We start from the raw sequence: 72,089 nt of genomic DNA on the forward strand, positions 1-72,089 counted from the left end.
TTAATTTATAATAATATTAAAGAAAAAACCAATCGGATCTGGCTGACTGATTACAGTCATTTTGAGGCTGATTTTTAATTCTGATTCAAAGTAAAAATAAACTTAACTAAACTCAAATTAATACTTCATATACTCAGAGGACATAGTTCACTGTTCGGATCGTCTCAGACTTTGTGATTCCACAGGTTTAATATTTGTGAGGTGAATAATAATCTAGGGTGCTCTTCGGGAAGTATAAGTTCGGATTTTGAGGTTAGCTAGACTTCGTCTATTGCTACCGATTTCCAGTCTCACCTTGATCCATTGATCAAAAAGGAAATAACCATATAGGCTTATTTGTGGGAGGAAGATTGTTTTAAAGTCTTCAATTGAGTTGAAGCAACTCTTAGGATTTAAAGGACGTCAGCTAAGGGAATCAATTGCGCGAAATCCTGCTGGGATTCAAGAGGTGAAAGGAACGCGATTGTAACTGAATTGTTGTGAGGATTTAATTCGGTCTCAATTACATTCCAGTCTGAAGTTAATTGGTAGTAGGATAGTGTCTGTAGCAGTTTAATACAGTTTGGTGTTCAAATTTGGACTAGGTCCCGAGGTTTTTCTGTATTTGCGGTTTCCTCATTAACAAAATTTCTGATGTATGTGTTATTTCTTTTCCGCGTTATATTGTTCATCTTTATAATTTAAATATCACATGTTGTACGTAAATCAATCAAAGTAGATACACCCATCTTTGTTTGTTGGATACAACTTGATTGATTCTTGGATATTAATTTTTGAAATCGTCCAAGAAATTGCACACATAATTAGGTTCACGGACTTGGTTCTGTAAACTTTAAAATTGTGAGAAAAAAGATATATAACTCTAAATATTATTCCTTGATTGAGATTCATTATGTTGAACTCTCGGAATTGTATTTAAGTTTGTCCATACAGGTTTCCTAAGAAAAAGTTGGTGGTGTATTTTGGTACCCCAACGTTTTCAGTTACAATGTTGCTCTCTTTTGGTTTATCTATATTAAAACTATAACCAAGTAAAATAGCCAACCATAGTACTGGGCCTAATAAAAAAATGATCTCCGTTAAATTTTATTTATTTTGGTAACATCTCGGACCATTATTATGTTTACACTCGTCGTAATTAAACGTATATAATATATTTTTCACACAAAATAATCGACTAATCAAGCAATTATCTATTCTGAAAATAAATTATATGTTTTTCAGATTTTACGGAATCTTTCCATCTTTTCACACTAAATTATATCATTTTTAAATTTAATGTTTTCTCTGTAGCCAAGGCATAGCCAAAAATACTAATTATATTCAAGCCTTGATTATCCATATGGATTGTTAAAATAGGGGAAGGAAAACCATGTTTTTAAGGCAGAGTTAGAGTTTTGCGGGATCATGGGTGATTAATCTACGATGGGTTTGAAATATACAACTAGTGGTGGACCTGTCATCCTTGGAATAAAGATTAACTTGCATGTGTTAGTAGTTATGTCTTCATAAGTTACCCAAAGAAAAACAATGGTTTCGTTGTTCGATAGTTTTATCAAGAAAAACAATTAGCACTCAAATAACTCAAATCTCAAAAAAGTTATCATAAACGATCTGAACTTCTGAACATAAAATACGATCTTTCAAAGATCAAGTATTACACTTCGTTTCATAAGATCAAGTTTCTCATAAATATTCATATCTATGAAAACTATAAAACTATCTCATGAAAATAATGCAATATAAACGATATAATTAACCATGGAACTAAAGGTATTACATTCGCCTACCAATGAACACCAAAGATTTAAGAATTGAATTTCACATATTGATAATAAAGGTAAAGATATGGGTAGCTAATATAAAAGTCGAAAAAAATTAATTTAGTACAAACTAACTCCTAATATTGTTCTTCTCCTTAAGATAAGGATTTCTTTTTCTTGTGATCGGATTATGCAACAAAACAATACATCAACAAAATTCTTCAATTGTTGTTGACGGATTCATCGTCAGTTTCAATCTTAGTTTCAAACACTTTTAAAGGGTTTTCTTCATCAGCGTAATTTTCAATTAAATCCTTCAACATATGGTACAAGTTTTCGAAATAATTGATAATATCCTTCAGTTTAGCTTCATAGTGATTTTTGGTTTTCATGGTAGCGTTAATTTGTTCTCTATAAAATTCTTTTGATTAGAAAACTTAACCATAGCTTCAACTGAGTTGATGGAATCTTGGTTTGAGTCATATGCATTGTCATCTATAGAGTTTCGTTTATTATCTAACCTATTATCAAGTGCACACTTTGTTGTCGTATCATCTCGATCTTGTATCCATAGTCAATCACACAAGTGACCTTATTGTAGTATTGTCTCGATCTCGTACATAGACGATCACACGAAGTGTGAACCGAATTTGTTGTATCGTCTCGATTCTGTTTATAGACGGTCACATTCGGTAGAGGACTTATAGGTGGATAAATTAAAAGATTGTGGTGTATTTGGGTACCCTCGTCTTTTTAACTTTGGTTATTTTGCTGACTTTGTTGGTTTTGGGCTTTATGAGCATTTTATATTTATAATGAGTGTTTGGTCACTTCACTTCTTCTGCTGACATTGTCAGTCTGTGTTTTATTAGCGTTCTTATGATTGTAGTGAGTGTTTGATCACTTCACCAGATTTATCAATCGTACTAGATCGAGCTGTGAATCAAGCTTTCAAAAGTAACACTTTCATTTCATGTAACTGGAAATAGTTATTACAATCAAGAAGTCTTGGGATTTTTTATATCCCTACTCTCTGGCAGTCCATATACAGTTTTACTGATAATAATTTCTGAGGTGAGATAAATTGTATAAGTGTCCCAATTATTCCCCCCAACAAGTTTTTCAACTGTATGATCCTCGACCTATCTTGTAAGATATGACATATGGTATTTTCCAAGTTGCTGCCAGCTTTCCGAGTTTGTACTCTAAGATGCTAGGTAGTACTTCTCTGAGTACAAGGTCACCATGCTGAAACTCTCTTGGTTTTACAATCCGCTAGTTTTTTCTCATATGCCTTTGATGCTTTTCAAGCTGAATCAAGACTCTTTCCCTTTTAAGGTCCATTTCATCTAAGCTTTTGAAGATTAGCTTGTCATTTAGATTCCAATCCACTACTAGAGTTCATGCAATTACAAACTTCAATTTTGTGCGGAGTACTGCGTCCATACCAAAGGCTAGGGAGAAGGGCGACTCAAGTGTAGTTATGTTTTTCGTCGACCTGTGAACCCATAGTACCTCATGTAGGATGTTAGCTCATAATCCTTTAGCTGCGTCTAGCTTCCTTTTTATACTCGATAGAAAAATCTTATTGGATATTTCTGCTTGACCACTACCCTGTGAGGAATATGGCGTGCTGAAATGTCTATTTCAAACAGTCAATTGTCTTTATCAGGTGATTTCCACTCTTTTAGGATAAAAGATGAGCTTCCCGAACTCTGAAGCTTTGTTAAGATCATTTAGCTACGATTTTTCAAGCTAGCATCTTAGAGACAAAAGATATCATTTATGATAAATTTTTCAGGTGAGTTTAGAGATATACTTTTGTTGTATATTCATTTTCCTATAGAATTTCTCCAATTCAATAGATTTTACATGAGGTCCATTGTATGCTACTTGTGTCATTGGCATACCGAATCTGCAGATGATGTGGTACCAAATGAAAATTCTGATATCTTTCTCTATGATTGTTACTACGTCCTTGGCCTCAACCCATTTTGAGAAGTAATCAGTAGCCACCACTAGGAATCTTCTTCCACCTGAGCATGTTTTATACATATAAATTAGTATCCAGGCTTTTTATGCTTTTCCTAGCAGTAACGTATAGTCATCGAGCTCAAATTTAAAGTAGATTTGTTTTACCATTGTAAACGATCCCATCTTATCCAGCGCCCATTGGACGAACGTCCATGAAGCTAGCACATCATGTTGAATTTCGGTTGGTGCAAGGATCTTCCTGTCATATCTGCATAAATCATTGATTTTTCACATATGATGAGTTTTTTGACTTCTCTGAGTCTTTTCAGATAATAGCTTATGAACACTTTAAGAGTGTAAGTTGAGGTTGAGGTTACCTCTGACGCTTATCGTATTTTTGCTTTATCAGCTTTGTTGTGTCATCCATCCTTGTCCAGAAGTAGCCTTGTGACCTTGTTTTGTCAGTTAGAGATCTTTTTCCAGTATGATTGTCGTAATCTCCTGAATGCATTTCGTTTGTTATCAGCTTCCTTGTGTTTCTATCACACATCTCAGCAGAGGACCCAGGTAGGTTTTCATGTACAAGTAGGGTTGTCAATGGGATGTTGAAATCCGATTTTCGTTTCTGAATATCCGGAATTCTATAGAAAATTTTCCTCTGTAACGGGTATCGTAGTTTGGAAACGAAAACTTTAACGGAACTTATAGGCTTATATTAATGGAACCGGTTGAGCCAGTTTTCATTATGATAAGTTTCACTACCGATAAGCATATCATCCTTTTACGTTCCAAGTATACCCCTCTGTGATTTTTAGTTTTAGCTTGGTTGCTAGCGGGATTTTGGTAGATTTGGTAAACAAGAGGGGCAATGACATAATCATTGTTTTATTTTAGAAACTCATTGTATCTTCCTTTCCTCTCTAGTTTCCTCTTCCTTGTATACCTGAGACCTCCTTCGGTTTCATATATAAATTCATACCACAAATTCAACACTATCGATATTCCATACCGCCACCCTCTTCTCCACCACTGTTATCAATTCCTTTAATAGTCATTGCTACGAAAATGTTTACCAAGAAGTTAACCAAACCCTAAATTCGAAATTGGGTGAATTGATCGAATTAGTTTAGATTGGTTCATTGATTGACTAAGTTCTGATCGAATGTTGAAGATTATTGATGATTATAGAGGGTGTAAGGGAAATCAAGGAGATGTGACTATTGCAGCAACTCTTTCGTTAGGTTCCATTGACATCCCTATGTATAGGTCGTCCCTCACGAGCTGATATCTTGCGGTATGAGTTGTAGTCCTTCGTGATTCCAGCGGATCAGGTGGAAGTACTTTGAATTTCATATATTTAAAGATGTTTTCCATCCAGGAATCCTCGATTTCTGACGGTGTCAGGTTCGAGCTCTGGATTTGGTTTTCTTAAATCGCCATCTCACATATTGCCAGTTCATCGAGAACTCCAACATTAACTGTTTTTATTTCTTTTTTTTTCTTTTTTTTGTTGCAAGCTCCTAGTATTACTGATCCTAGTAAAGCTAGGGCATCCACATGCCTTACTTTGTTCCTGGCCACATGTTTGTTGCCGACCTTACCAAAATTTTGGAGTAGCTTGTTTACGAGGTCTCTATATTGCATCATGGTGGTGTCTCTTATTTCAAACTGTCCTCCCACTTGCTTTGAAGTTAGATGAGAGTCAGTATAAAGAATAAACTCTTTGAGATCTAGTCTTTTAGTAGCTAGGAGACCTTGGAGCAATGCTTCGTACTCAGCTTGATTATTCGTTGGGTTGAAGGCTAGGATGTATGAGTTTTAGATAAAGATATTTTTCTGATGTGATTATCACAATTCCAGCTCCTCCTCCTTGTTCATTCGGAGCTCCATCCACATTTCTATACCTATGGTATATTCAAAGATGAATCATCACAACTAGGTGGAACCTCATGCTAGGGAAGTATTTTCATTTGTTCCTCATAGAATTTTAGATGAAAATCTGGATCTTCAACTACGAAATCAACTAAGAAGATTGCCACTGCTTGGCCTTTTACTGCCTTTTCTGATTAATATCCTATTATAATTCAAACAATCACAATATTCATTTACAGGTTCAAAAATGGAAGCCCCCTGATGCTGGATTTTAAAAAATCAATTTAGATGCTTCATTTAAGAAAATCAATTCTCAAGGTGGCACTGGTCTAATTGTTAGGGATTTTGCAGGTATCTGCATTGGAGTGCAAGGGGAATACTTTGATGGAGGAATGAAGAAAGGAATAGAAGTGGAGGAGTTAGAGTGTAGAGATATGATGGCACCTATTACTTTTGCAGGCATTGAGAACTACAATAAAGTTGTGTTTGAGAATGATAGTGATGTAGTCGTTAAATCAATCAATGAGCAAACTTCATGTGTTCATTGGATGAATCGGCATTTTATCTTAGATATTAAGTTTTTGTTAGGCAGATTAGAGGGAAAAAAAAACAAACTTTCGTCAAGTAATAGGTAAAAGCAGAAGTCTACACCAGCAGCCTAAATTCAGAATTAGCAGTTTTTAAGTTTTAACCCCATGACCATTGTACACAAACGAGAAAGTGCTCCAACAAAAACACCTGGATCTTTTTCTGGAGGAAACCATACGACTAGATCCAGAATATACAGCGTACAGGGTGGTGAGCCTTTGCCCGTCTTTGAACGTTTACATTGGTGCGAAATCAGCGACTTCGCTATTTTGCATTGACTAATAAGGTCATTCGTCAACTGAAAATCTAAGCACCTTTTTATCTAGATTCCACTTTGTGTTAACTAGGTTCATTTCCCATGATCTCCACGATTAAATATTCAACTAATAGTACCAGACATTTCAAAATTCGTCCCACCACCATACATGGAGTACGTGAATTGAGGCCGACCAGCAATTTGGTGCACGTCTAACTCTTTCCCAAGCAAAACTTGAAAGCAAAAGAAAGACATGGGAACGTATAGAAAATTGATGAGGCAGGGTTGAGATCAGCACTCCCATTGGACGTGCCCAAGGAGTTAGGGTCCAGGACTTGAGGAGTTGGAGCGATTCCAGGTTTTGACCACTTCTTTCCTTCCTATTTTCAAATGTTCAAATCTTCCCTTAAATCCTCCCGATCTCTCCGCCATTTCTGTCTCTCTCCCCATCCTTCCCTGTCCATTGCTTTCTTCGCTTGTCGTTTTCATTTCCGAGCCTCTTTTTTCCTCTGCTTTTAATTCTTCCAAAGCCTGTTTTTTTGATACTCAAAGAAACAAAGAAAATGAAATCTTCATCAACAGAAATCAAACGTAAGTCAGACATATATGTTTCTCCATAAAAGACATGAAACCCTAAATCTTTAACTAACGAATTATTTCCCGATTTTGTTGCAGAAAATAGCAGAAACCAGAATGGAATGTCTTCGGATACCGGAACTACAGGCGATGACGAAGTTAAATTAGAAGAACTAGGACGAGATTCAAATTTTTCTGATATTGAAATTGAAAAAAGAGAAATTGTTGTCGACGACGAAGAAGAAAAAGATCAGGAAATGAAAAATGAAATTGATTCCGCTTCAAATTCTTCTTCTGTGATTAATGGTAAAACACAAGTGATTACTGGGCCATTATCACAATTTCCAAAACCAGAAGCTCCGCCAGGATCTCACAAATCTCCACCAAATCCAGAAGAAGAAAATGGAGGTCGACTGGAAAGATCACAATCGTTATCGAACAACTTCTCGATGCCGACAATCGGGAAATTCTTTCGGGAACGAAGTAATAGTTTCTCAACTGCTATTTACAAAGGAATTTCAAGTTTGAAAGACAACAACAACAATGGTAATAATGACGGCGAGAATCCTTTATCTTCGGATGTTACTGAAATTCATCTATCAGGAATCGAAGTAATTGTTCAGAAAAACAATAACACAACTTTGAACAGAGAAATCGAATTCAAAGGAAGAATAAGTTTCTTTTCGAGATCAAACTGTAGAGATTGTGCTGCTATTAGATCATTTTTCAGAGAAAAAGGATTGAGATTTGTGGAGACCAATATTGATGTTTATCCACTAAGAGAAAAAGAATTGATCGAAAGAACCGGAAAATCTTCAGTTCCTCAGGTATTTTTTAATGAAAAACTAATCGGTGGATTAGTTTCGATTAATTCATTAAGAAATGAGACTGAATTAGAGAAGAAAGTGAAAGAACTATTAGATAAAAGATGTCCTGATAATGGTCCTTCAATTCCTGTCTATGGATTTGATGATGATCTTGGTGAAGAAAAAATGGATCAAATGATTGATATAATCAGGGTTTTGAGACAGAGATTGCCGATTCATGATCGATTAATGAGATTGAAAATCGTCAAGAATTGTTTCGCTGGTTCTGAAATGGTTGAAGCTCTGATTCAACAGCTTGATTGTGGACGAAAAAAGGTACGATTTTACTTTTTATTTACTGTTTGATTAAATATCTTGGCTTCAGAGTATCTTTGGCTTACATTTAAGTTTAAAATGACCGTTGATTTTTTGTTAAGAAGATTTGTTTTTAGCTAGGTAATTAGTCTAATTCTGATTACTCAATTATTTGTCGCATAAAGACATAGTCAGGATTCAGTATCCTCTTTCACATAAAGCGGACCACGTGGATATGGATTTAGGATTGAAATTAAGTTCGAATTTTAATTTTTGATCAAGTCAAGAGATTGCCACATCTATTTTAATTTTTGAAATTTAAACCATTAAAATCAAAAAAGATATCTAAACTAAGATAAGTTTAATGTTGGGTATTCTTCCTTTGGAAGAATGAGTGCGACACCAAACCGCTAGTAGTTTCTCAGTTACAGTAAACCATGAGTAACAAGAATTATATTTTCATTGTTCGTACTTTGGAGTTATTTATGACCTGCAAATCTTCCGGCCAATGTTTTCTTGATCCCGGTAAATCTTGTGAAAATTATCTTTTATGCAATGAATTTCAGTTTATAAAACTTGCTCGACAACTCTCGGTCTCGGCCTTGGTAATAGAAAAAACATTAATGTTTGCTTTCCAAAAAAAAATTAATAAATTAGAAGACAATTGTACTTGATTAAAATGTGTGGTGTGATGTTATCGGATTTGGGAATGTGGTGTATTCCTTTAAGCCTTTGACTATATCATCTTGAAGTCCCTATTGATGTGATATATCCCCTTGAGAGTTGAGACTTTTGTGAATGGGTGTGGATCAAATGAGCCCTAGTCTTAGTGAGTTAAAACTTTTGTTAATAGGATGGTTTCTTTTGATTCCAACTTGTTGAAGTAAACAAAAAAAAATTCTTAAACTTGCTTTTCAACGACTGTTTCCATTCATTTTAGGGAAATCATTTGTTATACATATTTAGATTGATATTTAAAGCCTAAAAATAAGAATTGGATTTTTAACTACATTTTTGAGATCTTAATGAACAATGCATAGAACAAAACAATGGCAATGAAGTTTTAGAATAACAATAAAGAACCTACAAGTGACTAATGAAGTAATTGACATGTGGGTTGAGACAAATTTGTAGTCAATTCTTGAGCTCAAGAACACGCAAAGATTACAAAGCTCAAGTCAAACATAGGCCCAAAGTGTAAAATTCGCACAAATCGGCTATATCATGTCCAAAATTAGCATAAACATACATTATGGTTCCATGTACTGCATGATAGTTAAGAAACTTTACTTCATTTGTTGTATTTGACACACTTTATCCAAACAGTGATATCTCCTTGAATACTAAACTAGATTATATATTATGACATAAGTTATAGACAATTCTCTAAAACTTTATGATTTAACATAAAACTACTTAACTGACCAAAAAAGAGATTAAAGTTTCGTATTGAAAAACAAACATATGTCTTAAATTTCTACGACCAAAACATGAATATCTTTAAAATGTTTAATAACTGGTTTGAAGTTTGGACAAAAAACTTGGCCTCAACATAAGGGTGTACAAAACTTCAAAAAAGTAGGGTCCGCCTCCATACTTTTCTTGAACGTTCGCCATCTTTTCATTCATCTTTCTTGATCTGAAGAACATTTTGAATAATTGTTCAGCGTATTGTTCAACAAATTCATGAAAATCTTAGAAACAAGCTGGAAGACCAAAAAACAAAAAAAGTGAATGAAAGGTGACGATTTAGAAGGAGCTGTTACATCCATTAACAATAGTCTCAAGAGGATACATCACATTCAAATCCAATAACAATCACAATTTAGGCATTAAGTACACCCTTTGTCAAACTCAACTAGCTAAGACTTCTTTTGTTTTCAAGTGATAAATAACTAATAAACAGATGTTTACGTAACGGCATGTACTTGGCAGGATTCATTTTCTAGACTCCGGTTAAAGTATCAGAGGCCGTGCTAGAATTTTCATCTCTCAGGTGGGGGAAAAGTAAGAATAATGCATGAAGTGTACTTAGAAAAACCGAAATAACTCTTAGGAATGTTAAAACCGCAAAACTTTCTGAAGTCAAAAAAATATTCTTGTTTAATTTATATGACATAATGCAAACTCATTCTACATCTTGTTAATCACCAAAATGAAGCCGTAAGATATAATAGCTCATTGCAGATATTGATACACTAAAGTAGGCACAAACAGGCTGATGAAAAAGTGATAACTTTCCTGTGAATGTAGGCTGTTGAAATTGGGAAGGAGCTGGCCAGGAAGCACTTCATTCATCATGTATTTGGGTAAGAACTCAAACTTAACTTAAGAAAAACTTCGTTCTGACCGTAAAGCTATGTTTTATCTTGCTCATATGGAATTTTTAAATGCCTGTCATCTAAAATTCACAACAGATCCTCAACACAACCTGTGAACCTGATGCTATGCTTTAATTTGGTTGTTTTCTTAACTAATGCCAGGCAGAATGATTTTGAAGATGGAAATCATTTTTATCGGTTTCTTGAGCATGAGGAGTTCATCCCCAAATCCTTTAATTTTAGAGGATCTACAAACGATTGTGAGCCAAAGACTGCCATTGAAGTGGGTGATAAGCTCACTAAGTTAATGTTTGCCATTCTTGAATCATATGCATCTGAAGACAGGCGTCACTTGGATTATACAGGCATCAGGAACAGTGAGGAATTCCGAAGGTATGCCTTAAAACTTAAAAAGAAAACATCAAGAGATTAATTAGATACCATGAATCCTCGATGCAAATAGAGCAAGCTATAGAGATAGCAATCCTTCGCACATAATTGCAAATAGCATGTTATGGCACATAATATGTTGAACCATTTTGTTGTGCAACTTTTCAGCTGCCATATCTTTCAATATGAAACTATGGTACTAAAAAATGCACCAATTTTGGATAGTCCAGGGGATCTCTGCATCATTAAATTGTTCATCATTTTGCTTTTTTTGTTGGAATTTACTCAATAAATGATATATGATTTTGCATGACCGCAGATACGTAAATTTGACAAAAGATCTGCAGCGTGTCGACATCTTAAAGCTCACTAACGATGAGAAATTGACACTTTTCATGAACCTATACAACAGCATGGTAATTCATGCAGTAGCAAGAGTTGGTTGTCCAGAAGGAGTTATTGACAGAAAAGCCTTTTATGGTGATTTTCAGTACATAATTGGAGGCTATCCCTATTCTCTTAATATCATCAAGAATGGAATCCTCCGATCTAATAGAAGACAACCTCTCTCTTGGACCAAACCCTTTGGTGCTGGAGATAAGCGTTTAGAGGTAGAACAAATCTCATTTCTCCATACTAGGTTGATTCAATATTTCTTAAGCACATCTAAACAAGACATATGAGTCAAAATTAATCTCAACTGAAATGCATCTGAAACAGAAAACTTATTTATAATTACAACTTGTTGGAAATTTTTAGGTGGCTCTTCCATCAGTCAACCCTTTAATTCATTTTGGGTTATGCAATGGAACACGGTCGAGTCCTAAGGTAAGATTTTTCTCCGGTCAAATAATTGAAGCAGAGTTAAGATCAGCAGCTAGGGAGTTCTTTCTAGGGGATGCATTAGTGGTTGATGTCGAGAAAAGGACCGTATATCTCTCGGGAATCATCAAGTGGTAGGTAATCAGCCCTGTTTTCCACTTTCTATGTTTCAAAGCTAACTTTTCATTGGTTTCTGATTCTATCCTAAGCAGTCTCAAGATTTAACTTCTGTTATCTTGTTCATTTGCAGGTTCCTTGTGGATTTTGGGCAGGAGAGAGACTTGCTAAAATGGGTGATTGAGTATTTGGATCCAACTAAAGCCGGACCTTTGGCACATCTCTTAAACGATGAAGGTCCGATTAGTATTGTTTACCTCAGATACGACTGGTCACTCAATACTTAAAACTTATGATACAATATCATCATTAGGCACCAAGCCTTATGTTATACACATTCATACAGGAAAAAGAAAGTTTTGTAAAAGGATATACATCAACAATTTTGAACAAGTGTAAATATACAGACAGTTTGTGAATCTGTGATATTGTTTGGTATGTTGACATTCATATCGCATCACACCCGCACGCATAAAGGTGCTTTTTTAGCTCAAGTAGGAGAAGATATCAAGAGATGTTGTTATAATATGTATACTTGTTTCACCATATTTAAAGCTGAGGGATATTTTGAGACGAAGGACATCTCTTACTGAGACGCACAAGTTAGTGGCTGAATTCAAATTCGACGTATGTACTAAGAAATGAGAGGGGAATAATTCTTTACTCAAACTATGTATGCTAAGATGATATTGGTTGATTATTGCAGTATTGTGGTAATCACTAATCATTGAAGTTACCAATAGATAATTTTCTTTGTTTTCATGTTTGTGATGACACTTCTTAATTTCCTAATTCACATAGATTCTCAGTAATACAAAAGAAAAGCAATTTTGGTGATTTAATCTTCCCGCTTTAAATATTCCAGCACCTCCTGCAATCCTTCTTGAAGCAGTACCTTTCTTGCCAGGACAGTATATGTCAAGTGGTAGCCTCTTTGGTTGGATAACATATGAAGTTCAAAAGTTGGCCACGGGATGCAGTAAAGTTAGTTAGATTTTTTTCTTTTTTCTTTTAATCGGTAAAGAATTTGGTGCTGGCGAGTTTCGAACTCAGATTACTGGTATCATCACCCAGTGACTTTACCACTGTACTACAGTGGCCCCGGCAAAGTCAGATGAGGATACTGCTGACTCTGACAGCAGTAGGTATCCAAGGTTACTGTCACAAACTCACAATTTTAGCGATACTGCTGACAAGAGAAGATATACAAGGTCTCCCCAAAAATAATTTAACTACTCGTATTTGTTTTACCCCCAAGTTCACTGCCAGAAATGGTGAGTGAACAAAAGAGTACAAAAAATCCTCCTGCCTCGCCTAAGGTGAAGCAAGCTGTAAATCAAATGACTGATCATACATACCAGGTGCTTATCCTCAAAGCCTCAATTTCAACTACACCAAGTGACTAAAGGCCAATCAGCTTGTGTAATGTATCATCTCGACGCTCTTAGCCAAGATACTATATGGGCGTACTGAAGATTAATATATCTTTTGTTTTTAAACTGTGGGAGTAAATATTTCCGATATCATGATCTTCTTCAAGCTCCCTCTATGACACAAGGTTCATGGATATGCCAAAGCAACACAAGTGGTACAGAGATGGTAGGGGATACCAAATCAGCACTGTTCTATTTCCACATCGGAGAAAAATCAACAGAAGTGTCAACTTGTTTCTCAACTTATCCATCCAATTGCCAATACCAATACATGGAATGTCTCTCTTCTACGACAGTTTTTCAACTTTCAGCAATTAGAAGCAATTCTATTGTTTCCTCTCACTGCGACTCAACAAGATCCTGTGGTTTGCTCCCTCACTGCTGAGGTACTGGTTCAAGTTGCCATTTAGACTCCAAATATTTCTATCTACGGAAAGATGCCATTTAGACTCCAAATATTTCTATCTACGGAAAATCATGCACTAAGCTGTTTAAGTGAAAACAAGAATTCAACACCAACTCTTTTAACATATGTCAACTGCAATATGCAACGGTTGTCATCCAGAGGATCCTACTCGGTGTTTCATTGAAACTTTGCTAGAACAATGCACCACTCTACCATACCACAGAGGATTATTTCACGGCATAATGGCAGCACTAGGTTCTGTATAACCAACCATTCTCTTATTTTTTTATAGGCTATTTGGAAAACAAGATTTCAAACTGTTAGTTTGATCATATACATGTCAATATTCTTAACATTGTTCATTACGGCAAATAGGGCACACAACTGCGTCTGCAGTTGTAAGGAGACTCTCTCCCAATGTAATGTGGCATACTGTGCTTTAACTTACCTACCTACTTTCATGCTTAAATCAATACATTCAGAAGCTGCACAAATTGCTGGGTATTAAAACAGCCGGTCACTGGAAATTTTAGATTACAAATCAAAACAGTACTGGTTCTGTGACACCAATAAAAAGATGACAAAATTGATTCCACCACAACTTTGCATGTGGTAGAAAAGAAATCTGTAAACGACCTTAGTTCAGAAATGAATACATCAAGCAATTTTAATCTGTCCTTTTTTCTTCTTTGAACCATCTTGACTTTTCTTTGAACCTTTGTTTTTCTTCTTCTGCCTCTTGTATTCTACACGCACTCGTAGTGAGGAATTCGTGCGATTTACATCTTTCCTCAGTTTCTCATTTTCTGTGATGTCTTGGAGCACATTAAAATACTGGGATAGTTTACTGTTCGTATCTTCTTCGTCTATGAGATTTTCTACATGTTGAATTGGCTGAAGGCTGGTACTTCCTGATATAGAAGATTCACTTAGCTTCCTCCTTTTACGACTAGCTGTCCCGAGAGTACCCTTAGGGTTGAAAGATTCATGCTCGATCGACAAGTCTTTAAAAGCTTGTTGAGGGGTGGTGGTGTAGAGATAAACTTGATTTGGATCAGCAGACAAGCTTGAAATGCTGGATCCCGCTGTTGATATTTTAGGATGGTAATGATTGCTTAATAGACTTAGATCCCAGAGAACAGAAGCGAGCGCACCACTTTGGTTCGGGTCCGATGCATATGGCTGAAATTTCTGCAGACAAAAAAAATAACAGAAACAGCTTTATATCCTATAGTTCGAGTTCTATATAATATAAGATGATCAATACATTATATGAAATTTTAACTTGTATATACATATAGGATATTCCCCCACAGCTCCTTGTGTACATGGTGAAAGATCAAATGGTTTTTTTTCCTTCCAATTTTGATTAAATTGATCTACTTACTAGCATAAAGTTGCTTGAAATTACCGCAAAAATTGAGAATGATTAAACAATTCTCTTTAGACCATAAAATAATAATATGGGTTGTTGGTCAGTAAATATATTAGAAAAAGAAAAAGTAATACCTGGTCAGTAAAATCTAAGAACGATTTCAGTGGTCCATAAAATAACGTGCCTGACTTAGTTTAATCAAAAGTAAATTGTCCATAAAATAAGTCCCTGACTTTGCTAAATCAAATCTTTAAGTTGTAAAAGTAGAATGTTTGAAGAGAAGACTGAAAGTAAAAAGCTTACCGCAACTGAACCTGAAAGGGAACCACCACCAGCGTCATTCTCTAACAGATTCCGACATTTGATATTCTTTAGAAGTAGATCCCTCAGTGTGACTAAAGCTATAAACAGTTATGAGAAGTTAAATGATAATTAATCGTATAAGAGATTAGAAAAAGAAACACCCAACATATGCATGTTGTGTTCAATTGACAGGCAAAATATACCTGCCATGGCCTGTGCAGATCCACAGCCTAAAGAGAATGACGCGAGCCGTTTTATGAATGCAGCTGCCCTTTGCATATCGTGTTGTCGTCCTTCACATAACATCGTCTTCATAGCCTCGGCCAGCACTTCTCCCTGATCTCTGCTTAAACAGTATATATGCATTGGTTATTTTGATGGTATGATATGGGCATTCCGGACCACCAGTCTTTAAAATAATAGATTTCACAATGCCAGCCATTGGGACTCATTGATTAAGTATATACTAGAGATAAAGAAGAATAGGAATCAGAGCTCAGAACCTTTCGGTAGAAAATTAAGGTATCTGGTACGAAAGATTTATTCACCACAATAATGGAGTAAAGAAGATGCTGAAAAACTTTTAAAAGGTTCAACAGGGTGACCTAGGCCCATATCAAATTGTTAAAAAAAAAAAACTGATAGAGCCCTTAATGGTTATTTCGTGACAAGGCGGAGTTCGGAATACCAACCTGTCTGATCTGTACTCAAGCATCAGGTTGTAAAGCTGAATAAAGAACTCATGCAGATCGACGTTTAAAGCATCTAAATTGCTTCTCATCACTTTAAAGGCCACAATGCAACATCGGAGACGTTCAGAAACAGTTAAACCATTTTCGTAAGTGGAGTCTAGGTCGGTACCACCACTGGCAAGTTTTTTGAGGGAATTCATAAGATCACCCATATAATCTAAGTCGATAAGATGAGAGAACTTCCCCAACCCATTCAAGCACGGAGCAAGTAACGGGTATTCCCCAAATCCACCAAATGAAGAACGTGTACTCGTAGCAGTCCTGAAAGAAACAGAGCAAATTAAGAGACCACACTAAGAGACAAGAAAAAAGAAAGAATGAGGATGACTCCACTGCATGCTGACATTATATAGACATGTTCTGCTATACGGGTCTATACAATGAGAAGAGTCTGGAGCTCTCACAGTTCAGCGCAGGACCCCATCAACATTCCTCTCCTACAACAATGTTGCAATCTAGACTTCTAATAAAATCAGAGAAAAGCATAAAGCGAGAACATTTCAGCAAAACACGTGTTTGTGGGATTGTGGGAGGCAGAAATCTGAAAAATGGCAAGCATATACCTGGTTGAACTTGTCTCTGTGGTATGCTTCAAGATGCGAAAGTATGTTTGAAATACGGCAGTAAGAGTATCTGATTGCATTCTTCTTCGCTCCATCACATCTGGAGCAAAGGTCACAGCTTTCAAATCGGCATCAACCTGGGAGAAACAACCAAAACCTTGTTATTGAATAAGATGGATGGATTTCGACATAAGTAAAAGGATGGTTGTCGTAGATGAAAGAACCTCATCTCTAGTCTTTGTCTTCAAATCTTGCCTGCTTCTCTTTTTGTTGTTCTCTTTTTGTGGTTTGTTCGACTCTTCAGCTTTTTTCATTCTCCTTTTTTCTTTTTTACCAATCTTTTTCTCTCCCTTTGACATATCAGCCTTCCCAATATCCTCAGAAAAAGCTAATGAAAGAAAAATCTGAACAAATGTGCAGAGGTAACAAATATATATTAGTTTAAGAGTAAGTCAAATGGCCAAAAAGAGAGACTAGTTTAAGCATAAGTCAAATGGCCAAAAACAGGAGATTTGAAGTGCCAAGGAAATTGATTTTTCTTCTTTTCAGTCTATGTTACTTAAAAAACTTATCATTATTTTCCAACTTCGTTTAGCCCCAGAGCCCCGCAAATAGTCAGATGATCTGAATGTCTTGCAGCATTTCTTAGTAGTGTGCCTTTCAATTTATTCATTATTTACCTCAAGTTAATAAATTGCTTTGTCATTGCACTGTTTTTCAGATTCCATGAAGTAACATAACTTGGTTGCCGTCCAAAACAGTGTGGTCACAATCGGAAATAGCTCAAATGCAGGCTTAATCATTTGAAAAATTAGGCTGGGAAGGAGCAAGAACAATTCAACATCTAGAAGAGTGACAGACAAACCAAATAACAAGAACACATCGAAAGTAACTGAAACTTGACAAAATCAAAGAAAAGAATAGTGCAGTTAATAATCGTTGCCATTCGCCTCAGGTTAATTAGGCTAATAACAGACCAGTCAATATCATGTTATGCAATAGATATTTAATCAACTAGGGCGAGTTGAGCAGAAAATCCATGTATCGTTATCCACAACTACATGTGTTTTTTTATGAGTAACCCAAATTGTTATTGCAGCTGCATTTTGGATAAAACACCAATTCGCTTAAAAGGCCGAGCAAAAAGATATGTTTGAAGGAAGCACATCTATAGGAAGAAGATAATATTATACCTCAATGGTATCAGGATGCAGCCGACACTCGTGCAATTTTACAAGATTTGCAACCAAATGAACAGCCTCAACAGTTGCTTCACCACCATGTTTCCCCTCGTTAAGAAATAGTGATTTTATAGCTGTACAGCAAAGTTTCCTGTGACCAATTGAAGCATCTTCATAAAAATAAACCCTACTCAGGACGATTACCTCCTAAACTGTACATGACAACTGAGCAACGACAATTGGAAAGAGAGACATAAATCTCAAGTGAAGCCTAAATGTAACCTTATGACATCGTCTGGGGAGCTCATGTTATTGACGACAGCAGTTAGCAAATTCTCGCGGAAATTGAAATGAGGAACTGCGTCCAGCAAAGAACACATGCAACGTACAGCAACATGTTTGAAGGATGATTGCTTCTGTAAGACTATTAGTCTCTGAAGGTACACCTACCGAATATAAGTAAGAAAAATTAGTTATAAGACCTAGCTTATTAAAATATAATACATCATAAAAATCCAGCAGGAAAAAACCTGAACATGTTGAGCAGTACATATAGAATAGCAGATCACATAGAACATATGATTGGAAGTAACTATAAATGACTATCCGTTAAGAAATTCATTGCCGTTTGAAAGTATGGTCAAGGTTAAAATCCATAAAACAAGATCGCAGAGGCCTGTAGGTGTTAAACTTTGCTGTTTCTCCACAGACTCAGCAGAGGAGCAAACGTCTCAGCCAACCTGCCTCACACCAAAACTGAAATGGCAGGACCCTAAACTCCCTTCTAGTGAATGTAGTCGAGATTTAAACAGCTACTAATATGATTTTAAAATTCCTTCCATAATTATTAGACCTTTATAATACTAATCGTGCATGTTGACATGGGCAATCATAAAAAGTGTATCACCAGGTTTTGGACCTCACTTGAAATCAATGAATAAGTGAAAAGAATAACTTACTACGTAACCAAACTAGATTTTTGGGAATGAATGAGATTGAGAATCTTTCACTCACTAATGTAACCAAACTGGTTGATGTCATGACATATTTCTTACTGGGAAAAAGTCATGCCATAATAAAACTCAAACCTTATAAGAGGTCAACAGTGTGGACTCATAGAATCGCATTTTCTTTATTTCCTTCGAAACATTCATCTCCAGCTCCTTTTCGGTGGGAAGTCTGATCCGATAACTGTTGCATGCGGTGAAAGAAGAGTCAAATTAAAAATACCATAAGTTACCCCACATCAAGAGTACTGAACTGATATAATGTGGTCAAGCATGAAAAATACCCAGGAATGATATCTTTGAAAACAGCCAGTAAGGAGAGGAGCCCAAGCTTAACGATATCTTGATTTTCATCCTTGGAAAGCTGCACCATCTCTTTTAAGGATCTAATATTTGACTCTGGATCAGTAAACAGTGCCGTTCCCAATTCTGCTAGTTTAATCTTCTTATTTGTATAAACTTCTTTAGCTGAAAGTTCTTCTTTCACCTCAGCCTAAAGACAGAAAAATATCATTAAGAGATGAAAGAGCTGCTAAAGCTGTAGTCAAATTATAGTAACTAAAAAATAATTGTACATCAAATTAGGATAATTATAATGTACAGAAAAAGAGGAGAACACTGTATTCGTACCTAATAACTTAATCTACAGTAAAAAGAGGAAGAAAATGTAAAACAGTTCGAGACCTTGAGGAATCAGTAATCAGGGGAAGTATAGGCCTAACTGATAAATCAATGTTCATTTATGTCCAACTGACAAGCGATTTAGGAAAGAACAAACATAAGGCCTGAGAAATACGATTCAGTTCCTACAAATATGATTTCTTTGTCATTAGCCAGGGACTTCACATCAAGCATGAGCATTCAGTAATGAAAAAATCTTCAACAGATCTAAAGAGGACTTCAGAAAAAAATCTGTAACAAAAAGAAAATACCAGTGCTTGAGCTTTAGGGTCAACTTCCACTTCCACCTCATCTGCATTAACTATCTCCTTTCCTTGCTGCTTCTTTGCCTCTTTTCTAGTCTTCTTCATCTTTGCTCTCCTTTCTGGCTTTGTAAGCTTTACGACACTTATATTCGCTCCATCTTCATTATCATCCGCTGAACCTTCTTCATCTTCCTTTGTTGCATTTGCAGGTCTCTTAGCTTCCTTGGAAGCTGCATTATTACCTATATATCAGTAAACACATCCCAGAGAGCGAGACAGATAACAAAATAACAATACTCACCTGTCCTGTACACTAATTTTCCATCCAGGGTTTTAGTAGGAAGGGCATCTTCACGATCTACTTCAAGCTTATTTTCTTCCGTCTGTTTTACCAACATTCTTCGTTTATGATCCCTCTCGAACCGATCCTCGACATCATCCTCTTTCTTTTTATCCTCTTTCTTTTCAGCCACTTTGTTTTTATAGTTTGCCCCAACAACGCTAGCAAAACAAATAAAAATCTGGAATCAGATAAATTCTCAACAGAAGTAAACCTAGAAACTAATATTGAACTAAAGTTTAAACTTAATCATATAAGCTGCTATCTAAAACCTAAACTCTATGAAATTATTCAAAATCAATGTAAACAGTAAACGAAACAAAGGAGGTTCAGAAAATGTACTCGTCCAGATCTTTCTTATTTATGGATTTAATAAACTTAGCACCCCATGGATTTTCTTGGAAATATGATACATCCTCGTCTGTGACATGGACCTCGTCGTCTGGTATTTCCACCACCTGAGGAGGAGGGATAAAACCTTGTTTTTTCCCAATCTTTTTCCCCATTGAAACACGCTTAATTGAGAATTCAAAACTACAAACAAACACAAAGAATCAAAATGCAAAGTTAGTAGAAGATAAAACTATTGCCGAGAGAAGACGAGGAAGAAAGAGACGTACCTGTTAGACGTTCGATGGAGGAGGAATAGGGAGACAGTTGATGAAGGTAACGAAACCTCTCTTCAATTCTGGATTATTAGGTTTAGCCGTTTAGGGTTTAAGTGTCTGCAAGTACTCGGCGATTTTTCTTTCGGCTTAAATGTCTAAAACCCTTTTCAAGTTTGACTCTTGAATCTTCTTGACTATCTAATGCTGTGCGAGGCGCCAGCATTTGCTAAAGAGTGGTGCACTGGTGCTAGACAAACACACACCAAGAACGCTACAAACCTTGTTTGGACAATGGATAATCCTTTTGGGCCAAATAATAGATCCCACATAGAAATGTCTAAAACCCTTTTCAAGTTTGACTCTTGAATCTTCTTGACTATCTAATGATGTGCGAGGCGCCAGCATTTGCTAAGAGCAAGTCTTATGGTGGAAGAATTCCATCTTCCATGCCACCTTAACATTTGGAATTGTTCATGGAAGCTCAAGGCTTACGATGGAATCACAAAAATGCCGAAAAGAATAGCGTTTGATGCGACCCACCGACCATTAAAATAACAGTAGAGTGTTTCAAGGTAACAAAGATAAAAAAAAAAGAGTAAACGCCCTTGAGATAAATATTATTTTATTTTTTTAAAACTTCAATGGACCCATTGACTATTGACGTGGTCAAACACGTATATAAACTTTGTTTTATGTAAACTACTTTAGCCAATAAGAATTGGACATGTATGTAGCCATAAAACTACGGAAGTTGTTTTGGTTTTTCATCTGCGCTATTCGTTTTAGCGTTTTTAAGCGCTATCTAGATTCGAGCTGAGCGCTATTTTGATTAGCGCTACACTTGGATTCCATGTTTTGTTCCACAAAATCATGGAAGGTGGCTTGGAAAAAGTGTGGAACACCCCTATTTGGAAGCTGAAAAGGTGAGGGTTCCGAAATATACTTCGGGCTAAAAATTTTCCTACCTATAAGTCCTTTCTCCGAAAGTGATTGTCTATGGACTGAGTCGAGACAATACAACTAATCGGTTCACACTTCATGTGATCGTATATGGATACGAGATCGAGACAATACAACAACGAAGTATGTTTACTTGATATAAAGGTTCGGACTTAACCAAACACAATAGGATTACTTATCAAGTAAATAGGAATTAACGTTTGTGTAATTTACTTTAATTATAATAAAACAATTATAATGCGGAAAATAAAAGTAAATGACACAGCAAGATTTTGTAAACGAGGAAACTGCAAATGCAGAAAAACCCCGGGACCTAGTCCAGAATTGAATACTCTCAGGATTAAGCCGCTACACAGAATTACACCTAGCTTCGTATAGTTGAGACCAAGTACCTAACTCTATAGTATACCTAGTTCTGTCTGTATTTCCACGCCTCCGACTTGTGAATAAGTCATGTACTTGGAAAAATCCCTTTGGTGCGTATTCCAAACAGTAAAGGAACAAGAAATTTGTTTGGTATCAACTCTATAACAAGTGATATGAGTCAGACAAAGGCTCTTCCGTTTATCTCAACATAAACTCCTTCGTCGGGTCTAGATCTATCTTATGTTCAATCACCCAAAGGTAATCGGTTAAGATTAAACCAACAACACCTTTAATCCGAAGAATCGTGTTGATGCCGATCTACTCAATTAATCAATCCAATCTACCACAAGGATAAACCGGTTAATAATTGGATCCTCTTTTCCCAAACAAGTATTGTGCACACCAAAGATTATAAAACCCAAGTCAGATCTTCAATATCTTCTTTGTCTTCAAATCTTCTTAAATCTTCAATAAACACCTGCACACAATCACTTGAATCTCTTGTGATCAATCACGCACAGAACGAAGTCTGTTAACAATGGATTATCACAAGATCATCTTTAGAACTAACAACAGTCTAAAGATCCATGTCGAAACTTTGAACTAGTTTGAGTGAATCTTATATCATAAGAGAAGATTCTTAAGAATAAACAAACTAGGTGCAATCAGATTTCAACCACCGTGTTTGAGGGTGAAAACGATTTATGCTGATTTTGGTAATTTCGGGTGTGTGGGTAAGAAACGAGTTTAAACCCTAAACAATGCACTGCAAGGGAGTACTTTAGATTCGAGAGATCATTCTGTACAAATCCGGCCTAAACCAAGAAATGGTCGTTTCATATTTGCTTCGGTCACAAAGTGAAGGAGAATGGTTGGTTTTGGGGAAGGAAGCGAAGAGAGTGTTGAGACCAGAATAACTGATTCTGGAAGAGTAGTTGTTTCACGACTTGTATCAGAAAGTCGGAAGCTAACAAATGGAAAGCTAGCAAATATTTTCTGAGTGTTGTATCCTCCTGACCTGAACTTGTTGTTCGGTGGAAATAGGTAAGACCTATATATACAATTCGAAGTGAAACGTACTCTGGTCTCGTAAGAAATGGAAAACAAATGAGTAAATGGGAGGAGGTGATAACCGGTGACGCCTGGAATTGATGTTCCATAAAAGAAAGTGTTTCACCATTACTCCCTGTATTTACTAACCGCCTCATCCTTATGACACTGTCTTATAACGGGCGCAGTGTATGCCGCACGCTGTAAACCGCCAAACCAATACCCAATGAGCATCCCCCAGTTTGTGACATGTGTTGATGTCTCGAGTGTTTTCGTGGAAAACGTATAGCATGTTGTTGTTCGGAAAGTTGAGCTTGGGAGACTTGTCGGCTCGGTGGTGACCTTCGACGGTCGAGATTTTGCATCTTGAGAGGAAGGGTAGCCGTTGATTATTGCAACCCTTCGTTTGGAATCCAATGGTATGAAAGCATGGTCGGTACGTCTTTAATATGGCCTAGTTTAGGAGTGGCCAAAAGTAAGGGTTTTGGCTTTGTTTGGGCACGACCAAACTAGGGCTTAGCGTCGGGCCAAAGGTTTCCATGCGTTAGCTGGTAACCTTGGACGGCTAAGATCTGCATCTTAGATGGAAAAGTGGTTGTTGATCTTCGCAAGCCTTTGTTTTGGTAGCCGCATAGGGAAGGCCGGCATGGTATGGCGCGGCAAGGTGGTAGGCATGCCATTGGCACATGTGGCATGGCTGGCATGCCTTGGCGCGGTTTGGGCGTGGCAAAAAAAAAGGTTTTGGCGTTGGGCCAAAGGTTACCATGCGTTGGTTGGCGACCTTGGACGGCTAAGATTTGCATCTTAGATGGAAGGATGGTCGTTGATCGTCGCCAGCCTTTGTTTTGGTAACCGCATAGGGAAGGCCGACATGGTATGGCGCGACAAGGTGGCTGGAATGCCATTGGCACATGTGTCATGGCCGGCATGCCTTGGCGCGGTTTGGGCGTGACCAAAACTAGGGTTTTGGGCCAAAGGTTACCATGCGTTGGTTGGCGACCTTGGACGACTAAGATTCGCATCTTAGATGGAAGGATGGTCGTTGATCGTCGCAAGCCTTGTTTTGGTAACCGCATAGGGAAGGCCGGCATGGTATGGCGCGACAAGGTGGATGGCATGCCATTGGCACATGTGGCATGGCCGACATGCCTTGACGCGGTTTGGGCGTGACCAAAACTAGGGTTTTGGTGTTGGGCCAAAGGTTACCATGTGTTGGTTGGTGACCTTGGACGACTGATATTTGCATCTAAGATGGAAGGGTGGCCGTTGATTGTCGCACGCCTTCGTTTTGGAAACCGTGAAGGGAAGGCCGACATGGCATGGCTTAGGCGCGGCAAGGTGGATGGCGCAGCATTCCATTGGCACATGTGGCATGGTCGGCATGCCTTGGCGTGGTTTAGGCGCGGCCAAACTAGGGTTTTGGCATTGGGCCAAAGGTTACCATGCGTTGGTTGGTGACCTTGGACGAATGAGATTTTCATCTAAGATGGAAGGTTGGTCGTTGATTGTCGCACGCCTTCGTTTTGGCAGCCATGAAGGGAAGGCCGGCATGACATGGATTAGGCGCGGCAAGGTGGATGGCGCGGCATGTCATTGGCACATGTGGCATGGTCGGCATGCCTTGGAGGGGTTTTGGCGTTGGGCCAAAGGTTACCATGCGTTGTTTGGCGACCTTGGACGGCTAAGATTTTCATCTAAGATGGAAGGGTGGTCGTTGATCATCGCACGCCTTCGTTTTGGTAGCCGCGAAGAGAAGGCCAGCATGGCATGGCTTAGGCGCGGCCAAACTAGGGTTTTGGCGTTGGCCAAAGGTTACCATGCGTTAGTTGGTGACCTTGGACGGCTGAGATTTGCATATAAGATGGAAGGGTGGTCGTTGATTGTCGCACGCCTTCGTTTTGGCATCCGTGAAGGGAAGGCCGGCATGACATGGCTTAGGCGCGACAAGGTGGATGGCGCGGCATGCCATTGGCACATGTGGCCTGGTTGGCATGCCTTGGCATGGTTTAGGCGCGGACAAACTAGGGTTTTGGCGTTGGGCCAAAGGTTACCATGCATTGTTTGGCGACCTTGGACGACTAAGATTTGCATCTAAGATAGAAGGGTGGTCGTTGATCATCGCACGCATTCGTTTTGGTAGCCGCATAGGGAAGGTCGGCATGGTATGACGCGGCAAGGTGATTGGCATGTCATTGGCACATGTGGCATGGCATGCCTTGGCGCGGTTTGGCGTGGCCAAAACTGGGGTTTGGGCCAAAGATTACCATGCGTTGTTTGGCGACCTTGGACGGCTAAGATTTGCATCTAAGATGGAAGGGTGGTCGTTGATCATCGCACGCCTTCGTTTTGGTAGCCGTATAGGGAAGGCCGACATGGTATGGCGCAGCAAGGTGGTTGGCATGCCATTGGCTCATTTGGTGTGACTGGCATGGTTGGCATGCCTTGGCGCGGAGGTGTGGCTGGCATGGCATGCCATTGACGCAGTGGTGTGACTGGCATGGTTGGCATGCCTTGGAGCGGAGGTGCGTCTGGCATGGTTGGCATGCCTTGGCGCGGAGGTGCGGCTGGCATGGTTGGCATGCCTTGGCGCGGAGGTGCGGCTGGCATGGCATGCCATTGGCGCATTGGTGCGGCTGGCATGGTTGGCATGCCTTGGCACGGAGATGTGGCTGGCATGGTCTTCCATTGGCACAGTGGTGCGGCTGGCATGGTTGGCATGCCTTGGCGCGGTAGCATGAGAATTAGGGTTTGACATAGATGATGTCAGTCAGTGTTAAGGGTTCTGCCGTGGAACATGACCCATGTAAAAAAAAGGGTACCTCGGTAATTCTTACGTAGGCATGCTGATTGATTCAATAAATGTGATAATGGTCATAGTGATGTCATGTCAGATGTACAGTTTTACGATTTTGAACCTAAGCTAAAAACCACCATCAACATTAAGTTCCCTTCTTAGCTCGGAACATGAGCATTGTTGCGAGGTAATCATAAGATGGTGACAGGCGAGGACAAAAATCGAAATGACAGGTCGTGAAAAGATGGTCAGGAAAGTCCGACTAACCTTTTTCGAGAGGTAAGGAGAGTTCATGATCCTCATGTTTGGCGGCCTTGCGTAGATTATATTTGTGGTGTAGACCGTGAAGTGGTGAGATGAAGATCGTCGGCTTAGTCTGGCCATGTATCACCTTGGCTGGGTTAGGGAACATCTTGACGCTGGCTTGGCGAGTTGTTGGTGTTGGCGCGACAAGTCATGGCGCGGACGGCTTGGCATGGTGGGGCCAAGGCAATGGCGCGGACGGCTTGGCATGGTGGGGCCAAGGAAAGGCATGGCTTGGTGAGCCAAAGCATGTGGACGGCTTGGTGTGGTGGTGCCAAGGCATGGTGCGGACGGCTTTTCATGGTGGGGCCAAGGCAATGGCGCGGTTTGGTGAGGCAAAGCATGCGCGGACAGCTTGGCATGGTGATTTGTCTTCGCGGGCCCGATTGCCTCTTTTCCTTACTTGACTCAAATAGGAAGTCATTTCCTTATTCAAACTCCCAAGTACCACGCCTATAGAAGGGGGACGGCCTCTCCTTTTATTTCACACCTTTATTATTATTTTTCTAGTCGTGTGGTAACAGTAAAGCGGACGAGCGAATCCCAGGTATGTCTTCCAGCACTTCCTATTTAACTTGTGTTTTCTTGTTTTCTTGTGTTAGTGCAAACCCTAGCTATAGGCGTACCTTTTCATGAACTTGTAAAAATATTGTTCTTTTCTGTTGGTATGAATCCTAGCCGTAAATATGCTTTGCGTGAACTTGTAGTAACATTTAGGCGTGAATACCGTAGTAATGTTGGTCGCCTCAATTACTGTGCAAAGTAGGCATGCATGAGCTAGTAACTGTCATTCCCTTCCCGTGAAAACCTAGCTCCTAGGGTTTCCTCCCTTTTCCCGGTGTGGCCGTGTGTATTGTTCTCATGGTGGGGCGCTCCTCCTCGTCCGGGTGCAAATTTCCTGCTGCAGGGTACGACCTTGGCATGAGGTGGTGATGCAGGGTCTGTCAGTCCCCATTTCTTTGCTCATGCGCATTATGACTTTGCAACAATCTGGTTTGCGTCCAGGATGGATCTCATGTGTCTGATATATCTCATTGTAGTTATTTCTCTTCGTATGGATTTCTTTCCATGCACTTTCCATAATAATTTCTCTTCGTATTGTTCCATTGTAGTTATTTCGAAGGTGAAAGTTGCGTGAGAGAATTTCGTTAGGATGTCATTTGAGAAAAGTTCTGTCGTACCGAAAGATGTTGCCAATTCCAAGCCAAACATAAACGATGAGTTATTTACAACATCCGCCACAATTAGGAAAAATCATCCCAAGTATGTGTTGATTCTTATGACTGGTCCGGAAAGTGAAGGAGAGGCCCAGTCAGTTCGGCCTGGAGGTGTAATAAGGTTTTGTCTTTAGAGGAAAGAGTATTATGATTCTCCCATTGACTTTAAAATCTGTGTGAGTCCGTTGCGTCCCTTTGAGAAATGGATGCGATTCATGATGAGCTAGGAATGTGTAAAATCCAGTTTGACCAAGGCGTAGATTATTGATGATGTCGCGGCTTCTGCAGTGCTTCAAATTAGGACAGATATTCCATGCTTGGTTGCTTTTATTTCCAGATGGTGTCCGGACACTCACACGGCCATATGCAGGTGGGGTGAAATGACTATCTCTTTAGAGAGCGTGGCCGTCTTGCTGAACCTTCCCGTAATAGGAAACCTCGATGTCAAGTTGTTTGCAGATGAAGAAGAAATGTGCGCCGCTCTGGTTGCGAAATCAAAAGGATTCGCTAGAAAAGAAATAGAGACGAGGTGCTTCTATGGCTGGTGGGTGTCTCAATTATTTCCTGATGAGTTGGAGCCAAATCAGAAAAATAGTACACTTCATGTCGCAGCGTTCTTGGCTCTTTGGTTATCCAGAGATATTTTCGATGACGGCTCTGGTAAGAAGGAGATAAGACAGGAACTTATCAAGTTTGCCATAAAATTGGCAAAAGGTGTCGTTATCCCTATTGGCGGCTTGTTTCTTGGTTCTCTGTACACAAACTTGGATTATCTGGTCGCGGACATGTGTGCTTCAAATGGCTACATGAAAGTGGATTTGTATGTTCATGCCTCCTTTCTCCAAGCGTGGCTGTGGGAGCACTTCGAAAGGTATGCTCCAAAACCGCTGGTCGTACTTCCCGAGTCTTGGGGTGGTTCTAGGATACTATGTTGGTAGAATAGGCTGATAGACGCATTTATGTGTCTAATATATCTCATTTGTATATACTGTTAGTGCCCATTTTTATACTTATTATGGTGTTTTATTTATTTATAGGTGTTTTTGGAAAAATAATCTTTTGAGGCGAAATTGGTTTAAAATGCGGCGTTTGGAGCTCCGTTGATAGCGCACCGGAAGTACCCCAGAAGTGCACCGGAAACATCCCAGAAATGTCCTGGAAGAACCCAGAAAAATTACTATTTCCACCCAAAATTAATATTTCAGCCCAAATTGCTAAAGGGACACCCAAACTAGATTAGGGGGACACCATCTTCAACATTTCAAATATTTGAATTTTGGAGGGAAAATGGGTGAATAGTGCTGTCAAATTAGGGTTAGGATTTTGGAGGTCTTATAGTGAGACTAAACAGCTAAAAATCATTGGGTATCTTCCATTGAGCTAAACAGAGATAGGGGTATGATCGAATTCAGTTAGAATTGGCTGGATAATCACCAATTGATCAAAACATCAAGAACAATTTTGGCGGGAATCAAAAAATTCAAATAATGGTTTTGGCGGGAAAATATATTCTCTTCCTGGCAGATTTTCGAATTGATTTTCGATGGATTTGTGGAGAAACTAAATGTCTGGAATTAATTGGGTCATATCTATTGAGTATAACAAGATTATTCTGAGCGTTGGAATGAGTTAAATTTGGCTAGAATCCGCTAACTTTCAATCGAGAGTTAAACAAGGGAGATACGCTCGAGTTCTCTGTGAGAGGAATTTTTGGGAAGTTTTGTGGACTAAATGGGGAAGATATCTGATCTTCTTAAGTGTTTATGCAACTATGGAAGTATTACAGCTCATATGCGCAGGCAGAGGGGATGGAGAAGATCATATCTCGGCTGACAGTGAAGAAAATGGAAAAAAATATTTTCCGAATAATGGAGGATTATGTGGAGTTATTGCGAGTGATTCGTTGCGCCTGTTGGGTATAAAAGGGACCCTTGGGAGATGATAGAGGGTTATCAAGAGTTTGGGGTCGATCCAGAGCTAGGAGGAGCGAGAAAATGGAACCAGCAGCAATGTTCACCTGCTGCTGTTGCTGCCATTAAAAAGCTTCAAGAACACGAAGAACAGACACTTAAAGACAGTCGCTCTTCAACAGTTCCAGCAGCGGAAAGGAAGTGTAGTTGTTTACAGCGCTCAGGTTCTATCGTTATTTTACAGCAGTTTAGTTCTATCGTTTCTTTCTGGACGCCTTCTGTGAGTCTTAGAATCATTGTTTTATAACTTTTGACTCTTTTAATCATATTTTGAGCATCAAATATATATTTTTAGAACATGATTATTATGAATAGCTAAACCCCATTACTGGGATGATGGAGGAAACCATTCTTTATGCATGAGTAATTTTATTTAATTCTTTTATGACTATTTGCACTATTATGAGTTGATTTATGATTTTTCTTGATTATTTGTGATTTTATCTGATGATGTATGCTTAGTCTAGGAACTCTTGATGCATCATGCTTATGATTTACATCTAATACTTTACAAAATCTATTTTTCGCAAAGAAAAGAGTCGATATTTGTTATCATTATAAGTTATAATTGTCTAGAATTAATAGTTGATTCGCATGAGTATAAGAATTGGTGGAATCCTGAGTCCTAGTATCTCTTGATCCTGTGACAAATTTTATATATATTTTTGTTTTAAAAATCTTTTCAAGTCCGAGCAACGAATTCTTATTTACCGCAAAATTAATACTACATAAAATGGCGCCGCCGTCGCGGACTTGTATATAGATTTATTTTTATTTATTTTTATTTTTGTTCTTCTTTACGTTTTTGGGTTTTTGTCTTTTTCTTTCAAATTTTGGAATTTGGAGCGAAAGAAAATTTTGCAAAAGTTTTTGGTGAATACTTAAAGACTGGAGTAAAAGACAAAGCGAAAGGGGCGAAAGAAGAAGATTTTTTATTTTTTTTATTTTGATAAAAAAAAAGAGAGAGAGAAAAAAGAGAGATATTTGTATTTTATTTTTTTTATTTTTATTTTTTTTATTTTTATTTTTTTAGACTTTATTTTTTCTTTTGAACTTTTTTTTTATGGACTTTGGAATTTAAATTTTGGGACATTATTTTTCAAACCCTACGGAAGGGTTATATAAAAAAAAAAATTAAATACAAACTGTTTGCAGGGAAGGACGACGATTACTATATCGTCTCGGCCCCTCGGGTTCGTACATGACATAGGAGTCGTGGCCCGAGTCGACTTCAACGGTTCATCCCCCGTCTGGTACGGGAGGTAAGTCCATCGAAACACTTGCGAATCTCCTGTAAGCGAGTTACTGTATTCCTTAAGGTGATTCATTGATTGAGGACGAATTTGGACTGTTTTTAAATTCCTAGTAAAGGGCAAGGCCTGACCAATACAAGATAAGGCTTCGGATTTCATCACCGCTCCCTTCTTGCCCGCCTTAGGTAAACGAAACCTAACGCGAACCCAAGCTTAAAATTTTGACTAGAACGAGACCTATAGGGGGTAGAGTAGGAAAGTCGTTCCAAAAATATTGGTTACTCTTTTAGCATACTTCGAAGTTCATGATGGTTTCTGTGAGTTGAATGCGTGATTGCGCCGCCTTGTGATAGCGGTGAGGTCTTGGGTATCAAAGCTCCACTGAGCTTCCCTCGCCTCAATTCAACTTACTTTGACTCGGATTGATTCCAGAGGGGTTTAAGCAAATTGTAACGAATTCCCTTTCGAAGGATTAGAAGCTGGTTTAGAAACAATCTAAGTGGAGCCTTCATGCTTGTTGTTTGCTAGATTTATAGGTTTGATTTGGTCGAGTCAGCCTTGTTTGTGATTGTGTAGAATTCCCTTGAAATTAAGAATGTCGAACTGGTATGATAGAAGCCAATACAATGATTATCGACCTGAATTTGAATATGGACATCATCTTTTTATGACCATGTTGGGAATAGTGGTTGGGAACGCCATCCTTTGGAAGGATATGGTTCATACCCTGGTGAGCCCAATTACTATCCACACATGCATCAGTCTTACGAGCAAGAAGATTATAGTACTAGTTCTTCGTCTCTAGAGGATACAATCAAACTATTGAAAAGTAGTCCTTTTTATGATCCCTCTATTCTTATTCCTCCTTTAGAAGAGTCCCTCAGGAAGTTAGCTGAGTCGACGCGTAAGTTAGCTGAGATGAATAGTATAATTATAGACGAAAGAACTACAATAATGAGTGAACCTTCTTTAGAAGACCACCTCAAGCGGGTAGCTGAAAACAAACGAAAGAATTGCTCGAAATTACTTGAATTGCCAATATAGTGTATCCAATAATACCCTTGAGAATGAATATAGTTATTTGCATAATCAAGATAACAAGGTTAGAATTGGTAGCACTACTTGTTTTGATGAGGTTCAATCATGTTCGTACTATTATGATGAGGATAGTAGTAATGAAGAATCTGAAATGTGTAGGCATAGTGATCAGGAATCTATTAATCCAATTGAGCTTTATAATGATTCTAGTTCAAATCCAAATAATTTTTATGATTATTCACCTATTCAAAAGGACGAGGATTTGATTAGGGATACCACCATTTTAGACGATGTAGTTTTTCATTTTGATTGCGAAGCCGATAATGCTTTAGAGGAACGGGTTTATTCCGAAAATGTTGTTTTAGAGTCTAGCGACTTAGAAACAATAGTCTTAGACGAAGAAAATGAACTGTAGAGCTTTTAAATATGAGTGAGGATGCGTCACTTTAGTATAACCTCGAAGAAGCAATTGACTATTTTCAGGATTCCAATGATCTAGAAATTAAGGAAATTGTAGCTAGTATATCTAGAGATACCCAAAAATCTAAGTTTGGGGGTGATTATCATTCTCCTTGTGCCATACCTTTAGCTCTTACAGAGATCCCTCATTTTGGACTTGATATCTCTGCCTCGACCATTTTACAAGATTACCTTCATACTCGTTTTCCCGAACCTAATGATGTCCAGGAAAAGTTCAGTCGTTTTGAAACCCATCCTCTGGTTGATGTGGTTTGCCCAGGCTATGATACCCAGATTGACTTTGTTTTCCCACCAAATAGTTTTCTTCCAAATGTGGGAACGTTTATATTTCAAATGTGTCGAATATTAAGTTGTGAGAGTAAACCTAAATGCTTTAGGAAATTAGAATCGACACATTTGCTTAAGAGTGACCACTATCTCATTATGGTCAATTTTGTAAGTCAAATCTTATTGACTTAGAGGATCCTCAGTTATTTAGGTTATTATTGTGCGCTTCTAAGATCATATTTGAGTTTTTCCAGACTCTAGGACCTAATGATTCGGATCCCACCTATGAAGAAACGCAACCAATGAAAATATTTTATTTAGACCCTTTCTTAGAACCTGAACCACAATTAGATAAATATCTTAATCAGGAAACTAGATAAGGGCATGCTATCCTTGTTCACTTTCTTGGGTTATTGTAGTTTCCTTTGGTCGGCTCTTTTTGGTTTTGAAGACCCACAGTTATTTCGGCTGTTACTTTTGATTCTATGAGGTGACTAATTCCTTCCGATGTCTGGCTGAAGACTTTAAACTTAGCACTTCTTGGGAGGTAACCCAATCTCATGCAACATGGTAATATCTTTCCTTAACTTTTTGCTTCAAATGGTAACAGTTTCTCCTTGTTCATATGCTTTTAATTTTATCTTTAGAACATTGAGGACAATGTTAGATTTAAGTTTGGGGGTATGGGAGAAACTTTTTAGTTGCATTTTTGAAACTTCTAGCGTCACATGGTATCCGGTTAGCTAAGTTTACATACTGTTTCTCACCGAAAAGATAGAAATTGGAATGCTAGGATAACAACTTATTGAGACATTAGAGAAAAAGACATTGAGATCCTTGAAATTCAGGAGAGAACTTGTTCCTTTTAGAGGGTAACCGTGATGGACCTAACCATACTGATGGAAAGGCAAGTAGGTCAGGGAAATGCCAGAAAGACAAAGCAACCTCACAATGTAGTCTTAGTTAATGGATTGCGACTCTCTCTCAGTAGAAACTTATCATCATCAACAAGCGGAGCGACATCAAAATCTATGAAGAAAGTGAAGACGTTTTAGGTTTAGAAGCAACAATAGAAGAGAATAATTCAAAAATCAAAGTTGAAGTTATAAGAGCAAATGATATAAGTTGTTAGAATCCATGATACCAAGACATCACAAGTTGCGAAGATCCAAGTTTTGAAAGTTCTTCTCTCATGGCCATGTAAATTTTTGTCTTGTAATTTTTTGTTTTTGAAAAAAAAAAAAAAAAAAACACATCATTACGTTCTTTTTATTCAGTAAGGCCATAGGGAAGAAGAAATTTATAAGTCAAGCAAGAAATCGAAGAGAAGAGTTAATTGTCAAGGTTCTATGAGGTTCGAGAGTTTATCATCAACAGTTGAAGACCGAAGAAGGCGTTGTTTCTACTAAGCACTGTGAGAAAGTCGAAGAAAGATGCATTTTGGTTGCTTTGTTAGTCTGTTTTCAATCTGGCACAAGATCTTTCTAGCACTGGTTTAACTCATCACACGTAATTAGTCCAGCTGTGTAGCAGATGTCTCTCTAATTTTTATCTCTCTCCTAATCTTATCCAGCTGTAAAGTAGCGGACGCATCTTACAATGTTTATCTAGCTGTGTAGCGGATATCTCTTTATCTAGCAGTGGTGCGGATGTGTCTCCCCTTTTCTTCAGTCAGCTTTAGAGCCGACACCTTTAATTTCTCTGGCATTCTACTTACTTGGAGATAGGTTGAGAATATGTATGTCCTCATAGCTATTTGGATACTTGTGACCAATTAGGAGTAAAGGTTTTGTGGGTAAACCTCTGGTAAACCCTCCGGAGACAACACTCCGCCGCTAGGGCCACCTAGCGGTTTAACGGCCTGCTGCACGTGCTAAGTGTAGTCTTTTTATCTTTTCAAAAATAAATTTTGCTCGAGGACTAGCAAATAATAAGTTTGGGGGTATTTGATAGACGCATTTATATGTCTAATATATCTCATTTGTATATACTATTAGTGCCCATTTTTATACTTATTATGGTGTTTTATTTATTTATAGGTGTTTTTGGAAAAATAATCTTTTGAGGCGAAATTGGTTTAAAATGCGGCGTTTTGGAGCTCCATTGATAGCGTACCGGAAGTACCCCAGAAGTGCATCGGAAACATCCCAGAAATGTCCTAGAAGAACCCAGAAAAATTACTATTTCCACCCAAAATTACTATTTCAGCCCAAATTGCTAAAGGGACACCCAAACTGGATTAGGGGGACACCATCTTCAACATTTCAAATATTTGAATTTTGGAGGGAAAATGGGTGAATAGTGTTGTCAAATTAGGGTTAGGATTTTGGAGGTCTTATAGTGAGACTAAACAGCTAAAAATCATTGGGTATCTTCCATTGAGCTAAACAGAGATAGGGGTATGATCGAATTCAGTTAGAATTGGCTGGATAATCACCAATTGATCAAAACATCAAGAACAATTTTGGCGGGAATCAAAAAATTCAAATAATGGTTTTGGCGGGAAAATATATTCTCTTCCTGGCAGATTTTCGAATTGATTTTCGATGGATTTGTGGAGAAACTAAATGTCTGGAATTAATTGGGTCATATCTATTGAGTATAACAAGATTATTCTGAGCGTTGGAATGAGTTAAATTTGGCTAGAATCCGCTAACTTTCAATCGAGAGTTAAACAGGGAAGATACGCTCGAGTTCTCTGTGAGAGGAATTTTTGGGAAGTTTTGTGGACTAAATGGGGAAGATATATGATCTTCTTAAGTGTTTATGCAACTATGGAAGTATTACAGCTCATATGCGCAGGCAGAGGGGATGGAGAAGATCATATCTCGGCTGACAGTGAAGAAAATGGAAAAAAATATTTTCCGAGTAATGGAGGATTATGTGGAGTTATTGCGAGTGATTCGTTGCGCCTGTTGGGTATAAAAGGGACCCTTGGGAGCTGATAGAGGGTTATCAAGAGTTTGGGGTCGATCCAGAGCTAGGAGGAGCGAGAAAATGGAACCAGCAGCAATGTTCACCTGCTGCTGCTGCCGCCATTAAAAAGCTTCAAGAACACGAAGAACAAACACTTAAAGACAGTCGTTCTTCAACAGTTCCAACAGCGGAAAGGAAGTGTCGTTGTTTACAGCGCTCAGGTTCTATCGTTCGTTTACAACAGTTTAGTTCTATCGTTTCTTTCTGGACGCCTTCTGTGAGTCTTAGAATCATTGTTTTATAAGTTTTGACTCTTTTAATCATATTTTGAGCATCAAATATATATTTTTAGAACATGATTATTATGAATAGCTAAACCCCATTACTGGGATGATGGAGGAAACCATTCTTTATGCATGAGTAATTTTATTTAATTCTTTTATGACTATTTGCACTATTATGAGTTGATTTATGATTTTTCTTGATTATTTGTGATTTTATCTGATGATGTATGCTTAGTCTAGGAACTCTTGATGCATCATGCTTATGATTTACATCTAATACTTTACAAAATCTATTTTTCGCAAAGAAAAGAGTCGATATTTGTTATCATTATAAGTTATAATTGTCTAGAATTAATAGTTGATTCGCATGAGTATAAGAATTGGTGGAATCCTGAGTCCTAGTATCTCTTGATCCTGTGACAAATTTTGTATATACTTTTGTTTTAAAAATCTTTTCAAATCCGAGCAACGAATTCTTATTTACCGCAAAATTAATACTACATAAAATGGCGCCGCCGACGCGGACTTGTATATAGATTTATTTTTATTTATTTATTTTTTGGTTTATTTTTATTTTTGTTCTTCTTTACGTTTTTGGGTTTTTGTCTTTTTCTTTCAAATTTTGGAATTTGGAGCGAAAGAAAATTTTGCCAAAGTTTTTGGTGAATACTTAAAGACTGGAGTAAAAGACAAAGCGAAAGGGGCGAAAGAAGAAGATTTTTTATTTTTTTTATTTTGATAAAAAAAAAGAGAGAAAAAAAAAGAGAGATATTTGTATTTTATTTTTTTAGACTTTTTATTTTTCTTAGACTTTATTTTTTCTTTTGCACTTTTTTTTATGGACCTTGGAATTTAAATTTTGGGACATTATTTTTCAAACCCTACGGAAGGGTTATATAAAAAAAAAAATTAAATACAAACTATTTGCAGGGAAGGACGACGATTACTATATCGTCTCGGCCTCTCGGGTTCGTACATGACATAGGAGTCGTGGCCCGAGTTGACTTCAACGGTTCATCCCCCGTCTGGTACGGGAGGTAAGTCCATCGAAACACTCGCGAATCTCCTGTAAGCGAGTTACTGTATTCCTTAAGGTGATTCATTGATTGAGGACGAATTTGGACTGTTTTTAAATTCCTAGTAAAGGGCAAGGCCTGGCCAATACAAGATAAGGCTTCGGATGTCATCACCGCTCCCTTCTTGCCCGCCTTAGGTAAACGAAACCTAACGCGAACCCAAGCTTAAAATTTTGACTAGAACGAGACCTATAGGGTAACGAGCTTAGTAGGAAAGTCGTTCCAAAAATATTGGTTACTCTTTTAGCATACTTCGAAGTTCATGATGGTTTCTGTGAGTTGAATGCGTGATTGCGCCGCCTTGTGATAGCGGTGAGGTCTTGGGTATCAAAGCTCCACTGAGCTTCCCTCGCCTCAATTCAACTTACTTTGACTCGGATTGATTCCAGAGGGGTTTAAGCAAATTGTAACGAATTCCCTTTCGAAGGATTAGAAGCTGGTTTAGAAACAATCTAAGTGGAGCCTTCATGCTTGTTGTTTGCTAGATTTATAGGTTTGATTTGGTCGAGTCAGCCTTGTTTGTGATTGTGTAGAATTCCCTTGAAATTAAGAATGTCGAACTGGTATGATAGAAGCCAATACAATGATTATCGACCTGAATTTGAATATGGACATCATCTTTTTTATGACCATGTTGGGAATAGTGGTTGGGAACGCCATCCTTTGGAAGGATATGGTTCATACCCTGGTGAGCCCAATTACTATCCACACATGCATCAGTCTTACGAGCAAGAAGATTATAGTACTAGTTCTTCGTCTCTAGAGGATACAATCAAACTATTGAAAAGTAGTCCTTTTTATGATCCCTCTATTCTTATTCCTCCTTTAGAAGAGTCCCTCAGGAAGTTAGATGAGTCGACGCGTAAGTTAGCTGAGATGAATAGTATAAATATAGACGAAAGAACTACAATAATGAGTGAACCTTCTTTAGAAGACCACCTCAAGCGGGTAGCTGAAAACAAACGAAAGAATTGCTCGAAATTACTTGAATTGCCAATATAGTGTATCCAATAATACCCTTGAGAATGAATATAGTTATTTGCATAATCAAGATAACAAGGTTAGAATTGGTAGCACTACTTGTTTTGATGAGGTTCAATCATGTTCGTACTATTATGATGAGGATAGTAGTAATGAAGAATCTGAAATGTGTAGGCATAGTGATCAGGAATCTATTAATCCAATTGAGCTTTATAATGATTCTAGTTCAAATCCAAATAATTTTTATGATTATTCACCTATTCAAAAGGACGAGGATTTGATTAGGGATACCACCATTTTAGACGATGTAGTTTTTCATTTTGATTGCGAAGCCGATAATGCTTTAGAGGAACGGGTTTATTCCGAAAATGTTGTTTTAGAGTCTAGCGACTTAGAAACAATAGTCTTAGACGAAGAAAATGAACTTGTAGAGCTTTTAAATATGAGTGAGGATGCGTCACTTTAGTATAACCTCGAAGAAGCAATTGACTATTTTCAGGATTCCAATGATCTAGAAATTAAGGAAATTGTAGCTAGTATATCTAGAGATACCCAAAAATCTAAGTTTGGGGGTGATTATCATTCTCCTTGTGCCATACCTTTAGCTCTTACAGAGATCCCTCATTTTGGACTTGATATCTCTGCCTCGACCATTTTACAAGATTACCTTCATACTCGTTTTCCCGAACCTAATGACGTCCAGGAAAAAGTTCAGTCGTTTGAAACCCATCCTCTGGTTGATGTGGTTTGCCCAGGCTATGATACCCAGATTGACTTTGTTTTCCCACCAAATAGTTTTCTTCCAAATGTGGGAACGTTTATATTTCAAATGTGTCGAATATTAAGTTGTGAGAGTAAACCTAAATGCTTTAGGAAATTAGAATCGACACATTTGCTTAAGAGTGACCACTAATCTCATTATGGTCAATTTTGTAAGTCAAATCTTATTGACTTAGAGGATCCTCAGTTATTTAGGTTATTATTGTGCGCTTCTAAGATCATATTTGAGTTTTTCCAGACTCTAGGACCTAATGATTCGGATCCCACCTATGAAGAAACGCAACCAATGAAAATATTTTATTTAGACCCTTTCTTAGAACCTGAACCACAATTAGATATAAATATCTTAATCAGGAAACTAGATAAGGGCATGCTATCCTTGTTCACTTTCTTGGGTTATTGTAGTTTCCTTTGGTCGGCTCTTTTTGGTTTTGAAGACCCACAGTTATTTCGGCTGTTACTTTATGATTCTATGAGGTGACTAATTCCTTCCGATGTCTGGCTGAAGACTTTAAACTTAGCACTTCTTGGGAGGTAACCCAATCTCATGCAACATGGTAATATCTTTCCTTAACCCTTTTTGCTTCAAATGGTAACAGTTTCTCCTTGTTCATATGCTTTTAATTTTATCTTTAGAACATTGAGGACAATGTTAGATTTAAGTTTGGGGGTATGGGAGAAACTTTTTAGTTGCATTTTTGAAACTTCTAGCGTCACATGGTATCCGGTTAGCTAAGTTTACATACTGTTTCTCACCGAAAAGATAGAAATTGGAATGCTAGGGATAACAACTTATTGAGACATTAGAGAAAAAGACATTGAGATCCTTGAAATTCAGGAGAGAACTTGTTCCTTTTAGAGGGTAACCGTGATGGACCTAACCATACTGATGGAAAGGCAAGTAGGTCAGGGAAATGCCAGAAAGACAAAGCAACCTCACAATGTAGTCTTAGTTAATGGATTGCGACTCTCTCTCAGTAGAAACTTATCATCATCAACAAGCGGAGCGACATCAAAATCTATGAAGAAAGTGAAGACGTTTTAGGTTTAGAAGCAACAATAGAAGAGAATAATTCAAAAATCAAAGTTGAAGTTATAAGAGCAAATGATATAAGTTGTTAGAATCCATGATACCAAGACATCACAAGTTGCGAAGATCCAAGTTTTGAAAGTTCTTCTCTCATGGCCATGTAAATTTTTGTCTTGTAATTTTTTGTTTTTGAAAAAAAAAAAAAAAAAAAACATCATTACGTTCTTTTTGTTCAATAAGTCCATAGGGAAGAAGAAATTTATAAGTCAAGCAAGAAATCAAAGAGAAGAGTTAATTGTCAAGGTTCTATGAGGTTCGAGAGTTTATCATCAAAGTGAAGGAGCGAAGGTCTAAAGGCCGTGCAGACCCAGTCAGATTCGAAATCCCTACCGACTTTCAGTTCGTCTAATATGCGGGTACGTATGCTTTTCCTCTTGATTTTAGTTGGATCGCGTATATCGTTGTTTCTTTTCTGAGTATCCGTCTTTGTATCTTGCCCAGGGTCTCAGCAGCGTGAACACCTTTACCAAACTTGCAAGTAGTCAGAAAACATCGTTTCTCGAGACGGAGGGTGGCGGTGCTGAATCTTCCTCTAGTCGGTCTGAAAGCGAATCAGTAAGTCTCCCGCATGTTTTTTCTTCTTTCCTCTCTTCCTTTCTCTTTGGAAAATATCTAATCTGTGATATCATAGGGGGAAGTCGTTTCTGAAGATGGCTCTGAGACGGAGACTGGCGGAGATACAACTTTGTCTCCAACTGTGACAGCCGCACCGGGCGACCTTGAAATGGATGTTGATCGAGATGAAAACGTCGTTGTGACTCAGACAATGGAGAGTACTCCAGTGGCCGCAGGTGCAATTGTCATTAGGAATCCCTTACCGGTTGCTGATGCAGTCGCGGGCGCCACTTTCAACCCTTCATATCTGGTTCCTCATCCGGATCATGTATTAATCGGGGGATTTAGCGTGCCATCCAAACACGCGGCGCTATACACCAGGATATGGGAAAGCTACGGACATATCGCCATGACCAAGTAAATTACTAGTCGATTTGCGTTGGTTAAGCGTCTAGAGGAAGCTTTGTCTTCGATTAACGACATGTGCAATGTGACTGGTAATACTGTTTTTGAGGATATAATCTCGAGGTAGAGGTTCCATCGTGACACGTGTGTGAACTTCGAGTTCAATGTTCCTTGGTTCGTTGAAGGTTTCTCTGAGGTTGAAAAGTTGTTGGTCGAAACAATCGAAGGTTCTTCTGCGGATATGGTGAAGAAACAGGAAGCGGAAGTCGAAAAGTTGTCCAGGAAGCTGAAGTTGAAGAGGGCGGTTCTCCAAAGCACGAAAAAGGATTTTGCCAAGAAGATCAAGCCATTGTTGAAAAACTTTCCTTGAACGCATTTCTGTCTTCTGAACTTCTTATTTTAGGGTTTTTTTTTATTGAAAGGCAAATGAAACGCCTAGTTTACGGTTTTGATTTCCTGGATTTTTGGTTTGACAGACAAATGTTACCTTGAGGGTTTTGGATTATTATTTGGAACGAACTGTTTTTAGAATAACGATGCTTTTTGGTTACGATTGCGAATGGTGCAAACATCCCAGGAAAGCCACTGAATCGTGATCATTGCTTGTCGACAGAGAGCATGAGATGAAACATAATATGGCTATTGGTTTCATCATTCCCGTGAAAACCTGAAGTAGTAAACCACGTATATTTTTTAGGCAAGACTTACTCGGTTTTTGGATCTTCTGGTGTAAAAGGAATCTCCTGGATGTAAGACCGAGTTTTGTAGGAAACGTCGCAGTGACTGTGGAAAGTCCCTAATCATTCCTTGTCGTGTTACCGATCCCTGGGCGGATCGTTTGCTTCTAACCCCTCGGAAGTCCCCAGTCGTCCCTTGCCGTGTCACGACTGGTAATCGAGCCGCCTAGTAGCTGAGTCGTCGATTCCTGAACGGATCGTTTGATTTTACTGTCCTGACATCTGGGTCGAGGTATGAGATCGAGGATTGAAAATTGACATCGTGACCGAATGATAAACCTCCCACTGTGGTCGCTAATTGTTTGAGGGTGAAAATAATTTCTGTTGATTTTGGCAATTTCGGGTGTGTGGGTGAGAAATGAGTTTAAACCCTAAACAATGTACTGCAAGGGAGTACTTTAGATTCGAGAGATCAATCTGTACAAATCCGGCCTAAACCAAGAAATGGCCGTTCCAGACTTGCTTCGGTCACAAAGTGAAGGACAAGGGTTGGTTTTGGGGAGGGAAGCGAATAGAGTGTTGAGACCAAAATAGTTGATTCTGGAAGAGTAGTTGTTTCACGACTTGTATCAGAAAGTGGGAAGCTAACAGATGGAAAGCTAGCAAATATTTTCTAAGTGTTGTATCCTCCTGACCTGAACTTGTTGTTCAGTAGAAATAGGTAAGACCTATTTATACAAGTCGAAGTGAAACGTACTTTGGTCTCGTAAGAAATGGAAAACGGATGAGTAAATGGGAGGAGGTGGTAACTGGTAAAGCCTGGAATTGATGTTCTATAAAAGAAAGCGTTTCACCATTACTCCCTGTATTTACTAACCGCCTCATCTTATGAAATTGTCTTATGACGGGCGTAGTGTACGCCACACGCTGTAAACCGCCAAACCAATACCCAATGAGCATCCCCCATTTTGTGACATGTGTTGATGTCTCGAGTGTTTTCGTAAAAAACATGTAGAATGTTGTTGTTCGGCAAGTTGAGCTTGGGAGACTTTCCGGCTCGGTGGTGACCTTCGATGGTCGAGATTTTGCATCTTGAGAGGAAGGGTAGCCGTTGATTATTGCAACCCTTCGTTTGGTAGCCAGTGGCATGAAAGCATGGCCGGTATGGCTTTAATATGGCCTACTTTAGGCGCGGCCAAAAGTTAGGTTTTCGGCTTTGTTTGGGCACGACCAAACTAGGTCATGGCGTCGGGCCAAAGGTTGCCATGCGTTAGCAGGTAACCTTGGACGGCTAAGATCTGCATCTTAGATGAAAAAGTGGTTGTTGATCTTCGCAAGCCTTTTTTTTGGTAGCCGCATAGGGAAGGTCGGCATGGTATGGCTCCGCAAGGTGGTTGGCATGCCATTGGCATATGTGGCATGGTTGGCATGCCTTGGCGCGGTTTGGGCATGGCCAAAACAAAGGTTTTGGCGTTTGGCCAAAGGTTACCATGCGTTGGTTAGCGACCTTGGACAGCTAAGATTTGCATCTTAGATGGAAGCATGGTCGTTGATCATCGCCAGCCTTTGTTTTTTTAACCGCATAGGGAAGGCCGGCATGGTATGGCGCGGTAAGGTGGCCGACATGCTATTGGCACATGTGGCATTGCCGGCATGCATTGTCGCGGTTTGGTGTGACCAAAACTATGGTTTTGGGCCAAAGGTTACCATGTGTCGGTTGGCGACCTTAGACGGCTAAGTTTTGCATCTTAGATGGAAGGATGGCCGTTGATCGTCCCAAGCCTTTGTTTTGGTAACCGCATAGGGAAGACCGGCATGGTATGGCGCGGCAAGGTGGCTGGCATGCCATTGGCACATGTGGCATGGCTGGCATGCCTTGGCGCGGTTTGGGCGTGACCAAAACTAGGGTTTTGGCGTTGGGACAAAGGTTATCATGTGTTGGTTGGTGACCTTGGATGGATGATATTTGCATCTAAGATGGAAGGGTGGTCGTTGATTGTCGCACGCCTTCGTTTTGGCAGCCGTGAGGGGAAGGCCTTCATGGCATTCTTAGGCACGACAAGGTGGATGGCGCGGCATGCCATTGGCACATGTGGCATGGTCGGCATGCATTAGCGTGGTTTAGGCGCGTCCAAACTAGGGTTTTGGAGTTGGGCCAAAGTTTATCATGCGTTGGTTGGTGACCTTGGACGGCTGAGATTTGCATCTAAGATGGAAGGTGGCCATTGATTGTCGCACGCCTTCGTTTTGGCAGCCGTGAAGGGAAGGCCGGAATGGCATGGCTTAGGCGCGGCAAGGTGGATGGCGCGGCATGCCATTGGCACATGTGGCATGGTCGGCATGCCTTGGCGTGGTTTAGGCGCGGCCAAACTAGGGTTTTGGCGTTGGCCCAAAGGTTACCATGCGTTGTTTGGCGGCCTTGGACGGCTAAGATTTGCATCTAAGATGGAAGGGTGACCGTTGATCATCACACGCCTTCGTTTTGGTAGCCGCTTAGGGAAGGCCGACATGGCATGGGCGCGGCATGCCATTGGCACATGTGGCATGGTCGAAATTCCTTGGCGTGGTTTAGTCGCGGCCAAACTAGGGTTTTGGCGTTGGGCCAAAGGTTACCATGCGTTGGTTGGTGATCTTGGACGGCTGAGATTTGCATCTAAGATGGAAGGGTTGTCGTTGATTGTCGCACGCCTTCGTTTTTGCAGCCGTGAAGGGAAGGCCGGCATGGCATGGCTTAGGCGCGGCAAGGTGGATGGCGCGGCATGCCATTGGCACCTGTGGCATGGTCGGCATGCCTTGGCGTGGTTTAGGCGCGACCAAACTAGGGTTTTGGTGTTGGGCCATATGTTACCATGCATTGTTTGGCGACCTTGGACGGCTAAGATTTGCATCTAAGATGGATGGGTGGTCGTTGATCATCGCACGCCTTCGTTTTGGTAGCCGCATACGGAAGGACGGCATGGTATGGTGCGGAAAGGTGGTTGGCATGTCATTGGCATATGTGGCATGGCATGCCTTGGCGCGGTTTGGCGTGGCCAAAACTAGGGTTTGGGCCAAAGGTTACCATGTGTTGTTTGGCGACCTTGGAAGGCTAAGATTTGCATCTAAGATGGAAGGGTGGTCGTTGATCATCGCACGTCTTCGTTTTGGTAGCCGCATAGGGAAGGTCGGCATGGTATGGCACAACAAGGTGGTTGGCATGCCATTGGCACATGTGGTGCGGCTGGCACGGTTGGCATGCCTTGGCGCGTAGGTGCGGCTGGCATGGTTGGCATGCCTTGGCGCGGAGGTACGGCTGGCATGGCATGGCATTGGCGCAGTGGTGCGGCTGGCATGGTTGGCATGCCTTGGCGCGGAGATGTGGCTGGAATGGTCTTCCATTGGCACAGTGGTGCGGCTGGCATGGTTGGCATGCCTTGGCGCGGTAGCATGAGAATTAGGGTTTGGCATAGATGATGTCAGTCAGTGTTAAGGGTTCTGCCGTGGAACATGACCCATGTAAAAAAAGGGTACCCTGGTAATTCTTACGTAGGCATGCTGATTGATTCAATAAATGTGTTAATGGTCATAGTGACGTCATGTCAGATGTACAATTTTACGATTTTGACCTTAAGCTAAAAACCACCATCAACACACCGTTAGTCAATCAAATCAATCCAAAACAAAGATAAACCGCAATTATCTAGTTTCCCACCAACGGGTCGTGCTAGAGTTTCTCAATCCCAAAGAAGACTTTAAAACGAGCGGCTGTAAGAGCTCCTCTCCGGTAGGCGGATACACCAGTAACAAAGACAAAAGAGGAAGTATGTTGTTACGAAGGATTAGTTAGACAAGGAAGTTTGGACACCAAGGAATTTCAAAAACCGAAAATATTCTCAAGATATTCATAAATGCACAGATTAGGTTTTCATAATTCCTGGAAATGCTTTGTCCAAAAATACAATCGAAATCTCTCGGAAAATCTAATTAGTAAATGCATATTACTAATTCCATAATTTCCCTACAAAGTTAAATTAATAACCTTAATTAAAATATTCTTAACTTACTTATGTTTCGATCCTGGGATTCTCTTCCCTTGGCCTTTAAGGAATATCTTTGAACAATTATAGAAATAAACATTCACAACGCGTGTTCAAAGTTTGTCGACATCTTTACTTTGTAAGTTCTCTTTCACACTTACAACCTTGAAACCTATTTGCCACACTTCCAAACAAGTTTAGAATTGGTTCATCTGACTTTCAAGAACTATGTGATTGATCAAACCAACATTCAATCACAATCATAGGTTTACGGTTCTACCAAAACAAGTTTCGGTTCTACCTCCATGTGAGTACTACGCATAGTCACACTAGATTCCCAAATATTCGGTTGACTAGGTACTAGGATCGGTTCCCCACATATATATATGGTAATAAACTCATATATGTTGCACATGTCCATAGAATCGGTTCCCCTTTCTGCTAAAAACCTTGTTGCACCCCATACAAGGATCGGTTCCCTATTGCACTGCACCCCTTAGGTTCGGTTCCCTTTGCCTCACTAGGATCGGTTCCCTACCCCCAACAAGGATCGGTTCCATTTCCCCAACAAGGATCGTTTCCCTTTCACCAAGGCACATACAATCTGATCATACCAGGTGATTACTTAAGATTGGTTTTACTAATAAAAGTTATACCAATACAAAAGTCAGGACTTTGTGAATAGTTCTACCAAGAACACAACAAGTTTTGAGCGGTTATACTCTATCACACATATTGGTTGTTCATAAGATATGCAATGAATAATAAAACCAATAACTCCAGGCAATTTCCTTTTCGGTCCACAAACAAGTTTATGAACTTACTTCCTTAGAACACATGTAAATATTGTTCCCTAGGATGAAATCCTCACCTTATACCCATACATAATCACAATAGCATTCAAATGATTATGGCGATGTCTTATCTACAAAGTTTAATGGTTAAGCAATAAACCTCGTATAGTATTCCTTAATATTATGTCTATCTAGAGTTCAAACGTGTTTCGCAGTTATGTTTTCAATATGCACGACTTGAAAGATACGTTAGGGAATGAAACAGTTCAAGTCAAATATCACTAACCTCAAGTGGAAGGATGATTATTGTCGTTGTAGCTCCTTGCTTCTTCACATCTTCAAGACTTCGCAATACTTGTAATGTCTCGTATCCTAATACTTTCAAGCTAACCTATACGATGTTTAACTCTAGTACATAATCAAGCGACTATTAACATGAGTTTTGATTCACTAAAATATGACAACCAAACTTGACATACCAACGCTTGGTGGGTCCAAAGCCATTATACTTGACATTCCATACTTTTTCCAAGATTGGAATAGCTTGAATTCCACTATAAGACTTGCTCTAAAGAGTGGTGCACTAGTGCTGGACAAACATACGCCAAGAACGCTACCAACCCTGTTTGGACAATGGATAATCCTTTTGGGCCAAATAATATATCCCACATAAAATTTAGGGGCTTAGAAAAATATAATAAAATATTACAGTCAGTTTTGGGAGAATTTATTTGACGTGTTCATCATTTTATTTTATTCAATTTAATCAAACTGAATAGTAATTACATCATACAAGGTTATCCTCAATATCAAAGTACAAGAAAATCAGAACCCAAATATAAATGACACAACAATTGCAAGTACATTATGAAGAGAAAGATCCATAAACCGCAAGGATATCCAGTTTATATATATATATAGTATTGATGAATGATGGTGTGAACCGGAATCAACTCCGGTCATTTAAAATGATTATCTTCTTCAATAAAAGGTGTTGCAAATAAATGGAGTAGGTTGACCAAAATCATATAGATCCAAACGAATCCGGAATTAAACGAGGATATATAGCTCAGAAACCTTTCGAGGGACGCATTCGAGACTTACTTATTCACAGTGTCCTGCCCATATATCTCTGAATTCTCTGTGCTGTGGTAAGGGAGAAGAGGGGTCCTTGTGGGGGGGGGGGGGGGGGGGGGGGGGGGGGGGGGAGGGAGGTACCACGACGAAACAATGGAATTAAAGGTCGCTTTACGTTATGATTTCTTACCTGGCGTAAGTTACTCCCCTAACCTAGAAAATACCACTTGTTCCAATGGGGAAAAGTGTCGTTTATTTGGTACTTTCCAAGGGGCGAAGAGACTCATATGTACTACATGTGAAGGGATGGTCTTGCAAAGAACATGCAATGAGGAAAGAGAAATACCACCAATGCAAGTAGATCATTCTTGCACGAACGTTTGCATTGAAAGTCTTAGGTCACTAGTTCATTGGTTGATGGATCGCAATCTAGATATCACAAAGATAGAGATCAAGGAAATATTCTCTTATGCGGTCGTGAAAGGTGACCAAATCAGTTTACCTTCTAAGAAGCTGGAGATTTAGGTCTATGATTTTTACAAAAAAGCTGACTTGACATTCTCTTCTTCTTGTATTCCCAAAAACTTTTGGTGTCGTCTAGTTTCTATTAGTCAAAGAAAGAAGACCCATCTTGCGTATAAGTACCAATTTCTAGAGAAAAATCGATCAGTACGGGGGGGAAAAGGCAGGGCTTGGCTATACTGAGCCAAGGGATGCTTTAATCTTAAATAAGAAAGTAACCATTTTTAGGCTTCTTACGAACAGTTTGATCAGGCCAGTCTCAGGAACAAGAGAATATATAAGCTAAAACATCGTTCTCTAGCCTTTAATTTATCAGAAGTTAATGATTGTTGTTCATGTAAAGCTATTTTTCCAGGGAAATCTCGCATCTCGGCCCAGTTTAAAGGGCATTCACATGCCCTATTGTTAAGATGAATGTAAATCGACGCCGAGAAAAATTGTTGATGTTCTTGATGAATCGAAATTAGCAAGCCAAAAAACACCATGGAATTTTGAAAGCATCTCTATTAGAGCGAAGAGAAAATCGTAGTAAAGATGAAGAAAAGATTGTCCAAATAGCGAAGGAATGCGTCCATAAACACCAAAAACATAAATTAATCTCCTTTTATTCATAAAAAAAATCTTGCTTATATCTAGCCATAAAGAACTAGATCTGAGCAAGAAAAATGAGAGAGCTCTATGTTGCTTGTTGTTTTTCCTTTTTAAGAGAGACAAAGGGGAAAATAGATTATGACTATTTGCTAAAATCTAATTTTGACCTTTGAAGTTTCCTTCTTAAACAAGATTTAAATATTGATAGAATCAAATGATGCCTCCATTAGAGCACTGCTCGAACGAACTCGCAAGTTTTGCTATCTTAAGCTTATTCTCAATGTTAGATGCACAAAACTATATCTTGATTTTTAGTCCACTGAAGTCAAGTTTCGGGATAGGATTAGAGTATGGTAGTTCACTATCAGATATCACTGAATAACCCTTGAATATTAAAGAACGAGATCAAATGAATACATTTGTAGAAATTCATTGACAAATAGGTATGGGAAGACCGAGCCATCCTATTTACTCATGCTATTTACCATTTTATCCTTATGAGACTATGTCGTATGATTTTTGTAAATTTAATACTACAAAGAAGAAATTTCGAGTCAAGCTTGTCTTGATAAATCTATCGAAATAGGATTCAAGCAATGGATGCCCATAAATACTTAACAATCTTGGTTAACAATAGCTTGTTGTTCATGAACTATTTCTATTTCAAGTCAATCATTTGGATCCAACCAATGATATTTATTGGCGATTGGGAATGTTTCAAATTGTTTAAAGAGAGTTTTCAGAAATATTGAAATTGGACAAAGTGAAGAACATTAAAAATCTAGATTGAACACCAATATCAGTAATAATCTTCATCAAATTATCAAGTATCAACTAACTATTAAAAATGGAATTACTGAACCGGGTTTGAAGTGTACATATATACATAACATCAACGTTAATCGTTTGTAGTTCAACATGTACGATCTTGAGCGTTTGATTTTCACATATATATATTTCGCATCAACTAACCTATCTCCACTAATTTGGGGTTGAGTTTAAACTCACACGTATTTATTCGGTTAAAGAGAAATAGGTAGAGGTCTTTATAAACGAAATATGTCAAACTGCCTGTTTTAATTTTATTAATTAAATAAGGGGGATTTATTTGCAATTGTTTCCATTGACAATTATACATTCATCATCAATGGCTAGAATTACAAATATTTATCATCGAACGGTTTCCAAGCCGCTAGCTTATAAATATTACATGCACCGTCGCGCAGATTACCCTTGCTTTTTTACGTTAACTATTTAAATTAAAAAAATTCCAAAATGTGGAAACTCATGAAAAAATCATATGCGAAAAAAAAGTATTCATATACAAACAAATAAAAATCATGTTATTCAACTGTAAAACTATATATAAAATATGTATATGCAAAAGGTTATATTTATATCACGAGTGATATTGTGTTAAATGAGACACGTTTCCATAATTAGATAATACTAATGCACAAAACAAAATTAAATACATTAATATAATATGAATGAACATATATTATTGATTTTTGTCATTCATGAATACTCACTTATATGATATCGAGTTTTAAATCATAATAAAATACTTGTATAAAACAAAAATATTTTCATTTAGAAAGTTAAAGCACATCACTTATCTTAAAAAGTTTGAAAGAGACACAATTCATAAATATCTAAACAAATGTGGGTTTTTGCGAATCATAAATTAAAAAGCGGTATATGTTTCTAAAAATTTCGGAAAATTTATTAAAAAAAGTTTAACATGTAAAAACGAATTAAAATTCATAATATGGGTAAATACATGTTCCCTCAAATTATAATTGTTAAAGTTTGTGCAAAACTAAATAAAACATGAGGAAACTTTTTTCTTTTTCGCTTTAGGGCAAGGGATTCTCGGAACTGGTTCTGATGAAATGGAGTTCACAGTTAATCTTAGTGAAAGGTATTTAAACAATTTATTTACTAATTGTCTTCCATTTATCAAAACCTTAAAGCAGGGTTTTGAGTTTACCTCAACTCATTAGACGAGTTCTGAACAGGTTGAAAGATTTTTCAAAGCCACCAGAAGTGGTGACTCGGTTGAGTTACTAGATATATGGAAAGTGTTTAAAAGGAAGTTGGCAAAGTGCAAGGAATTTGCCAATGAACTTTATGTTGGTGCTACCGTAGGAATAACCGGTGTTGGTGTTGCTTTTGATCATGCTGAAAGGATTCTTTCCAATTATAGAGTCGATCAAAAGAATTACACACTTACACAAATATATGATGAATATATGAGAAGATCAAACAAGCATTTCTTGAAGATATATTAAAAATTCTTAAATATCACGAGAAGAGAGCCCAAAACAAAAAAAGATATTTCAAGAAGAAGGAAAAGGAAGCAATGTTGAAGTTGAAGAAAAAGAAAGAAAGGTTGAATAACAAAGAGAAAATGAATCAACATATCAGAGATAATGAAAACAAGATATTACAGAAGAAGAAAAAATAAGACATGAGTAAGAAATGAGAATCTTGTATAAAGGAAAAGATGGATTGGATGAAGAGAATGGAGGAAAAAAAATTGGAGAGACCATTTTTTAGTTATAAGATGTGTTCGAAAGCGGTTTTCCTTCGGCTTCCACAAAGTAAAGGAAAAGAAAGGAATTTTCATTCCATTTTATGATCTCAATGATAAAACTTAGTTTTATTTATTTCATTTTTATTGTTTATCGAATTGTTGGAAGTGACAATTAATGATAACGGATTAATGGAACTTCTTTATCTTTATGAATTATTTCATCTCTTAGATTACCCGGGACTGCCATCCAAACAACTACGAAGAAAGGGTATAATGATGGAACGTGCCATGTACTATCATTATGGGAGAAAGTATTGAATGTATGTAAATTTACACTTCATTTTTTGATAAATATTATAATCTCTTCGCTTTAAAAAGCCAATGGTATGAGAATCGCTCAAAACAATATAAAATAACTATATAGTGACGGATATGTTAACATAAGCTAAATTAACAAGATTTGACAAGCTTAGATTGGTCGCTGGGTGAAGAAATAAAAATGATACATAAAGGCATGTAATTGTTTCTTCTCTTTTTTTTAGCTAATTCATTGTGTTACTAATATATTGTCAATGTTGGTAGTCACATGGGCATTTAAACCCCAAGGGACAAACAAAATTCAGTTTAATATCACAACTTCAAGAGTTGTGCAATGTTTTCTATTTCAGCATGGGTGAATTAAGGTTGGCGTAGACTGATAGACACATATTTGTGTCTTAATTAGTCCTGATAATGTATATTGTTGGTGCTCATTTTTGTACTAATTTGGATATTTATTTTATTTTTGTAGGTACATGAATAACATGGGCTATGACTCGAAAAACGGTTAAAAATGGGCTTGTGCGCAGAAAATATGAATTTTGGAAGGGAACAAAGATTGAAGCAAATGGGTCGAACCATGGACCATGCAAATTTATCCTTCCATTAAGGAAATCCAAAGGAGTTATGGTTTGCAAAAGGAAGAATTAGGAAATAATTTCCTACATGCATCACCGAAATAAATACGTGAATATTTGGAGATTTCAGAAAATAAATGGCATGCATGAGAAATAATCCAAAATATTCTCTCACTTATTGGGTATTATTTTCCTTTGAATGGTGTAAAGTGATGCAGAAAATGACGACGTGGCACACTATCATTGGGTAATTGGTTTATCACTTAACACATGAAAAACTTCTATTGGGTTGATGATGTAATGTTGAGAATTAAAATAGAAGGTAGGATTCTTCTGACCCTATATATATCATGTTATTCAATAAATGAAGGGGAGCAGTAGATTTTGAGTTTCATTTTCTTTTATTTTCTTTTTCCTTTTTATAATGCTCGGATAATCTCTTTACTAGGGATAAGAGGATGCCCGATGATGTATATTAGAGAGTTTAATTGATTTTATATATTAATTCTTTTGGTCTTATATTTTCGTTTTGTCACGAAAACAATTTTTTCTTCATGTGCCCTTGTGCTTTGATAAATGATTTTAATATTCTTGTGTAGAAACCAACATCTTAAAATGAAGAGAATTGTTAGTATTTTGAAAATGCAATAGTTAATTTAAACGTTTTATCTTCCGAGGCGTCAAATGTGTCCTAAATCGTCTTGAAGTAGTTAAAAGAATTTTATAAAGATTGGTTAAGTTATCCAGTGTACACAATTGTAATGGAGTCGGAAGCCTTGGTATCTTTCTTTATTTTCTATTTTTATTGTTCTCTATTATTATACTTATCTTATTTAGTTAGAATTTGAAAATAACAGTTTTAGTCTCTGTGGAACGAACCCGCATATGTATATTGTCCAATCGGCAGTCGTACGCTTGCGGTACACTTAAAATCTCATCAAGTTTTTGGCGCCGCTGCCGGGGACTAAAAGTTGTTATTTTTTATTTTTTTTGTAAATTTGTAAATATTATGATAGATTAGATTTGTTTTCTTTATTTTATTTTATTTTGTATATTTTATTTGTGGGTATCTTTTTATTTTTGTTGTGCAGGTTTAAGGAAATAAAATGTGCTGCCAAAAAGGTAAGTAAGGTAATCTCATATTTTATATTATTTTTAGATTTCCATTTAATTTTGTTAATATCTGTATTAGGATTCTCTAGATTTTTATTTTATTGTACATAATTAGATTAGAATTTTATTTTATTTTTATTGTTTAAGAAAAAAAACACAAACGTACACGTGCACACCGTATTGCATCGCCTGGCAGCTGGCACCGATTAATAGGAAAACACGTGGTTTAGTACGGTGAACCCTCTGGGCGTTATCATCCGAAACACCACAAGCCTTAGCCTCGTACCATTGACCAGTCTCTGACTGTAGGTATATATTGCTAAAGGTAACCCAAGCCTACCCAAAATAGTGAACCCATCATTTGCATTTGCACGTGTAACCAAAACAAAAAAAATGTTGAGCTGGTATCATAAGGACCAATATAATGATTATCCGACTGAGTATCTTACTGGACAATATACGTACTATGACCATAGTGTAGATAGTACTTGGGACCACTACCATTATTCTGAAGGTTATGGTTCATACCATAGTGATTTTCAATTACTACTCACACGTGCACAGGTCATACGAACGTTTAAATGAGCAATATTGTAATGGCCAAAATGCAAGTTCTCCGTCTTTGGAGTATTTAATGAAACAATTGTAACATATTACTTCTTATGATCCAAGTCTTTCCTTGGATGACTCACTCGAACAACTAGCTGAAATTTCACGTAGGCTTGACATAACGTTGGAAAAACTGAGTGTGACTTTTAAAAATTGTGAGGAAGAGAATACAGTTGCTAATATTGCTCCAAATGAACTTAATTTTCAAAATTATGTTTCCAATCTCACCTTTGATAATACTGATAATTATTCACCTAATTTAAAGGACGAGGTTAGAATTGAAAACATTGCATGTTTATAGAGAATCAACTAGACAGTCAGACTCAATCTAGAGTAAAGTATATCAAAGAGTACAATATATCTAACTCTTAATTCAATCCGCAATCAACAAATAGAAATCTGCGAGCCCGATTGAATAAGAGGAATAACTTGAACGGTACCAAAGACCAATGTTCAAGTGTCAATCAATGTAAATCAACAACCAAAGGTTGGATATTCTAATTGATTGATCTTAACGCACAACATGTGATATTTCAATTATATAACAAAATATAATGCGGAAAAGAAATAACACAGACACCAGAATTTTGTTAATGAGGAAACCGCAAATACAGAAAAACTCCGGGACCTAGTCCAGTTTGAACACCATAATGTATTAAGCCGCTACAGACACTAGCCTACTACCAATTAACTCCGGACTGGACTGTAGTTGAACCCTAATCAATCTCACACCGATTCAAGGTACAGTTGCGCTCCTTACGTCTCTGATCCCAGCAGGATACTACGCACTTGATTCCCTTAGCTGAACTCACGCACAACCAAGAGTTTCTACGACCCGAAGTCGAAGACTTGATAAACAAATCTGTCTCACACAGAAAAGTCTATAGGAATGAATAAATCTGTCTCCCACATAAATACCCAAGAGTTTTTGTTCCGTCTTTTGATTAATCAAGGTGAACATGAACCAATTGATAAACCAGACTTATATTTCCGAAGAACAGCCTTATGTTATCAATCACCTCACAGTAATCTAAATCATATGATGGCGAAACTAGATATTGTGGAATCACAAACGATGAGACGAAGTTTGTTTGTGACTACTTTTCTATCTTGCCTATCGGAGAAATAACTCTCAAGCCAATTTTATAATTGTACTCGTATGATAGAAACAACAAGATCATATCACACAACTACAAGAGAAGTAGCATTGGTCTGGCTTCACAATCCCAATGAAGTCTTCAAGTCGTTAACCTACGGGGTCTCGAGAAGAAACATAAGGTTAAAGGAGAATCAAATCTAGGTACAGTAGGCGTGGGGATTAGGTTTCCCAGTTGTTAGAGTTTTCCTTTATATAGTTTTCAAATCAGGGTTTGCAATCCAAGTTACTTTGGTAACAAAGCATTCAACAATCATCGTTAGGTGAAAAACCTGATTTAACCAAGCTAATATCTTTCAACCGTTAGATCGAACTTAGCTTGTTACACACAAATGAAATGTACCCTCATTTAGGTTCATCTCTTGATAACCTTCAATTATCGTTTTTAGGTTGCCTTCCAGAACTCCCTTTTTGCTTCCTTCTTCTGGAACCTTTTTCACATCACGAACAACATATCTCCCTTTTTAAAAGAAGATTCATGAGTTCTTCTTCGGTGAAATGGTTTAGGAAAACTGTTTTGCTATTGAACATTTGAGTAACATATCAAACTGACTTTCCTGGTACAATACACAGAGTGAGTACTAAAACCAATTGGTTTAGACATACGAATGTCAGTTACACCTTTGAGAATTAAATCTTAGGTGCTTTGAAGATGAACAATAAAATTTTCATTCAACCTTGAACTCCTATTTTGTTCAATATGTCCCTTTGAATCACAAAATAGACATACTTTCTGATCACCCGTGTGATTAGAGGAAATAGTCTTAATACCCTCATTGGGAGATTTCTTCCTTCCATGTGATGTGGACATTCCTTGATTAAAGGAACTCATAGGCACATCTTTCTTAATAGGAAGGCATTTTAATTTTGATTCTGAACCAGAATTTTTTTCCAATTAAATCAGAGGCAATTGGCATGGTGGACTCTTTGGAACGTTCTTGAACAGAGAGTTTATTCAAACCTTGTTCTATTTCCAAAGCATCCTTTTTGAGGTTTTCCTCTTGAATAATCTTTAGAAGAGATTCATGCTTATTTACCATACTCATAAGAACATTTACTTTGTGTTTCACCCTATTGACATCATCAGCCTCAATCCTAGGGAGTTTTAGAATCGATGAACTCTCTTTGGCTGTATTCCTCTTAACTTCTGAGTCAGACTCATTAGTAAGGTAGTCGGGGGTAACATATGCCAATGTACGTCTATTTCCTTGGAACACAAGGTTCTTCTATATTCGAGATCGACAAATCTTTCTCTTTAATAAACTTTACGGAAACATAATTTTTATTTCTGGCATTACGTTTATCAGAGACAAACACAGACTTATCAGGTCTTTAATGTGTTTTCCTGCTCTGATACCAATTGAAAATGCGGGGGTGTAACAACCATACCCAACAATTCGTTTGGAAATCCGAGAGGACTTACTCCAATACACTTTCTAGAGAATAAACTAGACAGTCAGACTCAATCTAGAGTAAAGTATATCAAATAGTATAATATCTCTAACTCTTAATTCAATCCGCAATCAGCAAATAGGAATATGCGAGCCCGATTGAATAAGAGGAATAACTTGAACGGTACTAAAGACCAATGTTCAAGTGTCAATCAATGTAAATCAGCAACCAAAGGTTGGATATTCTAATTGATTGATCTTAACGCACAACCTGTGATATTTCAATTATATAAAAAAATACAATGCGGAAAAGAAATAACACAGACACCAGAATTTTGTTAACGAGGAAACCGCAAATGCAGAAAAACCCCAGGACCTAGTCCAGTTTGAACACCACACTGTATTAAGCCGCTACATACACTAGCCTTCTACCAATTAACTTCGGATTATACTGTAGTTGAACCCTAATCAATCTCACACTGATTCAAGGTACAGTTGTGCTCCTTACGTCTCTGATCCCAGAAGAATACCGTGCACTTGATTCCCTTAGCTGATCTCACCCACAACCAAGAGTTACTACGACCCAAGTCGAAGACTTGATAAAAAAATCTGTTTCACACAGAAAAGTCTATAGGAATGAATAAATATGTCTCCCATAGAAATACCCAAGAGTTTTTGTTCCGTCTTTTGATAAATCAAGGTGAACAGGAACCAATTGATAAACCGGACTTATATTCCCGAAGAACAGCCTAGTGTTATCAATCACCTCACAATAATCTAAATTGTATGATTCTGAAACTAGATATTGTGGAATCACAAACGATGATACAAAGTTTGTTTGTGACTACTTTTCTATCTTGCCTATCGGAGAAATAAATCTCAAGCCAATTTTACAATTGTACTCGTACGATAGAAGCAACAAGATCATGCACAACTACAAGAGAAGTATTATCGGTCTGGCTTCACAATCCCAATGAAGTCTTCAAGTCGTTAACCTACGGGGTCTCGAGAAGAAACCTAAGGTTAAAGGAGAATCAACTCTAGCTATACAACTAGTATCACACAGGAGGTGTGGGGATTAGGTTTCCCAGTTGTTAGATTTCTCCTTTATATAGTTTTCAAATCAGGGTTTGCAATCCAGGTTACCTTGGTAACAAAGCATTCAATAATCACCGCTAAATGAAAAACCTGATTCAACCAAGCTAATATATTTCAACTGTTAGATCGAACTTAGCTAGTTACACACAAATGAAATGTACCCTCATTTAGGTTTATGAACTGTACCCAAACGTGTACACTCATATTTGCTCATCAAATAGTTAACCGAGGTTATCCACATGGTTATTATCATATTAACTTTATTCATCTTATTCATAACTAGTTCAAATGACTCAAATGGAACTAGTTAAAAGGTTGTTCAATTGCATAAAAGATACAATCGAAATCAAATCGGTTTGATTCACTTGAATCAATCATGAACATTATAGCCACGGTTTGCAAAGATTGCATTCCATAAGATTTAAATGTTTAAGTTCATGAACTGACCGATTTAACAAAATAACCAGCTTAAGTATGCGTACTTAAGCAACCGGATTTGAGTTTGTTAAGTTTTCAAACTCAGCAGAAATTCTCGGTTCGAAAACTTCCGCAGTATGTGTACGGGTACGCACACTTAAGGTAACTAGCTTAGGAGTTTGTAATTCCCAAACCCAGCAAATATTTTCGGTTCATAAACTTCCTCTAGTATGCGTACAAGTACGCATACTTAAGGTGACTAGTTTAGGAGTTTGTAATTCTTAAACGCAGCAGATGTTTTCGGTTTGAAAACCTCTACCAGTATGCGTACGGGTACGCATATTTATGCCGTCTCCTTCACCAATTTTGTATACACACATATGCGTACACTTGGTTCACGGTTTATGGATTTATACACTAATATGCGAACACACTATATATGCTTATATCCAAGAATGGTTATCTCATCAACTTTTAATTTCAATCATTGAAACTTTCTTAGAGGACGTTATATAGTTGTTGTTCACAAACTATTTTTCGTCAAAGCGATTTTCAAGTTATTGAAATTATCGTAATGAAACATTCCAAGGCAACATCAAATGAGTGTATCACACAAACCATGTTAGATGTAACTCAATAATTTTCATATGATCTTATTCGGACTTTCGTCAACGAACGTAAGATGAACATGGCTAAAGCGAAAGCTTGCCAACACATATTTTGAGAATTATTTAAGCGAGATAAACTCAGCTCGAAATCTCAAATGTGTATAATAAAAAACTATATCGTAACACGACTTATGTATTAATATAGGATATAGAGAAGAAATAGACTTTCCAAGTGATAGATGAGTTCAAGTCTCCACATACCATTTGTCGATGAAGTTCCACAAGCTCCCCTTAGTAGTTCTTCGTCTTCATATGATGAACGCTGAGAGATCTAAGCTCAAATACACTATTTATGTCCTAGTCTGAGACATCTATAAATAGGCTAGAAATCAAGACTTATAGTTTTGATCACTGACATTGACAAACATGCTTGAGATAGCAACGCATGCGATTTCGACCGAGCAATGCTCTAACAATCTCCCCCTTTGTCAATTTTAGTAACAAAACTATCAATACATATGGATTACAAAATAAATAGAAATTAAAGCTCCATCCACATGCTTGATCTCCTTGGCATCTACAACAGACTCAAAATCTTCATCACTTCCAAGTACTCCAATGATTCCAAAGGTTGTAAGTGTAGTATCATCGTTGTTGAGGATCCATAGCTATAACAATGAGAAAAAAAATGCTCTAAATCATTGTTATACAGTGTCATAGTATTATTACACAACATCAAAGTTCAATTGTATCACAACTTTGACAACAATACTATGGTGATATGTATCACTCCCCTTAGTCAATACTTTATCTCAACATGAAAACCACTCCCCCTTACATAATGATCCGTAAACCATATGTATTTGTAGTATGAACTACACATTAATTCTCCCCCTTTTTGTCAATAAAATTGGCAAAGGTACGAAAATTAGTGGGATCCTAATGAATTTCCACTGAGATACTTCAAGACCAAAGGTGTATTAACATACCAACAAATTTAGATGCAATCATAAATCCGAAGCTAAATGCATTCATCAAGGAGTTTATAAAGATACAAGATAACCCCTAAAATATTCTACAGTCGCACTCTCCACAAATATATGGCAATTAAGCACAAGTTCAAAAGAACTCTCCCCCATAAAATGTCATTCCCGAAAGAACAACAAAGGCGACCTTACTTTCACAAGAAAAGAATGATTTTTTTGGACAAAATCAAATCACATGAATTTGAATCCAAAGTATTCAATTGAATTATCCACAAAAAGAATTCATGATTAATCCAATCGAAACAACACAATTAAATTAATCACAAAAAGACTCATAATTAATTCAATCAGAATTACACAACTAAATCAATCACAAGAAAGTGATCAATCCAACCGGTCATGCTCGACATAAGAGAACTTACGGAGCAACAACTAAAATAACCACAAGATAATGATCAATTTAGTTGGTCATGCTAAAACATAAGGAACCTTACGGAGTAACACAGTACATGCACAAAAATGTGGATCGGAGATCGACCAATACCGCGGAATATACAAGAATTCATTCTATCTTTCATCACTATTTTCATAATGACATATAGCAGACTTTAATCCTTGTGAAACAAAAGTTTTATTCTTTCTTTTATCAAAACAATGACAAAAAGGTTTTTAACTTTTGTAAGTCAAAAGTTCATTATATATTTTTATCAATACATACATATCAACATAATAGAGATAACTTTTAAACAAGTATGGGAAAACCATAGTTCACGGACGCAAACATACATATCCCATAACAATTTGCAATATATAAAACCATAAAGACTAATTGCAAACATCATATTCCAAATAACTTAGAGTTTAAATTAATAAATCTAAAAACATAAAGATGAAAAACGTTTGGAACTAGCTATGTGTAACCACAATAATGGCTATTCCAAACCCTAGTTATTCTTCTAAACAAAAACAAGAATAAAAATTATCACAAGAAGATTTACTTGACAAAAGAAAGAACTGAAACAACTCAAGAATCCAAGTAGTAATCACAAGCGACGATCACAGTTTAGCAACCGGAACCTTCAAGGGGCACAGGATCACCGAGCTTGTAACAGACAGCATCATCAGTATCTTCAGGGAATATATCCACATTGAGACGATCTTTAACATGTGACTTCATGAGAACAAAGTCAGAGTTAACCTTTTTCAACTCAGAACGTAGCATATTAAGATCCTTTACAGTGTTCTCAAGCTTCAGTTGAGTCTTCCCAAGATCAGTGAGAAACCATGAACCACTTCAGCGGAGACCATCTCACTATTTTCTCGATCTTGATGAGAGAAATCATAGTAGCATGATGCACATGATTCGAGTTTATCACTTTTTACAAGAGTTCTTTTCTTCTTTAACACAAACTCCATATACACAGAATCATCAATTGAATCAGCTAGTAGATTCCAAGAGTTTGAAGGAGACCCCATTCTTAAGAAAGACGCAAAAAAAAATATACGAACTTTCACGAAAGATTTTGGTATTTAAAAGGTTTCGCAGAATTTAGGGTTTCCTATTTTGGTCCGTGCGATGTAAAGTAGGTACACGTACGAACATAACTTTACCCCTCTCAAAGGAAATACCAGGGGTGACAAAATTGCAAACAAAGCGTTTAGCCAATATTTTCAAGGAGAGTAAATCTCACAGAACTTGGCTAAAACAAATTTTTTTCACAAGAGAAAAATTTTGAGCTTAGCAATTTTGACACGAATTTTCAAATGAATCACAAATACAAATACTTATGCAAAAATGTTTGTGAAAGATCATCCAGCTAAGAGCGATAAGAAAATAGCATGGAAAATCAGAGAAACATTTTGACATCAAGTATACCTGAATACATATCACTCTTCCAGGATTTTTCTTGAGAGTGAGGTTTCAACCTTGTGATTAATTAACACAACTATGAGCCTTGAGCTCATTAAATGAATGTTGTTTACGGTTAAACCTCTTTCTAATCTTTAAAGGAAAACCGTTATGATGCGAAAAGTTATCATAGAATCTACCATTATCAATAAATGACACATAGTTTTCTTTCTTACCTGAAGGAATTGACCAGAGGGAATTTACAGCCTGTTGATGATCTCTTGATAACCTTCAATTATCATTTTTAGGTTGTCTTCCAAAACTCCCTTTTTGCTTCCTTTATCTGGAACCTTTTTCACATAACGAAAAACATTATCTCCCTTTTTAAAAGAAGATTCATGAGTTCTTCTTCGACGCAATGGTTTAGGAAGACTGTTTTGCTTTTGAACATTTGAGGAACATATCGAACTGAATTTCCTGGTACAATACACAGGGTGAGTACTAAAACCAATTGGTTTAGACATACGAATGTCAGTTACACCTTTGAGAATTAAATCTAAGGTGTGTTGAAGATGAACAATAGAATTGTCATTCAACCTTGAATTCCTCTTTTGTTCAATATGTCCCTTTGAATCACAAAATAGACATACTTTCTGATCACCGGTGTGATTAGAGGGAACAGTCTTAATACCCTCGTTGGGAGACTTCTTCCTTCCATGTGATGTGGACATTCCTTGATTAGAGGAACTCATAGGCACATCTTTCTTAATAGGAAGGCATTTTAATTTTGCTTCCGAAACAGAAGTTTTTCCAGTTAAATCAGAGGCAATTGGCATGGTGGACTCTTTGGAACGTTGTTGAACATAGAGTTTATTCAAACGTTGTTCTATTTCCAAAGCATCCTTTTTGAGGTTTTCCTCTCGAATGATGTTTAGAAGAGAGTCATGCTTATTTACCATACTCATAAGAACATTGACTCTGTGTTTCAACCTATTGACATCATCAGCCTCAATCCTAGGGAGTTTTATAATCGATGAACTCTCTTTGGCTGTATTCCTCTCAACTTCTGAGTCAAACTCATTAGTAAGGTAGTCGGAGTAACATATGTCAATGTACGTCTTTTTCCTTGGAACACAAGGTTCTTCTATATTCGAGATCGACAAATCTTTCTCTTTAATAGACTTTATGGAAACAAAAATTTTATTTTTGGAAATGCGTTTTTCAGAGACAATATCGTCCATCCTCGGATCGCTACAAACACAGACTTATCAGGTCTTTAATGTGTTTACCTGCTCTGATACCAATTAAAGATGCGAGGGTCTAACAACCACACCCACCAATTCATTTAGAAATCTGAGAGGACTTACTCCAATACACTTTCTAGAGAATCAACTAGACAGTCAGACTCAATCTAGAGTAAAGTATATCAAAGAGTATAGTATCTCTAACTCTTAATTCAATTCGCAATCTGCGATCCCGATTGAATAAGAACTTGAACGGTACCAAAGACCAATGTTCAAGTGTCAATCAATGTAAATAAACAACTAAAGGTTGGATATTCTAATTGATTGATCTTAACGCACAACCTGTGATCTTTCAATTATATAACAATATATAATGCGGAAAATAAATAACACGGACACCATAATTTTGTTAACGAGGAAACCACAAATGAAAAAAAAACTCGGGATTTAGTCCAGTTTGAACACTACACTGTATTAAGCCGCTATAGACACTAGCCTACTACCAATTAACTTCGATCTGGACTGTAGTTGAACCCTAATCAATCTCACACCGATTCAAGGTACAGTTGCGCTCCTTATGTCTCTGATCCCAACAGGATACTACGCACTTGATTCCATTAGCTGATCTTACGCACAACCAAGAGTTGCTACGACCCGAAGTCGAAGACTTGATAAACAAATCTGTCTCACACAGAAAAATCTATAGGAATGAATAAATCCGTCTCCACAGAAATACCCAAGAGTTTTTGTTCAGTCTTTTGATAAATCAAGGTCAACAGGAACCAATTGATAAACCAGACTTATATTCCCGAAGAACATCCTAGTGTTATCAATCACCTCACAATAATCTAAATCGTATGATGGCGAAACTAGATATTGTGGAATCACAAACGATGAGACGAAGTTTGTTTGCGACTACTTTTCTATCTTGCCTATCAGAGAAATAAATCTCAAGCCAATTTTACAATTGTACTCGTATGATAGAAACAACAAGATTAGATCACACAACTACAATAAAAGTAGTATCGGTTTGGCTTCACAATCCCAATGAAGTCTTCAAGTCGTTAACCTACGGGGTATCGATAAGAAACCTAAGGTTAAAGGAGAATCGACTCTAGCTATACAACTAGTATCACACAGTAGGTGTGGGGATTAGGTTTTCCATTTGTTAGAGTTCTCCTTTATATAGTTTTCCAATCAGGGTTTGCAATCCAAGTTACCTTGGTAACAAAGTATTCAATAATAACCGTTAGATGAAAAACCTGATTCAACCAAGCTAATATCTTTCAACCGTTGGATCAAACTTAGCTTGTTACGCACAAATGAAATGCACCCTCATTTGGGTTTATGAACCGTACCCGAACGTGTACACTCATGTTAGCTCATCAAATAGTTAACCGAGGTTAGCCACATGGTTGCTCTCATATTAACCTTATTCATCTTATCATAACTAGTTCAAATGACTCAAATGAAACTAGTTAAAGGGTTGTTCAATTGAATAAAAGATACAATCGAAATCAAATCGGTTTGATTCACTTGAATCAATCATGAACATTATAGCCACGGCTTGCAAAGATTGCATTCCTTAAGATTTAAATGTTTAAGTTCATGAACTGACCGATTTAACAAAATAACCAGCTTAAGTATGCGTACTTAAGCAACCGGATTTGAGTTTGTTAAATTTTCAAACTCAACAGAAATTCTCGGTTCGAAAACTTCCGCCAGTATGCGTACGGGTACGCACACTTAAGGTAACTATCTTAGGAGTTTGTAATTCCAAAACACATCAGATATTTTCGGTTCATAAACTTCTTCTAGTATGCGTACAGGTACACATACTTAAGGTGACTAGTTTAGGAGTTTGTAATTCCTAAACGCAGCAGATGTTTTCGGTTTGAAAACCTCTACCAGTATGCGCATGGGTACGCATATTTATGTTGTCTCCTTCACCAATTTTGTATACACACATATGCGTACACTTGGTTCATGGTTTATGGATTTATACACTAATATGCGAACACACTATATATGCTTATATCCAAGAATGGTTATCTCATCAACTTTTAATTTCAATCATTGAAACTTTCTTAGAGGACGTTATATAGTTGTTGTTCACAAAGTATTTTTCGTCAAAGCGATTTTCAAGTTATTGAAATTATCATAATGAAACATTCCAAGGCAACAACAAATGATTGTATCAAACAAACCATGTTAGATGTAACTCAGCAATTTTCATATGATCTTATTCGGACTTTCGTCAATGAATGTAAGATGAACATGGCTAAAGCGAAAGCTTTCCAACACATATTTCGAGAAATATATAAGCGATATAAACTCAGCTCGAAATCTCAAATGTGTACAATAGAAAACTATATCGTAACACGACTTATGTCTCAATATAGGAGATAGAGAAGAAATAGATTTTCCAAGTGATAGATGAGTTTAAGTCCCCACATACCTTTTGTTGATGAAGTTCCACAAGCTCTCCTTAGTAGTTCTTCGTCTTTAAATGATGAACACTGAGAAATCTAAGCTCAAATACATTATCCATGTCTTAGTCTGAGACATCCATAAATAGGCTAGAAATCAAGACTTATAGTTTTGATCACTAACATTGACAAACATGCTTGAGATAGCAACGCATGCGAGTTCGTCCGAGCAATACTCTAACAGATACACCTGTTTACGATCTAGAAGAAACAAAAGACCAATTTCCTAAATCTGATCATTTATAAATTAAGAAAATTGTGACTAGTTTATCCAAGGATATTGACAACTCTAGGTTTGAGGGTGAATATCATTCTCCCCGTGGTTTACCTTTGACTCTTACAAAGGTCCCTAATTTGGGACTTAACGTATATGCCTGTACTATCTTAAGAGACTATCTTCATGCACGCTTCTCTGAACCTAGTTATGTCCAAAAAGAAACTCACTTGATAGTAACCCATCCTCTGGTTGATGTGGTTAACCCAGTCCATGATACCATAATTGACTTTGTTGTCCTACCAAGATTTTATTTACCAAACGTGGGAGTATCTCAATTTAAAATGTGTCATTATATAGGTTTTGGAACTAAACCTAATTATTTTAGGAAATTAGAATCGTCGACATATTTTCTTAAGAATGACCACCACTTTCATTATGGTCAACTTTGTAAGTCAAATCTGATTGACTTTGAGGATCTACAATTATTCAGGTTATTATTATGTGCTTCTAAGTTTTTATTTGAGTTTTTCCAGACTCTACAACCTGATCCTCCGGATCCTGTCTATGAGGAAACTCATCCAATGAAAATATTTAATCTAGACCCTTTTATAGAGCCTGAACCTGAACCAACTAGATATAGTTGTCTTAAATAGAAAACTTGATAAAAGTGTATTTGGTTGGTTCACTTTCTTGGTCTGCTGCAGTTTTCTTCTATTTGTGATAACATTATTTGACTCAGATGACCTGCGGTTGTTCCGGATACTGCTTTATGATTTTATGTGGTGACTTATTCTTATGATCAGATAATCCATGATCATGCAACACAGTAATATCTTTCCTTATCTCCTTATTTCCTTTAAAGTGGTAACAATTTCTCCTTGTTCATTTTTTTTAAATTTTTTTAGAACATTGAGCACAATGTTAGATTTAAGTTTGGGGGTATGGGATAAACTTTTAATTGCATTATTAAAACTTCTAGTGTCACATAGTATTTGGTTAGCTAAGTTTACATATTTTTTTCACCAAGAAGATGGAAATTCGAATTGCTAGGGATAACATTCTAGTGAGACATTAGAGAAAAAGACATTGAGATAGAGGGTAATCGTGATGGACCTAACCATCCATGATAGAAAGACAATTAGGTCAAAAGGAAATGCCAAAAAGACAAAACAACCTCCCATGCAGTCTTAGTTACTAGATTATGACTCTCTCTCAGTAGAAACTTATCATCAACAAGCGAAGCGACATCAAAATATATGAAGAAAGTTGAAGACGTTTAAGGTTTATAAGCAACAATAGAAAGAAAAGCAGAATTCAAAATCAAAGTTTAAGACTTAGGTACAAGAAATTACAAGAGCAAAGAAAACGATGCAAGTTGTGGAAGTTCATGATACCAAGACATTACAAGTTGCGAAGATCCAAGGACTTTTCTCATGGCCATGTAAATATTAGTCTTTATTATTTTTTTTATTTTTTATTTTTTTAAAGAAAAAATATATATCAAATTTTGTAGTTATCTTTTTTTTTCAATAAGGTCATGGGGAAGAAGAGAAATCTATAAAGAAGTTTCAAGTAAGAAGAAATTGAGGAGAAGAGTTAATTGTCAAGGTTTTAAGAGGTTCGAGAGTTTATCATCAACAGTTGAATCCGAAGAAGACGTTGTTTCTACTGAGCATTATGAGAGAGCCGAGGATAAATGCATATTGGTTGCTTTGTTAGTCCGCTTTCCATATCACACAAGATCTTTATAGCACTGGTTCAACTTATCAAACGTAATTTATCTAGCTGTAGAGCGGATGTCCCTCTCATTTTTATCTCTCTCCTAATCTTATCCAGCTATAAAGCGAATGTGTCTCATAACATTTATCCAGCTGTAGAGCGGATATCTCTTGATCTAGCTGTAGAGCGGATGTGTCTCCCCAATTCCTTATTCAACGGTAGAGCGGATACCTTTGATTTCCCTTGCATTCTAGTTACTTGGTGATAGGTTGAGAATATGTATGTCCTCATAGATCTTTGAATACTTGTGACCAATTTGGAGTAAAGGTTTTGTGGGTATACATCTTGTAAACCCTCCCGAGACTATCACTCGGCCACTACGGCCACCTAGGGGTTTAAAGGCTTGTTGCACATGCTAAGTGCAACCGCGATGCCTGTGACGGTGAGTTAGGATTCTTATCTTCATTTTAGTTTTGCTCGAGGACTAGAAAAATATAAGTTTAGGGGTATTTGATAGACACATATTTGTGTCTTAATTAGTCCTGATAATATATATTGTTGGTGCTCATTTTTGTACTAATTTGGGTATTTATTTTATTTTTGTAGGTACTGATAGACGCATTTATGTGTCTATTTTCATCTCTATTGTGTATATTGTCAGTACCCATTTTTGTACTTATTTCGGTAATTTATCTCTTTGTAGGTGTTTTTGGAGAAATAAGCTTTTGCGGCGAAATTGGCTCGAAAAGTTGTTAAAGGCACTTGGGAGGACATTTGCTATTCAGACTCTCACTTTGGATAAGGGGTAACCTAATTACTAAGGGGTAACCTATTTCCAGGCAGCTGCTAAAGGGAGAACAACACAGGATAGGGGGAATTCCTTCTTCACGTTTCAAATTAGAAAATTGGCGGGAAAAAATGAGTTCACGCCTGGAAAATTTGGACTCGATTTTTGGAGATGTTTCAGGGAGATTCAACACTGGAAATCAATTGGGCTGGACTTGATAGAGCAAAACAGGTTTAATACATGCGTTTTTATCGATCTAATTGGGCTAGAATGGCCGGAAAAAGGAAACAGAGCAAATAAGGAAACACGGTCCTGTTGGGTTTGTTTCTGGATATTCAAAGAGATTAAAGGCAAGAAATTCGTTCCAAAGGTACATATTCTATCTAAGTAAGAGTTTGAGATAAGTGGGAAAGCTCAGAAACGCGTAAAACAAATTTGGGAAGCGATTATTGCCATGACTGCCAAGAAAGGAAAAAAGGAATTTTGATGCGATTTGGGAAATATTCAATGACCCTTTTGTGTATAAATAGGATGCTTAGGTCCCCTAGAAGAGTGTCGAGAGTTTTGGGGTCGAAAGGAGAGCTCAGGAGGAGAGAATCGGAGATTACAGGAAGCCCGTCTCTGCTGCTGCTGCTGCTACACGAAGATCCTGAAGAACACGAAGATCGGACTTCCACAGACAGTCGTTCTTCAACTGTGACAAGGACAGACGCCTGTCAGTCTTAAACAACAACAACAGACGCACTTATTTTCTATCGTTCTTCTCTGGACGCTTTCTGTGGGTCGCAGAATCACTGATTTTATTATTTTCACTCTTTTAATCAACTTTTTGAGCTATAAACATGTATTTTGAGCAAGTGATTAATATGAGGAGCTAAACCGAAAAACTGGGATGACGGAGGAAGCCCTATTTCACGCATGTGGTAATTCTAATAATTCTTTTATGACTATTTGCATTGATTTTTAATCGATTTATGATTTGTATTGAATGGGTGTGATTTCGTTTGATGGTGTATACTTGGTCTATGTATTTTTGATACATCATGCTTTTGATTTATAGTCATTGCTTTTCAAAAATCTATTTTTGGCAAAGAACAAGAGTCTATATTTTTATTATTTGAACTATAATTGATTGGAATTATTATTTGAGTCGCATGAACGGAATTTGGTGGAATCCTGAGTCTCAATCTCTCTCGACATTGTGACAAACCTTTTGTATATATATTTTCTATTTTTATTTTAAGTCTATAACCCAATCTTATCGAGTCCGAGTTGAACGAACTTTACTACCACTTTCAAAACTACATCAATTTTTGGCGCCGCTGCCGGGGATTTGCTTTTAGGGTTTTTAGACTTAGTTTTATTTTATTTTTTTATTATTTTTTTTATTATTTTTTAGGTTTTTATTATTTTTTTTCTTTTTTACGTTTTTGGGCATTTGTCTTTTGTCTACAGGTTTTGGATCATAAAGCGCATTGAACCAAGGAGTTTGGTGATTTCGTAAAGACTGGAGCTTAAAGCATAAAGACTTGGAGCAAAAGATTAAAGCGAAAAGAACGGAAAAGAAGACAATTTCTTTTTAGATATTTTTTTTGTAGGGTTTGTTTATTTTTCTTTATTAAAAAAAAAAGAGAGAGAGAACTGTATTAGGGTTTGCTATTTTTGTAATTTTTTCTTTTCTTTTTGGACACTTGGACATTGGACTTTGGACATTATTATTTTTAAACCCTAAGGAAGGGTTGGTTTAAATATCAACTGTTTGCAGGGAAGGACGACAGTGACGATACTGTCTCGTCCCCTCGGGTTCGTACACTGACATCGGAGTCGGTGGCCTGAGTCGACTTCAACGGTTCATCGCCCGTCTGGTACGGGAGGTAATACTCTATCCACCCACGAATCCCCTGTCAGTGGGTTTTATTTTGTGATAACTCACACTCCTGCAAAAGAATGTCGAACTGGTATCACAATAGCCAATACAACGAATATCCGACTGAGTTTCAAAATGGACGTTACAATTTTAACCATAGTGTGAATAGTGATCGGGAACATCAACCTTTTCAAGGTTACGGCTCATACCATGGTGAGCGCAATTAATATACACACACACATCGGTCATACGAGCAAGAAAATAAGGATTATTATAGTACTAGCTCCTCGTCTTTGGACAATATAATGAAAATGTTGAAAACTAGTCCCTATTATGATCCTTCTGAACCTGTTCTTCCTCTAGAAGAGTCTCTCAAACAATTAACTGAGAATACAAATAGGTTTGTGTTAGAAATGAATAAACAAAATGCACCCATGAGTGAACCTTCTATACACGATACCATAAGGAAGTCTTGTGAGTCGACTCAGAAAATGTTGTTAGAGGCCCAGAACAGAACTGCTCAAGATAGTCTTAATTTCCAATATAATGTTTCCAATAGTACCCTTGAAATGAGGATAGTTATTTGCATAATCAAGATGCCGAGGTTAGAATTGGTAACACTACTTTTTTAGATGAGGTTCAACCATTTTCATGTTATTATGATGATTATGATGAGGATAGTGTTGATGAAGAATTTGAAATAAGTAGGCATAGCGATCAGGAATTTGTTACTCCAGTTGAGCTTAATAATAATATTATTTCTAGTTCAAATCCAAATAATTTTAATAATTATTCACCTATTCAAAAGGACGAGGATTTGATTAGAGATACTCCCGTTTTAGAAGATGTAGTATTTCCTTATGATTACGAAGCCAACGATGGTTTAGAGGAACGAGTTTTTCTGAGAATATTGTTTTAGAGTCTAGCGATTTAGAAACATTAGTCTTAGACAAAGAAAGTGAACTCGTAGAGATGAGTGAGGATGAACCATACTTAGAAGAATCAATTGACCATTTTCAGGAATCTAATGACCTTGAAATTAGGGAAGTTGTGACTAGTCTTTCTAGAGACACTGAAAACTCTAAGTTTGGGGTGATTATCATTCTCCATGTGCTTTAACTATTAGAAAGGTCCCTCACTTGGGACTTGACATATGTGCCTCAACCATTTTACAAGATTATCTTCATACACGTTTTCCTGAACCTAGTGATGTCCATAAGGAAGTTCAGTTGTTAGAAACCCATCCTCTAGTTGATGAGGTTAGACCAGGCTATGATACTAAGATCGACTTTGTTTTCCCACCAAATACTTTTCTTCCAAATGTGGGAATGAATGATTTTCAAATGTGTCGAATATTAAGTTTTGAGACTAAGCCTAAGTACTTTAGGAAATTAGAACTGACACATTTGCTTAAGATAGACCACCACTCTCATTGTGGTCAGCTGTGTGAGTCAAAACTGATTGACTTTAAGGATCCTCAATTATTCAGGTTATTATTATGTGCTTTTAGATTTTTACTTGAGTTTCTTCAGACTCTAATACCTGAACCGGATCTTAGCTTTGAGGAATTCCAACCCATGAAAATATTTTATTTGGACCCAGTTGTAGAACCTGAACTTGAACCACATCTAGATGTAGTTTTCTTAATACAGGAAACTAGACAAGGGTGTGCTTTATTTGTTTATTTTCTTGACAGGTTGCAGATTCCTTTTATTTGTGATAGCTCTATTTGGTTTTGATGACCCACAGAAATTTCGGCTATTACTTTATGGTTCTATGAGGTGACTAATCCTTTCTTAATCTGGCTGAATACTTTAAACTTAGCACTTCTTGGGAGGTAACCCAACATTCATGCGACACGGTAATATCTTTCCTTATCTCTTTTGCTTCAAATGGTAACAGTTTCTCCTTGTTCATGCTTTTAATTTCATCTTTAGAACATTGAGGACAATGTTAGATTTAAGTTTGGGGGTAGGGGAGAAACTTTTTAGTTGCATTAATAAACTCCAGAGCCTAGAAATTTATGTTTATTAAGGATGGCACTAACCAATCTAAGTGGATGGAAGCATTTTGGTTGTAGGAGTTGAGGAACCAATCTGATTAGATGGCAACATCTAGAAGAGTCTATACATAAAAGCACAGAGCTCAGGTGTTAGAAATAACATGATAGTTTCACCATATCTCGTTGAGTCCTTTTCACTTCTATTTTTATTTTATTTTGTTTTTAAACTATGTTTCTCTAAGTGATAGGTGGGGCCCACGATTCAAGTTGTTACCAATGCTAGGGTGAATTAAAGTGATTGAGATACCATGAAGAAAAAAAAAGTTGAAAAAGAAAAAGAGAAAAAAAAAAAAGAGAGATGAAAAAAAGAAAATGGTAGTTACCAAAAAGTTGAAAAAAAAAAAAAGAAAAAAAAAATTGAGACCAGACCATTTGACCAAAAGGAATAAATTCAATAAAGTCGACCACTGGTACCCTTGTATATGCCAGTTGTGTTGACCTAGAGTTAGGTTATCGACCACTGGTTCCCTTGTATATGCCAGTGTGTTGATATTAGTCAGACTAATATCTCAATCCATTAGGATAGGTTCATTTTGGCGGAGGCCTTCAGACAGATATGGGAAATGTCGTTCACTTAGTAAACATCAAAACCATCTATGTTTTTCTATATCCATCTTCTTGATCTATCCATGTGATTAGTTTTGACTCTGAATATGGTGTCCATAGTGCAATTATCTGAGTAGAGCTCTGTCACTTTATATGAATTTTAGTATGCTTGAGTGCAAACTCGTGTACAACAATTGGAATTTCGCATCAGGGTACTTCCTCCTGTAGTCAATAAGTATGCCAACCAAGGAGATTCTTTAGTGCCTTCCAAGGTTTTGCGTAGATAGCTAAGTTCTGGAGTATAAAGGTTTTGTGGGTATATCTCTTGTAAGCCCTCCGG

At 37.4% G+C, this 72,089-nt stretch overlaps 2 protein-coding genes across 3 annotated transcripts; one reads left to right on the plus strand and one right to left on the minus strand.

Moving 5' to 3' along the window:
* Positions 1-5,956: 5,956 nt before the first annotated feature.
* LOC113303249 lies at positions 5,957-12,569 on the plus strand. Of its 2 annotated transcripts, none has more exons than XM_026552278.1 (7): positions 5,957-7,044; positions 7,129-8,171; positions 10,404-10,459; positions 10,634-10,864; positions 11,181-11,472; positions 11,621-11,821; positions 11,934-12,074. In XM_026552278.1, the coding sequence occupies exons 1-6, from the start codon at positions 7,017-7,019 to the stop codon at positions 11,819-11,821; spliced, it is 1,851 nt and encodes a 616-aa protein (XP_026408063.1). In that variant the 5' UTR covers positions 5,957-7,016; the 3' UTR covers positions 11,934-12,074. The 2 variants fall into 2 exon arrangements, with proteins under 2 accessions (XP_026408063.1, XP_026408062.1); XM_026552277.1 differs by having other exon boundaries at positions 5,959-7,044; positions 11,621-11,817; positions 11,934-12,569.
* A 1,568-nt stretch (positions 12,570-14,137) lies between these two features.
* On the minus strand, positions 14,138-20,853 carry LOC113303250 (nucleolar complex protein 3 homolog). The gene is made up of 14 exons (XM_026552280.1): positions 20,707-20,853; positions 20,429-20,620; positions 20,048-20,247; positions 19,753-19,976; positions 19,105-19,313; positions 18,902-19,004; positions 18,096-18,259; positions 17,826-17,964; positions 16,857-17,036; positions 16,633-16,769; positions 16,010-16,330; positions 15,521-15,660; positions 15,318-15,415; positions 14,138-14,830 (listed from the first exon to the last, which is right to left on the minus strand). The coding sequence occupies exons 2-14, from the start codon at positions 20,590-20,592 to the stop codon at positions 14,297-14,299; spliced, it is 2,613 nt and encodes an 870-aa protein (XP_026408065.1). The 5' UTR covers positions 20,593-20,620; positions 20,707-20,853; the 3' UTR covers positions 14,138-14,296.
* Between the last annotated feature and the right edge of the window lie 51,236 nt (positions 20,854-72,089).

The sequence above is a fragment of the Papaver somniferum genome, chromosome 8, assembly GCF_003573695.1.
Source record: "Papaver somniferum cultivar HN1 chromosome 8, ASM357369v1, whole genome shotgun sequence".
Taxonomy (NCBI): domain Eukaryota; kingdom Viridiplantae; phylum Streptophyta; class Magnoliopsida; order Ranunculales; family Papaveraceae; genus Papaver; species Papaver somniferum.

Excerpts from the sequence above, each read along its gene's own strand:
- LOC113303249 (XM_026552277.1), top strand. The coding sequence starts at position 7,017 with ATGAAATCTTCATCAACAGAAATCAAAC. Across the intron at positions 10,460-10,633 it reads TTCATTCATCATGTATTTGG|GCAGAATGATTTTGAAGATG; the intron begins GTAAGAACTCAA and ends AACTAATGCCAG. Across the intron at positions 11,818-11,933 it reads CTCTCGGGAATCATCAAGTG|GTTCCTTGTGGATTTTGGGC; the intron begins GTAGGTAATCAG and ends GTTCATTTGCAG.
- LOC113303250 (XM_026552280.1), bottom strand. The coding sequence starts at position 20,592 with ATGGGGAAAAAGATTGGGAAAAAACAAGGTTTTATCCCTCCTCCTCAG. Across the intron at positions 19,005-19,104 it reads TTCAAAGATATCATTCCTGG|TTATCGGATCAGACTTCCCA; the intron begins GTATTTTTCATG and ends CGCATGCAACAG. Across the intron at positions 15,661-16,009 it reads CTTGAGTACAGATCAGACAG|AGATCAGGGAGAAGTGCTGG; the intron begins GTTGGTATTCCG and ends CTGTTTAAGCAG.